This window comes from Sus scrofa, chromosome 5 (genome assembly GCF_054392235.1).
Source record: "Sus scrofa isolate SSC_HxYL_T2T_F1_AM1 chromosome 5, Sscrofa_HxYL_maternal_Yorkshire_Landrace_v2.0, whole genome shotgun sequence".
NCBI lineage: Eukaryota > Metazoa > Chordata > Mammalia > Artiodactyla > Suidae > Sus > Sus scrofa.
The window spans coordinates 69,980,764-70,052,852 of NC_139387.1; the positions used below are offsets into that span (position 1 = coordinate 69,980,764).

Sequence of the window (72,089 nt, forward strand, 5' to 3'; positions counted from 1 at the left end):
ATCTGCTGATACTTGATAACCCTTTATGGCCTGTTTAATGTTAATTTTATTTTGATGCTCTTAATACTGCAGCATGGATTAATAGGTCTGTCCTTGCCAATATGGAAATCATCAATGGTGTGTACTTTGTCAAGGGTGAGTTTAATGGCCGTAGGACAGAAAACATAACAGGACAATTCAATTATATTAAGCCAGATGTCCAGTATAAGGGTTTGATTACATTCATTATATCTTGTCCACACACTGAAATGCCCTGCAGCACTTAAAACTGTTGCAAATGAAATCTAAACCAGTGTTTAAGACTGTGCTGCATATTGTTGGTCTGTTTATCCCTTCTTGCCTACGAAAAACTTTCAGCGTTGCTTAGTCACTTTCCTTATAGCCAAGGTGCCTTGAGATTGCTGACCTCATAGTCATCTCCGTGCATGGATGCTGGTTAGTACAAGGTAATGGAAATAATCACCCTAGGGGTTAGTTTTTAGGAAAAGGCACTGATTGCAAGTCACACCAATCAATTGCCTCTCCTAGCTCTCAGAGGACTCAGGGAGCTGACAAATATGAACAAAGACATATGTGGTCCTGCTTGTTACTGATCATCATTCTTTTTTTTTTTTTTCTTTTTGCTATTTCTTTGGGCCGCTCCCGCGGCATACGGAGGTTCCCAGCCTAGGGGTCCAATCGGAGCTGTAGCCGCCAGCTTACGCCAGAGCCAGAGCAACGCGGGATCTGAGCCGCGTCTGCAACCTACACCACAGCTCACGGCAACGCCGGATCGTTAACCCACTGAGCAAGGGCAGGGACCGAACCCGCAACCTCATGGTTCTTAGTCGGGTTCGTTAACCGCTGCGCCACGATGGGAACTCCTGATCATCATTCTATGACCAGGAGGGGAACTAGCCTTGGGATGACGGGAGCATCACGAATAGCAGAGCAGAACAGTGGAAAGAATCTGGTTTCTTTAGGGTATTGTTGAGCCACAGAATCCGCTATTTCCGAACTTTTAATAATAAAAGCTAATACATTTTCTAATTATTTAAGTCTGATTGAATCTTGATTGGTATAAAAAACATATTGTATATTTTTAGTGACCAAACTTCATTGGGGTTTAATTTATATACAGTAAAAAGGTGATATTTTCGGAGTACAGTCGAATGATCTCGACAAATAAATACAAATCTGCACCCTCCATGTCCATCAATATAAAGAACGTTTCCATCACTGTAGAACCTTCCCTCATGCCCCTACCCCAGGAGAGCAGTGATCTGATTTCTACCAACATATATTTGTTTTGCCAGCTCTAAAATTTCATGTAAGCGGAATAATAAAATATGCTCTTTTGTTTCTACCTTCCTTTGCTCAGTGTTTGTGACATTCGCCCACATTTTTGTATTTTTTTTCAACCATACATTCAGCTTTACTGTTGAGTTGTATTCCATTATATGTAATATGTCATAATGTTAGCCATTCTTTTTTGGTAACCTTCGAGTTCTTTCTAGGTTTTAAATATTATGAATAAACCTGCTATAAACTTTCTTCTATGTGTCTTTTTATGGGCCTGTGTTTTCATTTCTTTTAGATATATAACTACGAATGGGCTGTATCAACCCTTACAGCATCGTAAAGAATAGTTGAAATGCCCTAACAATCCTCTGTGTCCCACTTTTTCTTTTTCTTTTTTTTTTTTGCCTTTTTCTAGGGCTGCTCCCACAGCGTATGGAGATTCTCAGGCTAGGGGTCTAATCGGAGCTGTAGCCACTGGCCTATGCCACAGCCACAGCAACTCCGGATCCTTAACCTACTGAGCTAGGCCAGGGATTGAACCTGCAACCTCATGGTTCCTTGTCAGATTCATTAACCAATTAGCCATGACGGGACTCCTGTGCCCCACTTTTTCATTCCTTTTCCACTCTCCCATGACCCCTAGCCACCACTCGTCTTGTTACCGTTTCTATGGTTTCACCTTTTTCAGATTGACACATAGTAGGAGTATGGCTTTTTTAGACTGGCTTATTTCATTTAAGGTTTCTCCGTGTCTTCTTGTGGCTTGATAGCTCATTTCTTTGTATCGTAGAACATATTTCCTCATATGGCTGTACCACAATTTATATGTCCATCTATCAAAGGACATCTTGGCAGTTTCCAATTTTTGACAGTTGTGAATAAAGCTGCTGTAAACTTTCATGTGTAGGTTTTTGTGTCACCATGGTTTCAGCTCATTTAGGGAAATACCTAGGAGCCCAGTTGCTGGATTCTGTGGAAAGATTATGCATGACTTTGTTAGAAACTGCCAAACTGTCCTCCCCATTGGCTCTCTACATTTGCATTCCCATCAACAATGAATGAGACTCCCTGTTGCTTTACATCCTCACCAGCATTTGGTCGCGTCAGTGTTGGGGGATTTTAGCCTTTCTTTTTTTTTTCTTTTTTTTTTTTTTTGTTGTTGTTGTTGTTGTTGGCATTTCTTGGGCCGCTCCCACGGCATATGGAAGTTCCCAGGCTAGGGGTCGAATCGGAGCTGTAGCCACTGGCCTAGGCCAGAGCCACAGCAACGCGGGATCCGAGCCGCGTCTGCAACCTACACCACAGCTCACGGCAACGCCGGATCGTTAACCCACTGAGCAAGGGCAGGGACCGAACCCGAAACCTCATGGTTCCTAGTCGGATTTGTTAACCACTGCGCCACGACGGGAACTCCGATTTTAGCCTTTCTAATAGGCATGTAGTGGGGAGATTGCATTTTAATTTGCAATTCCTTAGTGATATGAAACATCTTCTCATATACTTATTTGCCATCGGTATGTCTTTTTTTGGTGAAAAGTCTATTTAGATCTTTTGCTCACTTTTTATTTTTTTATTTTTAAGTTTAACTTTAACTTTTATTTTTTTTTTTGAACAAAATAATGACATTTGCAGCAACATGGATGCACTAGAGACCCTCATACCAAGTGAAGTCAGAAAGAGAAAGACAAATACCATATGATATCACTTATATCTGGAATCTAACATACAGCACAAATGAACCTTTCTACAAAAAAGAAAACCATGGACATGGAGAACAGACTTGTGGTTGCCAAGGCGGAAGGAGAGAGTGGGATGGACTGGGAGTTTGGGGTTAATAGATGTAAACTATTGCCCTTGGAATGGATGAACAATGAGATCCTGCTGTACAGCACTGGGAACTATATCTAGTCACTTATGACGGTTTTGTTCACTTTTTACTTGTCTTCTTTTGTATGACGTCTTTGGTTTGAGTAATAGGGTAATGCTGGCCTCGTTGAATGAGTTAGGAAGAGTTCCTTTTAACTGTATTTTTTGGAAGAGATTGTAGATAATTTCTATAATTTTTTTTCCTTAAATGTTTCATTGAATTCACCAGTGAAACCATCTGGGGCTTGTGCGTTCTGTTTTGATGTTTATTAATTACTGACTCAATTCTTTAATAGCTATAAGCCTATTCAGCTATAAACCTAATAGCTATGATCTGTTTCTCCTTGGATATGTTTTGGTAGATGTGCCTTTTAAGGAATTAGGTAACTTTAGATAAGTAATCAAATTTGTGGGCATAGAGGTGTTTATAATATCCCTTTTTATTTATTTATTTATTTTTAATTTTCTTTCTTTTTCTTTTTTTTTTTGTCTTTCTGTCTTTTCTAGGGCTAAATCCATGGCATGTGGAGGTTCCCAGACTAGTGGTCTAATTGGAGCTGTAGCTGCTGGCCTATGCCAGAGCCACAGCAATGCCAGATCCGAGCCATGTCTATGACCTACACTGCAGCTCATGGCAAACCAGATCCTTAACCCACTGAGCAAGGCCAGGGATCAAACCCACAACCTCATGGTTCCTAGTCAGATTCGTTAACCACTGAACCATGACGGGAACTCCAAATATCCCTTTTAAAAAATGTGATTTGTCTCTACTTTGTAAGGCATTTAGTGAAGTATTTAAGAATAATGGTAATGAAGATAATACCTAAAAAGCACAACTGGTAAGTTGCATTCAGAACACTGTTAAATCAGTGAATGGAAGTGATCATTCTGAAGCACATGCAGTGGCATGTTAAAGTATGCTTTTAACAAAGATGTTTATAAGAATGCTAATTGTAAGCTGCTTTGAGAACACTTTCATAACAGTGAGTGGAAGTGATCCCCATTCTGTAATGCATGTAGTGAAGTGGCTTTTTTCCTTTTTTTGCTTTTTAGGGCCACACTCGTGGCATACGGAGGTTTCTAGGTTAGTGGTCCAATCGGAGCTACAGCTGCTGGCCTGCACACAGCCACAGCAACAAGGGATCCAAGCTGCGTCTTTGACCTACACCACAGCCACAGCAATGCCAGATCTCTAACCCACTGAGTGAGGCCAGGGATCGAACCTGCAACCTCATGGCCACTAGGTCAGATTCGTTTCCGCTGTGCCACAATGGGAACACCTTCATATTTCTTAATTACTCTTTTAATGTCCATGTGGGTCATTCGTGATAACTCCTTTTTTTAACTTCTTTTTCACTTCTAACATTAGTAATTTGTGTCCTCTCATTTTTTTCTTTGTTAACCCGCTAGGGGATTATCAATTTTGTTCCTATTTTTCGAGAATAAACTTTTGGTTTCATTGTCTTTAGTTTTTCTGTTTTCAATTTCATTGATTTCTGCTCTCATTTTTATTATTTATTTTCTTTTGCCTATTTTGGATTTAATTTGCTCTTCTGTCTTTATGGTTTCCTAGGGTGGAAGCTTAAATTACTGATTTTAGGTCTTTCGTCTTCCCTGACATAGGTATTCAATCGTATAAATTTTTGTCTAAGTGCTTATTTTGCTATATCCCATAAATTTTGATAGATTTCATTTGCACTTAGCTAAAATTTTAAAAAGTGGGGGCAATTCTTCTTTAAGCCATGTGTTCCTTAGGGTTGTGCCATTTAATCTCCAAGTATTTTGGGATTTTCAAGCTATCTTTCTGTTATTGATGTTTAGTTTAATACCACTGTGTGTTGAGAGAAGACATTGTGTAATTTCTATTATTTTAAATTTGTTAGGGTGCATTTTATGGCCCAGAACATGGCCTTTCTTGGTGATGTTCCATGTGAGTTGGGAGAAGAATGTGTACTTTGTTGTTTTGGGTACAATATCCTATAAATGTCAATTAGATCCTATTGGTTGATAGTGCATTCTTTTGAATTAGAGTTTTCATTTTTTCCAGATATACACCCAGAGGTGGGATTGCTGGATCATATGGTAGCTCTATTTTTAGTTTTTTAAGGAATCTCCTTTTTTTTTTCTATTTCAACTCCACAATTTTATTTTATTTTATTTTTTAAAGAATTTTTATTATAGGAGTTCCGTCATGGCACAGTGGTTAATGAATCCGACTAGGAACCGTGAGGTTGCGTGTTCGATCCCTGGTCTCGCCCAGGGGGTTAAGGATCCGGCATTGCCATGAGCTGTGGTGTAGGTCACAGACGTGGCTCAGATCTGGCATTGCTGTGGCTCTGATGTAGGCTGGCAGCAACTGCTCCCATCAGACCCCTATCCTGGGAACTTCCATATGTCGTGGGTGCAGCCCTAAAAAGGACAAAATACAAAAAAAAAAAAAAAAAAAGAATTTTTATTACAGTTTATTTACAATGTTCTGTCAATTTCTGCTGTAAAGTGACATATATATATACATTCTTTTTCTCATATTATCCTCCATCATGTTCCATCCCAAGTGATTAGATATACTTCCTTGTGCTTTACAGCAGGATCTCAACGCTTATCCACTCCAAATGCTATAGTTTGCATCTACTAACCCCAAACTCCCAGTCCATCCCACTCCCTCTCCCTCCCCCTTGGCAAACACAAGTGTGTTCTCCATGTCCATGAGTTTGTTTCTTTTCTGTAGATAAGTTCATTTGTGCCATATATTCGATTCTAGATATACATGAAATAATATGGTATTTGTTTCTCTTTCTGACTTAATTCACATAGTATGAGAGTCTCTAGTTCCATCCAGGCTGCTGCAAATGGCATTCTTTTGTTCTTTTTTATGGCTGAGTAGTTCCATTTTGTATTATGTACCACATCTTCTTAATCCATTCATTTGTGTTGATAGACATTTAGGTTGTTTACATTTCTTGGCTATTGTGAATAGTGCTGCAATATACATAGGGGTGCATGTATATTTTTCAATGCACCCTGATTTTTGTGGCTGCTGTCCTGTACTCCCCTTGATCACCTGGCTCATAAGTTCATATGACTCTTTTCTTCATTCAGTTAATGTGGTGTATCATACTTAACAGTTTTTTGTTTTTTGTGTTTTTTGTGTTTTTTTTTTTTTTTGGCTCTTTTTACAGCCACACCTGAGGCACATGGAAGTTCCTGGGCTAGGGGTTCAATTGCAGCTTGCAGCAACGCCAGATCCTTAACCCACTGAGCAAGGCCAGGAATCGAACCTGCAAATTCTGGAACACATGTCGGGTTCTTAACCTGCTGAGCCACAAAGAAAACTCCGAATATGGTGTATCACACTTATTGATTTGCATGTGTTGAACTATCCTTGCATCCCAGGGATAAATCCAACTTGATTGTAGTGTATGATATATTTAATGTGCTTTTGAATTGGGTTTGCTAGTATTGAGTTGAGAATTTTTGCAGCTATGTTTATCAGGGATACTGGCCTGTAATTGTAATTTTCTTTTCTTTTAGTATTCTTTTCTGACTGTAGTATCAGAGTAAAGCTGGCCTTATAAAATGAGTTTCTTTGATTTGAGGGGAAGAGTTTGAGAAGGATTAGTATTCATTCTTCTTCAATGTGTAGTGGAATTCATCTGTGATGCCATCTGATCCTGGGCTTTTATTTCTTGGGAGATTTTTGATTACTGATTTCATCTCCTTGCTTACTATTGTCTGTTTGGATTTTTTGTTTTTTGGAGCCGCACCCACAGAATAAGGAGGTTCCCAGGCTAGGGGTCCAGTCGGAGCTATAGCTGCCACCCTATGCCACAGACACAGCAACACAGGATCTGAGCCGTGTCTGTGACCTACACCACAGCTCACTGCAATGCCTGATCCTTAACCCACTGAGAAAGGCCAAGGATCGAACCTGCAACCTCATGGTTCCTAGTTGGATTTGTTTCCATTGCACCATGGTGGTGGGAACTTCTGTTCAGATTTTCTATTACTTTATGACTCGTCCTGGTCAGTTGTGTGTTTTAGGAATTCATCCATTTCTTCTAATGTATCTAATTTTAGGAGTATAATTATTAAAATGTTCAGGTTCAAAAGTAGTATATAGGGTAATTTAGCATTTCTCATATTTATCATCTTTGGATTCGTATCTTAAATCTTAATGTGAGAGCTTTCCAAACTATGAAAAGATGACAACTCTAAAGGATAATTTATCTGTGAATATAACATTAAAATATATTATTCCTTCTTCCTGCACCATGAAGCAAATATCTGAGATTAACTATTTTGAGAGATAATAAGGATTTTTCATTGCTTTGCTTTGTTATTTCCTGATATTTAAAAATGCCTATTTTACGGTGTGATGATAAAAAAGCAGATCATAAGAGTGTGAGGGAACAACTCAATCTGTTTTTTTATGTGAATTGGGAACATGTGGATCTAGACAACCTGAGACTTTCTTGAATGTTTAAAAAAAAACTTCAGACTTTAGTATAACCCATCATCACTAAAGTTAGCTCCATTTTGGCATTGCACAGTCAAGAGAGAAATGGGTTTAAAAATAGGTATTTCAGGAGTTCCCATCGTGGCTCAGTGGTTAATGAATCTGACTAGGAACCATGAGGTTGTGGGTTTGATCCCTGGCCTTGCTGAGTGGGTTAAGGATCTGGCGTTGCTGTGGCTCTGGCATAGGCCTGAGGCTACAGGTCTGATTAGACCCCTAGCCTGGGAACTTCCATATGCCACAGGTGTGGCCCTGGAAAAGGCAGAAAGATAAATAAATAAATAAATAAATAAATAAATAAATAAATAAATAAAATAGATATTTCATTAATCCAGGGGAAGTGGATTAGAAAACCCATATTTAACTAAGAGAAATATAGAGAAACCAAATTGAGTTGAGTATCCACAAGTCAGAAGAAAATGAAGGAAGGGAGAGAAGAAATGAAGTGAGAAACTGAGTGATCTCTGCATGTTTTTTCCAAAGAACAGAGAGCTTTAATCATAAGATATTGAAGATATCTCAAAGCATTAAGAATTTCCCTTGTTTGTTATTTATCCTTTATGTTTTTTTCATAGTTACTAGTAGTCAGAAACTCTCAAAAGGTCCATGAATTTTCCTTGGGATTAATAAAATACAGAGAGGTAGGCAGCCATGAGTCAACACATTTGTATTAAATAATGACTATTTTCCTGGTGTTATAAAAAGAATGGGGCCCCTAACCATCCCTGCTCTAAACTCTAGCTCTTACAGTTTAATGGGATGGACATTGAAAACTTATGTAAACTTATAACTGAATAAACAAATATAAGCAAGTTCTGAGATAGCAAAGTTTTTTCCTTGAGGTTGGGCTCCAAGAAGAGTGAGTATATTTAGGAGGGTTGGAGGGACTTAGCGTTAAATTGTCAGAGTCACAATGGCAAATTTTAATATTAAGACACAAGACAGAATAAATGTGGGAGAACAGGAGTAAACTGATCTGTGAGGGGGCTGTGCTCTGGTGGCTTGTAAGAACAAGAATCTCTCTAGCCTGACAAAGACAAAATGCATTATGAAAGAATGAATTCCTTTCCTCTTTTCCAGTGACCCATCAAAACTCTGTATAATGGAAAAGAGACAAGGGTATGTTTGTTTGTTTGTTTTTTCTTTTAAATATGACTTGCTGTTGAAATGCAGTCCTACTGAAATATATCACTTTGCCATGAGCAATCAAACTTCTCTGTTCTAATGTTGAAATTTCTATTCAATTTAATCTCCATTCTGGAGTCCAAATGAATGCATTCTGTTGTTTCACTTGGAGATTGTAAAAAAAGTATTTCAAACTTAACATTTGAAATAAGGCCCTACCTAGATTTTACTTAAAAACAGCTTTTCCTCTTTTTCGTTTCATTTTATGGCTGCACCCGAGGCACGTAGAAGTTCTGGGCCAGGGACTGAATCTGAGCTGCACCTGTGACTTATGTTGTAGTTGCAGCAATTCTGGATCCTTTAACCTATTGCCCCAGGCTGGGAATTGAACCCATAGCTCCAAAGCAACCTCAGCTGTTGCAGTTGTATTCTTAACCCATGGTGCCATAGCAAGAACTACAAAAACTGTCTTTCCTGTGCTCCCTATTTCAGTTTATTACTAAAAAGTACAAAAGAGTGTATGGCACGCCTGGGGCCACTCAGCAAGATCTCAGGATGGGGCGGGGGCAGAGAGAAAGCGAGAGGAAGGAGAGAGAGAGAGCAGACCTTGGGTTCTTCTTTTATTGGGGTCCAGGGTCTGGGCCTAGGGTTTGTAGGTTAACTTGCTACTAGTGAATTTAAGATATAAGAGTGGAAATTGAAGCACAGGAAGGGAAAAACAAGTGTCCAATGTTTGGTTATTTAAGTCAACGAGAGATTTTTAAAACAAAAGAAATTTTAAGGGTAGGGAGCAGTGTTGGAGGATGTCATTGAAGGGATGTGAATGCTGGTTGACCCACCAAATGGACCTGGGCAATTGCAGGCTCTTCAACCTGCTTTGTCCTTGGAACATACACTCTGCCCACTGTTCCTACACTAGGAGCCATTTCAAGGATGAAGCCTTGAAAGAGTAATGTGTTGTTGAGACCATCTGGACTGAATATGTTACTGTGCCCTGTTAAGGCCTCTACATAAACTTTAAGATTTTGGCAGTTGGGTGCAAAGTTCTACTCATTTTGTGCTGCCCAAGGCAAGCCTCATGTGTGAATTCTCATGCTTATTAAAACCACCTACTACCAGTCTGGAATGGTCTGCCTTTTTCTTTGGTCTCTCCTTACCCTCCATGTACCAGCACCAGTTTCAGATTTAACCTGGGAAACTTCCAGGTTTTAAACCAAAAGGTAGCCTGGCTCTTTATCTAGAAAATCCTGAATTTGTCACCAAAAACTCTTAGAACTAATAAATACATTCAATAAAGTTGCAAAATGCAAAATTAATATGAAGAAACATATTGTATTTGTAGACACTATTGGTGAACTACCAGAGAGAAAGAGAGATTAAGGAAACAGGCCCATTTACAACTGAATCAGAAAGAATAGAACATTTAGGAACAAATCTAACCAAAGAGGTAAAAGACTTATACTTGGAAAAAGTTCAAGGCACTGATAAAAGAAATTGAAGATGACACAAGGAGATGGAAAGGTATACTGTGCTCATGGATTGGAACAATTACTGTTGTTAAAATGATGATACTACCCAGGGCAATCCATGGATTCAATGCAATCCCTATCAAAATACCAGTGGCATTTTTTCACAAAACTAGAACAAGTAGTTCAAAAATTGATGTGGAAGCACAAAAAGACGCTGAAGAGCCAAACCAATCTTGAGAAAGAAGGACAAAGCCAGAGGTATCAATCTCCCTGATTTCAAACTATAGTACAAAACTACAGTCATCAAAACAGTATAATATTGGCACAAAAACAGACGCATAGATCAATGGAAGAGAGAGCCCAGAAATTAATCCAATGAGAACTATGTCTAGATACTCATGTCGCAACAGAAGAAAGGGTGGGGGAAAAAACTGTAACTGCAATGTATACATCTAAGGATAACCTGACCCCCTTGCTGTACAGTGGGAAAATGAAAATAAAAAAAAAAAAGAAATTAATCCATACATATATGATCAACTGATCTACTACAAAGGAGGCAATAATATACAATTGGAAAAGACAGTCTCTTCAAAAAATGGTGTTGGTATAACCAGATTTCTACATGTGAAAGACTCAAACTGGACTACTTTCCCACACTATGTACAAAAATAAACTCAAAATGGACTGAAGACTTAAATATAAACCCTAAAATCATAAGAATTCCTAGAAGAAAACATAGGCAGTATGCTCATTGATATTGGCTAACACTATATTTTTGACATTCTTTTTAAGCAAGGGAAACAAAAGGAAAAATAAACGAGACAACATCAAACAAAAAAGCTTTTGCATGAAGGAAACAATCAAAACAAAAAGGCAGATATTTACAAATGATATATCTGATAAGGGTTAATATGCAAATTATACAATAACTCATAAAATACGGCATCAAAAAAACCAACTCAAAAAATGGGCAGAGAACCTAAACAGGCATTTTTCTAAAGACAAACAGATGGCCAATAGACACATGAAGATGCTCAACATCGCTAGTCATCATGGAAATGCAAATCAGAACCACAGCAAGAGAGTACCTCACACCTGTAAGAGTGGCTATTATCAAAAAATGCTATTAACAAATGGGAAGTGTTAGCAGAGATGTGGAGGAAAGGGGACACTCATGCTCTCTGGATGGGAATCTATATTGGTGCAACTACTATGAAAAACAATATGGAGAGTCCTCAAAAATTAAAAATATGACCACCACACAATCCAGCAATTCCATACCTGAGTATTTATCTGAAGAAAACAAAAACACTAATTAGAAAAGTGGCTCTAATGCCCTTTGTGGTTCAGCAGAAATGAGTCTGACCAGTATCTGTGAGGTTCTGTCCCTGGCCTTGCTCAGTGGGTTAAGGATCCCGTGTTGCCATGAGCTGTGCTGTAGGTCACAGATGCAGCTTGGATCTGGTGTTGCTGTGCTGTGGTGTAGGCCGGTGGCTTCAACTCTGATTCCACCCCTAGCCTGGGAACCTGCATATGCAGCAGGCACAGTCCTAAAAAGACCAAAAAAAAAAAAAAAAAAAAAAGATATACAAATCTTTATGTTCACTGAAATTTTATTTACCATAATCAAGGTATGGACGCAACCATATTGTCTATCAATAGATGAGTGGATAAAGATGTGATAATACATATATATATATACACACAGACACACACACACTCGAATATTGCTCTGTCATACAAAGCATGAAATCTTGCCATTTGCAATAGCATGGATGGAGCTTGAGGGTATTATGCCAAGTGAAATAAGTCTGACAGAAGAGGACAAATACCATATGATTTCACTTATATGTGGAATCTAAAATGAAAAACAAATGAGCAAACATAACAAAACAGAAACGGAGTCATAGATGCAGAGAACAAACATGATTTCCAGAGAGGAAAGGGGAGGAGGGATGAGTGAAATAAGTGAGGGAGATGAAACTTTCTTGTAAATTCCCTTTTTCTTTAGCAATTTTCAGTAGGCTTATTTCTGTTATTTGCAAGTGAGAAGACTTACCATATGACACAGGTTACACAGAAAAAAACAGGAAGTATGGAAGTGACAACCCGAAGGATTAAAATGGAATCTAAAAATATTGTGGCTTGGGGGACAGCCGTAACCTTAAAATGAAAATTGTGTGCCCTTGATTAAAAAAGAAATAGAGATATGTGTCTAACCTCAGTTTCCTACGTAGATCACCTGCTGTGTATAAAGCCAGCCAGTAGCCTGGAAGTATGGATGCTATCTACCCTACCTGAAGAAAGTTCTTTGGTTAATGTCTTTGACTACAGTCTAGCCTCTAGAGTGCAAAAGCAGCACTTAGGGGAATAAGCACGTACTCTCAGTCTGGATATGTTCACTCACGGACATTTCTGGTTTACACTGGACTGCCTACCTACAAGAAGCATACTGCCACAGATCAGTGTTCTTTACTTGTTTCATCAAAAGAGGAAACTGTGGATCCCCGTTGAGCCATTGCTTTGGTTTCATCTTGTTTGCCTATGCTGGTTTCATCACCACTGTAGTTGGTTTACAACGTTCCTTTTTTCTGCCCGTTGCAGACTCCTTTTCCAGTGTGACCCAGTCATAATTTCCATACTAGATATGTTCTTACTTCCTGTTTGTCATCTATGTTTTTAATTTTTCTGTCAGTTGGTATTTATCTGTGGTTTTTTACCTGGTGAAATGTCCCTTTCTCAGAGGACTATAATCCTCTGATGGGCTTGAGTGTCGTGTTACCCAGATCTGGATTTCAGTTCTAGCATACTGTCTATGGGAGGTCAGGCAAGTTTCTAGCTTTTCAAAGACTTGGATATGTTATTTGTGCAGGCGGGAAAATAATAGTACATGCTTCATTTTGTGAAGGTTATGCAAGTCAATTTCTGTTCAGTGCTTAGAACAGTGCCTAGCATATCCACAAATGTGAGCAATTATTGCTTTAGAGGTATGTTTTTTATAATGCTCCAGGTTATAGCTAGCATCAGCTGGTGCTCACATTCTCCTAGGTATATTGCTTGGGTGGCTTATATTAACTTTTTTTGACTAAAGGAATTATTTATTTATATTTTATTTATTTATTTTTGTCTTTTTGCCATTTCTAGGGCCGCTCCTGTGGCATATGGAGGTTCCCAGGCTAGGGGTTGAATCGGAGCTATAGCCACCAGCCTACACCACAGCCACAGCAACACCATCTGAGCCACGTCTGAGACCTACACCACATCTCAGGGCAATGCAGGATCCTTAACCCACTGAGCAAGGCCAGGGATTGAACCGGCAACCTCATGGTTCCTAGTTGGATTCGTTAACCACTGCGCCACGACGGGAACTCCCTAAAGTGAATTTATTTAGAGAGATACATATTTCACAGGCAGAATTTGGTCTGTCTCAGAAGGCGAGAGCAACCCCAATGATAGTTTTCAAAGTTTCTTAAAATAATTTGCCTAGTTTTATTTTTATGACCCCCTCATTGAAAATGGGGCAAATAAAGGCCAGAATTGTTCTAGGGATAAACTCTGAGGTTTTTTTGGTTTCGTTTTTTCTTTTTAGGGCTACATCCATGGCATATGGAAGTTGCCAGGCTAGGGGTTGAATTGGAGCCACATCTGTGACCTATGCCCATGTTCACAGCAACACTGGATACTTAACCCACTGAGTGACGTTGGGGATTGAACCCACATCCTCATGGATACTAGTTGGGTTTGTTACCACTGAACCACAACAGGAACTCTTTTCATTCTATTTTTATTTTTTATTAAAGAATAGTTGATTTACAATGTTGTGCCAATTTCTGCTATATAGCAGAGTGACCCAGTCATACCTATATATACGTTCTTTTGTCATATTATCTTCCATCTTGTTCTATCCCAAGAGTTTGGGTATAGTTCCCTGTACTATACAGTAGGATCTCATTGCTTATCCATTCTAAATATAATAGTTTGCATCTACTAATCTTAAACTCCCAGTCCATCCCTCTCTCTCCCCTGTCCCGCTGGGTAATGACAAGTCTGTTCTCTATGTCTGTGAAACTGTTTCTGTTTTGTAGTTAGGTTCATTTGTGCCATATTTTAGATTCCACATATAAGTGATATCATATGGTATTTATTTGTCTTTCTCTTTCTGACTTACTTCACTTGGTATGAGAATCTCTGGTTCCATCCATGTTGCTGCAAATGGCATTATTTTGTTCTTTTTTGTGACTGAGTAGCATTCCCCAAAATATTGTACTTCTGCTATCTTGGTGGCTGGTGTACTTTATTGACTTCATCTGCTAGCATTATTCAAAAGCCATGCATTTATTGTATTTTTAAACTCAGTAATTCTTGTTGGGATTTCATCTTCTAAGAGTTAAGTGAATCCCTCTTGTTAGCTCCCTTGCTTAGTATGTCTGACTAATTAATAACTTTGTAGCACGTTAGGCACCCTCTTCCTACTCAGTTACTTTGTATGAATTCTTGACTTCCCTTTCTACCTGGTTGTTAGAAGTAATAACTGAAGCACATTAGTCTTTCTGGTTGTTGGTGAAGAAAAGGACTTTTTCCCCATGTTACTATCTTAACATTTCCATGTCTATTATTTAGTTTTACGAAACAGAACAAGGAAATACCTATGCTTAGAAATGCATATATTCTTTCTGGAAGAAACAAACAAAATTATTAATTACATATAATAGTACCTTTGTTTTTTTACATAATTTTCCAGGCAGAGTTTACCTCAAGCATATCACTGTCTTTGAAAAATATAATATCCAGGAGAAGAAAAGCTTGAGGAAATGTTTATTTTATTTTTTTTAGGTATACTTACTCTTCTTTTAGGACATTGCTAAATTTTTTGGAACGAATATAAACAAATGAAAAAATTCTACATGACACCCTGGTCTAGTGACCTCAACATACTTATGAAAATTTGTACTGTATTTGAGTGTTGCTTTCTCAATTTCCTTCTTTCTTTGCTCCATTCCAGAGTGAATCAGAAGAAACCCCAATCTTTGAAAAGACTTCTTCTTTTGAGGTGTCTTTTATGTTGCGCAATTTCTAGTTTTACCAGAATAGGTAAGATTAACGCTTAGTGTCAAGAATTTCTGAATCTCTTTCTTTCTCCACAGAACTCTACCCTGGGGGAAAAAAAAATGCAAGAGGCTGCTGAGACTGCTGGTCTACCCAATCACTGAACCATAAGGGATTTAACATACCATGGGGCAAGAAGAACCGAAAGACAAACGTGAGTGCATTTTCTCCTTTCAATTTTAAAGAGACATTTAATTATGACTAAGGTTTGAAAATATGAATTGATGATCGTTGTAGTTGGGAGGATTGAAGATGGTGATAGGGATGAGGAGGCTGAAGGAAGTGTAAACGATTTTGGAGAAGGAAGGACACAGATTCAAACATTTGGGGTGTAGAAACTTCTTTATGAAATGTAAATTGGGGCAAAAGAGGAGATAAAGTATATAAAAAGTAAAATGAGGAGTTCCTGTCGTGGCTCAGTGGAAAAGAATCTGACTGGTATCCATGAGGACACAGGTTTGATCCCTGGCCTTGCTCAGTGGGTTAAAGATTTGATGTTGCCTTGAGCTGCGGTGTAGGTCCCAAACATGGCTTGGATCTGGTGTCTCTGTGGCTCTGACATAGGTTGGCAGCTGCAGCTCCAATTCGACCCCTAGCCTGGGAACATCCATACACCACAGGTGCGGCCCTAAAAAGCCAAAAAAAAAAAAAAAAAGGGTACAGTGAAAAGAGAGTAATTTGGGAAGATTCCTTACAGGGAAGAGAGAAGATACAGAAAACACACTGAAAGGGGCAGTAGTGTAACCTGAGTCTCTGAATTTATCTCATTTTATGTTTCACTTATGAGACACAAATGGATTCGTATTATAAGACCATTAAAAATACTTTTGAGAAATATATAGAACAAATGCAGAAATATGTAACTTTAAAATTAATGTTTCTCTGTCTCATCACCCCACACAAACTTCAATGGAATCACGATACAATGGTCCTGAAAAGTCACATTTTTATGTAACAATATGTTTGGGAGTTTTTTTCTGTCAATGCATGCATATGTGCATGATTATTTTAATTGCTATATAGAATTTCATCATATGACTTCACCATAATTTAGAGTCTCTGCTATTGATGATACATATGTAAGTATTAGGTTCCAGGGTTTTTCTGTTTCCAGAATTAATGCAGTGAGTATCCTTTTACAAAAATTATTTGGGTTATTTCTATAAGCTATATCTCTAGAAATGAAACTGTGGCAAATATAATGCATTTAAAATTTAATAAATATTCCTAACTCGATCTGTCTAAAAGACTTTCTAATTTACACCTCATCAGTAGCATTTATTCCTTTACTTAGTGTTTATTTCCCTCAGCCCTGCAACACCACATGTTTCAATTTACTTTTTAAAATCTGATATATGAAAAATTTTGCTATAATATTTTGGCTTATATTTCTCTGATTGAGCATACTCTTTGTTTGTTTAATGGCTTTTTATAATTTCAGCAAATTAAATTTTTAGCCAATTTCCTGCTCAAACTTTTGCTCAGTTTTTATTTATTTATTTGCTTTTTAGGGCCACACCCGTGGCTTATGGAAGTTCCCAGGCTAGGGGTCGAATAAAGCTACAGCTGACAGCCTACACCACAGCCACAGCAACAAGGGATCCAAGCTGTGTCTGCGACCTACACCGCAGCTTATGGCAACACCAGATCCTTAACCCACTGAGCAAGGCCAGGGATCGAACCTGCATCCTCGTGGATCCTATTTGGGTTCCTTAACAGCTGAGCCATGAAGGGAACTCCACTTTTGCTCATTTTTTTTTTTTTTTTTTGGCTTTTTAGGGCCACACCTGCTGCATATGGAGGTTCCCAGGCTAGGTAGGGGTCGAATCAGAGCTTCAGCTGCTGGCCTAAGACACAGCCACAGCAATGACAGATCCGGGCCTCATCTGTGACCTATACCGCAGGTCAGGGCAGTGCTGGATCCTTAACCCACTGAGTAAGGCCAGGGATCGAACCAGCAACCTCATGGTTACCAGTTGGGTTTGTTAACCACTGAGCCACGGCGGGAACTCCTTGCTCCATTTTTAAATTGATTTTTGCAATTCCTTATACAGTCTAGACATTAACATTGTGACAAGATTTTTCTTCCACGTGTTCCTTGTGTTTTAACATTGTTTGTATTATGTTGGATTTTTATGTACCCAAATTACTGATTTTTTATGATTTTGGTTTTTTTTTTTTTTTTTTTTTTTTTGGTCTTTTTGCTATTTCTTGGGCTGCTCCTGTGGCATATGGAGGTTCCCAGGCTAGGGGTCGAATCGGAGCTGTAGCCGCTGGCCTACGCCAGAGCCACAGCAACGCAGGATCCTTAACCCACTGAGCAAGGCCAGGGACCGAACCCGCAACCTCATGGTTCCTAGTCGGATTCTTTAACCACTACGCCACGACGGGAACTTCTAGGTTTTTTGACTTCTGTTTTTCTTTATGGCTGCACCCATGGCATATGGAAGGTCCCAGGCCAGGGACTGAATCCCAGCTACAGCTGAGACCTAGGCCACAGCTGTAGCAATTCTGGATGCTTTAACCCACTGCACTGAGCCGAAGATTGAACCCTTGCTTCTGCGGCAACCCAGGCTGCTGCAGTTGGATTCTCAACCTACTGCACCACAGCGGGAACTCCTGATTCTTGGGGTTTGAATCTTGCTTATAAAAGTCTTTTCCCAATCCACCCTCCCAGTCATTTACATTTTTCATATAAATGTGTATGTATGTGTATGCATATATTTATCAGTGAGCTCTAAAACTGATTTATTCGGGAGAAATCTTTAAGCTCTCTTCCAGACCTAAAGTGTTTTGGAGGACCTCATCCTTAGTTTTCTCCTGCGTAGAATGAGCTTCCCTAGTTCTTGTGGCTGAGAAGAAGATAACCTATTAGTCTTTCTTTTTTTCCTCATAGAAGGAGGCCAGCGTTCCCAGCTGATCCCTTGGGCCATTGCTATTTTTTTCATGTCACTTCTAAGTGCCTGTTTTATTGCAAGTTGTGCGGGTAAGTTATTAGCAAAAGTGGAATTATTCTTGAATTATTTATTCAAACAACTTTTCTAAAGTTGCTCTAAACTTTTTGTTGTCTTGATTTTCCCCAGCATATCAATCCATAATGCCTTCAGGGTCTTGGATTTGATATTCAGCGCTGCCTATTTGACCTTCTATTCTTTTATGATGCTGCCCTGTGTCAGGGAAGGAAAGACGGAATCTAGACCTTTTTCTATACACCTGAAGGTTGGTGACTGTAGTAAGTCATGCCCCATTTTGGACCATGATCACAAAGGGATGCATTTTACTAGTAACCAGCAAAAAACCAACTTTCAGATGGACTGAAATCTGGCTTTGAAAAGAAGAATAGTTGGAAGACTTGTTCTTTCTGATATCAAGACATTGTATAAATTATTATAATTAAAGTAATAAAGTCGAGGTACAGTTGTAAACACATAGTCCAGAGGAAAAGAATAGAGTAAATTACAGATTTTTCATATACAAACTCTATGTAAAATAGAAGGGGATAAAGCAGAGCTGTGGGGAAAGGCCTGTTTTGTTCATATTATGTGGTAGAAACCATCGATTATCCATATTTTAAAAATGACCTTGGCCTCCTCCATCATATCATGTACAAAAACCAACATTAAGTTGGATTATTGTCCAAAATGTAAAGAGCAAATGAAAAACACTTTTTATTTATTTTATTTTATTTTTTGTCTTTTTGCTATTTCTTGGGCCGCTCCCGCGGCATATGGAGGTTCCCAGGCTAGGGGTCTAATCGGAGCTGTAGCCGCCAGCCTACGCCAGAGCCACAGCAACGTGGGATCGGAGCCGTGTCTGCAACCTACACCACAGCTCACGGCAACGCCGGATCCTTAACCCACTGAGAAAGCATACAGGGACCGAACCCGCAACCTCATGGGTCCTAGTCGGATTCGTTAACCACTGCACCACGATGGGAACTCCCGAAAAACACTTTTTAGAAAATACATGGAGAACATACTTATGACCTTGAAATGGGGAATGATTTCTTAAACAAGTCACAGCATGTGCTGGTCATTAAAGAGAATATCAGAAGTTTCCCAGTGGTCAGCACTCAGTGCTTTTACTGCTGTGGTCTGGGTTCAATCCCTGGTTCGGAAACTGAGATTCCACATCAAGCCACTGCACACCATGGCAAAAAAAAAAAAAAAAAAAAGGATCAATGAAGTATCCTACATTAAAATAGAAATTCCTGCATGACAAATAATACCTCTAAGAATGAAAACGTAAAGTCATAGGAAGACATTTGTAATTCATACAATCAATAAAGGATTAGTGTATAGAAGATATACAGTATTCTTTCAAATCAATAGGAAAAATATTGACACTACAATAGAAGAATGGGCAAAGTCTTGAATAGGCACGGTAGAAAAGAAAATGTGAAATGTCTAATAAACATATAAAATATGTTTAACTTCCTTAGCTTTCTGGGGAACTTCCTTAGCTTTCAACTCACAGTGAGATACCATGGCAAACACACAAGGCTGGCAGTGATTAGTCTGGAACTAGCAATTGCTGATCATGCTGTGGGGAAACTGGACCTCCAGGGACTCAGCCATAGAAAGCATACAGCAGTATAACAGCGCTGGAAAAAGTTGCTGCTGTCATTGCCAATACGTCTATCCTATTACCAGCAATTCTACTCTTAGGCATGTACCCTGCAGAAATGCACGCTTATGTGCTAGGATGCATGGTTGAAAAAGGCTCAGAGCAGCATAGTTCACAGCAGCCAAACACTGGAAACAATGCAGATATCTACCAGAAGAGGACTAGATAAATAGATTTTAGTTCATTATGACAATAGATCGCTTTACAGAAATGGAAACCAATGCATTACGGTTGCATGGAACCACATTGATAAATTTCAGAAACAATGCTGAGCAGAAAACAGAACTAAAGAATTCATTGTAAGATTTCATTTATATAAAGTTCAAGAGCAGCAAATCTGGAGAGTTCCCATCGTGGCTCAGCAGAGACAAACCGGACTAGTATCCATGAGGACACGAGTTTGATCCCTGGCCCTGCTCAGTGGGTTAAGGATCCAGTGTTGCTGTGAGCTGTGGTGTAGGTCCAGACGCACCTTGGATCTGGTATTGCTGTGGTTGTGGTGTAGGCCTGCAGCTGCACCTCTGATTTGACCCCTACCCTGGGAACTTCCATATGCTGTGGGTGTGGTCTTAAAAAAAAAAAAAAAAGGCAGCAAATCTGATTTATTTCATTTAGGGATGTATTATTAAGTGGTAAAATTTTGAAGCAAAGCACGAAGTGATTACTTTAAAAGTCATGACATGATAACCTTTAAGAAAAAGGGAGGGGAGTCGCTTTGCATTTTGGCTGTGAAGGCCACGGGACTGTTGTTGGTACTGTTGTGTTTCCTGAGTTGGGTTGTTTTTACCTGGAATGTTCACTTTACAATAATTTGAGAAAAGTGCACTTTTTATATTTTTCACGTCTTTAGTTTGGTTATATTCCAAAGTGAAAATATTTAAAAGGTAAATATGTAAGGCTCGTAGAACTTTGCAGAACTATCACTGAAAATCTCCACCCGAACATAAAGTCTGATAGAAAATTATGCTTAAAGCCCATGCACAGAAAGGTTTGCAAAACTACCCATAGAAAGCACAGAATGGACAACATGATAATAAAAATATTAATTTTTAAATTCCTTTCACCTGGAGCTGGAATAGAGGAACCACATAGGAAGAGCAGAGAATGTGGGGGCCTTAGCTGTTGGAGTTAAGAGAAGAGTTAGCGCCGTCAGTTCCCACTTCCCTAAGAAAATGGTTATACAGGAAAAAGAAACTAAGTTTTTTTTCCTCCTTGATAGTGACTTATCACAACTTTCTACGCTGTAAGAGAGGAATCAGAGGTTTGTGGTCACGGGAGCACCACCCAAGGCTGACATGCGTCAGAGAGAAATCAGAACTGAAAGGTACGGATAGCAGAGAATGTCTTTCCTATTTCCATTTCCTTTCAAATTTGTAATCTGATTCAAATTGTATCATCTATGCACTATACATATTTATATATTTCTAAGGCAAAGTAGGAGAGATGGAAAGAACATAAGAATTTGGGACAAAAATGCCCATCAGGGAGTTCCCGTTGTGGCTCAGTGGTAATGAACCCAACTAGTATCCATGAGGACATGGGTCGGATCCCTGGCCCTGCTCAGTGGGTTAAGGATCCGGTGTTACTGTGAACTGTGGTGTAGACTGCAGATGTGGCTCGGAACTGGTGTTGCTGTGGCTGTGGTGTAGGCCGGCAGCTGCAGCTCCAATTTGACCCCTAGCCTGGAAACTTCCATACGCCGTGGGTATGGCTTTAAAAAAAAGCACATCAGCAAATTGAGAGAGAATTATTTCTCATGACTGTAACCAGTTGAATAACTGATGGCAGAATATTAACAGCATATTTGTGAGCCATTTTTGGCATCCAAAACATAACATTAATTCCATTTTCTTTTGATTCAGACATATCAACTGTTTCCTCCTAGAATATACAGCTTTGCCAAAGTATCTTTATCTCTTTTATTATTCTGGAATTTGTAAAGGCTTATTTGGGAGAATGGGAGGAAATGCATGAGCATTTTAGCAGGTTCTTTGCCTCCTTCAGATAAAAGGTCTCGCAAAAGGCTTTGATATGGTACTGCTTTAAATATGGTTATAAAGACATGTAGGGACATTGAAAAATGATCATGTCTTCTAAGAGAATACTTTGTATGTGATTTAGCTACTTTGGCTCAGAAGATATTTAGAAATGTAATTGTCAGGATTTTTTTTTTTCTTTCAAAGGAGGGACAGAATGATATTGATAATCTTGGTATTATTCTTGTAAATGTTAATCGGGTATTAGGTAGCGGAATAGCTGTGCAATCTGTTTCAGAGACTCCTTGGTAACAAATTTTCCTTTGCAATTTTCACCTGAGGGGGCACATGGAATTGCTGTCCTGAGGGCTGGAGAGCCTTCCAGTCCAATTGCTATTTCGCTTTTCATGACAGCAAGACATGGGCTCAGAGTGAAAGGAATTGCACAGAGCTGGGGGCACATCTGGCCACCATCAGCACAGAAGCTGAGCAGGTATGTTGGGAGGCTCACAGCAGTTTCTCTGCTGGGTTCCCTCTCTTGGCAGAGGCAGAGAAAGAGAAAGTTCTCGGTTCTGCTCAGGCCCCTCTGTGCCTTTGCTTCATCTGGTCCACCTGCCTGGACAGACTTTTCTTCCTCTCTCATTTTTCTTCATATGATCAACTTCTTTGGGTCTTTCCATGTGTTATTGCTTCAGAAAACTACCCACCTTCCCCACTCTACCCTCCCTATTCTAATTTGGAGGCAAGTCCGTTGTCCTTTGTGCCTTGTGTGACCATGGAACTTCGTTCAGTGTGCTGCAATCCTCTGTTCACTACTCCAAGTCTTCCTACCCCTCCTACTTTGTAGACGGCTGGAGCCATGCCTTACTCATCTCTGCATCTCCAATGGCCTGTGCAGTGCTAGGCACACTAGATAGGGCTTGATCAACGTTTGATGAGTGAGTATATCAGGAATGAAATCGCTTCTCAGGATAAAGCATAGGAAAAATGATTCATATATATGGTTGTTATTCTTAAAAAAAAAAAAAATCTCAGAGTTCCCTGGTGGCTCAGCAGGTTAAGGATCCAGTCTTGTCCCTGCTAGGGTGCGGGTACAATCCCCAGCCCAGGAACTTCCATATGCTGTGAACGTGGCCAAACCATTAAGAATTAAACAAACAAACAAACAAACAAACAAACAAAAACTCAAGGTAATTTCAATTTTTTAAGAACTGAATTTAATTTTTTCATGTAATGTATTTCCTTATGCGCACCATAACCCAGATTTTACCCTTTTCTTGGTTAGCAGGGTTTCCTGGAATATTCTTTTTCCATGGCTTTGCAATGGATAGGTTCACCGATTATTTGAATAAAATGGAATTTAATGAAGTGCTCAAACAATTAGTGAAGGCAATTTTTATTTATTTATTTTTATAATGATTTTTATTTTTTCCATTATGGCTGATTTACAGTGTTCTGTCAATTTTCTACTACACAGCAAGGTGACCCAGTCGCACATACATGTATACATTTTTTTTTCTCCCATTATCATGCTCTATCACAAGTGGGCAGACTTAGTTGCCCGTGGTATACAGCAGGATCCCATTGCTTATCCATTCCAAAGGCAATAGTGTGCATCTATTAACCCCAAATTCTCAGTCTCTCCCACTCCCTCTCCTTTTAGCAACCACAAGTCTGTTCTCCGTGTCCATGAGTTTAATGAAGGCAATTTTAATAATAAAAGTTCCTAAAAGTCCAATCCTGTTAAGCACCTTGCTAAGTGATTTGCAAGCTCATCTCAATTTTCACAGAGACTCCATGAAGTAGTGGTGTTGTCCCTTCTGGAGTTGGGAAAACTGGGGTTTGGGAAAATCAAAGCAGTTACTAACATTACACACTTAATGTCAGAGGCAGGACTTGAAAAAAGATCTGATGCCAATGCTTTGGGGCTTAACTAATAATTTATTTGACCCCTTTCCTCTTTTCCTAACGTAGCAGCTATTGCTTGAGAAATGCAAATGTACTTATCAAAATTCACATTTTTTTGCAGAACTTCACTACTCAATTTTTGGAAAAACAATTTTCATATTTCCTGGGACTTACTAGTGAGAACCATGAAGGCCAGTGGCATTGGGTGGACAAGACACCATTTAATCCACAGATGGTGTGAGTATACTTACTGGGGCCAAAGAGCTTTATTGGCAAAGGCGGGAGGAAAAGAGCAAGCAGAGTTCATTTTGGAGTGGAGTATGGCAATGTGAGGATGCTTACTCAGAATAGAGCACTGAGTGTTCAGTAACCTCAGTACTAGTATACTACTAAACTAGTGTCAGACAGTGCAATTCTTCTTTTTTTTTTTTTTTGCTTTTTAGGGCTGCACCTGCAGCAAATGGAGGTTCCCAGGCTAGAGAGTCTAATAGGAGCTATAGCTGCCAGCCTACGCCACAGCCACAGCAACGCAGGATCTTAGCCACATCTGCGACCTACAGCACAGCTCATGGCAATGCCAGATCCTTAACCCACTAAGCGAGCCCAGGGATCGAACCCACAACTTCATGGTTACTAGTTGGATTCGTTTCCACTGTGCCACGACAGGAACTCCATGGACAGTGCAATTCTGTTTTCCTAGGAGCATTTTCTCTGCCTTGTCCTCCGACCTACACCATATTCATGCAAACACACACACCTTTTTTTCATTTCAGATTCTGGCATGAAGGTGAACCCAACACCCATCAGCGAGAAAACTGTGTCGTTCTTGTTAATGAGCAAGACAAATGGGGCTGGAAGGATTTTTCTTGTAAACTTGAGACAAGCAGGATCTGTAAGATACCTGGAATAGCCTTCAGCTAGGAACCTGTGAAGGGGTCCTTGTGAAGAGAACAGACAAGAACCAACGGGCACAATGTACATGCATCACTGGGACACAGAACATTCTGGGTCATAGAACATTGTCAGGCATGATGGCCTTATTTATTTTTGTTTGGTTCATTCAAAGTAATGTGTTTTTGTGTGGCGTTTTGGTGGCAAGAATCATTCTTTTCTATGAGACTCAATTTTCATTAACTTTGCTTTTTTGATGGCAGTTCAAGGTATTTGCTTTTCATTTGGTGTTCATTGATGATGGATCTAAGAGTGGCGTGAAGGGTACAACCTCTAAGTCATTGCTTCTTCTGCTTTGAATCTTAAAAGTTCCAAGGTGGGATATTCTGACTTGTAGTGGTGTACCCGTTTTTTTAATCCAAATATCACAAACCCTTTAAAGTTTTAAAACATTTTTATTATATGATGCTTCATTTTTCAGACCTTTCAGTAGTATCAGTCATTAATTGATATTTCATGCGCAAAATATTTTCTGAAAAACACTATAAAATAATTAGATTATTGTATTGCCCAAGGAGAAAAAAAAAAAGCTATTTACTTTAAAAAAAATTTACTTCTCACTCCACTTTAAATGCCTTCCCATGGTGAGGAGTCTCCAGCTGACTTAATTTCTTTTTGAGTGGAAAAGGGCCTGAGAGGCTGCCTTAACCAAACTCCTTTAATTCTGTAGACCAGAAAACAAAACCCTTGGGAAGCCAAAGAGCTAACTAACCCTCTCACAGCTAGTTTATAACAGAAACAGGACAGTGGCCCCAATCTGCTTTTCATAGCAGGTGAAATGTAGTCCCTTTGGCATCACAGGAACATTTCTGGAAGTGCCATGGCCTCTTGGCTAAGAGATAGATAATAGTTCTTAATTATTTGTGTAATATTGTATTGGTGTTTCTCTCTCTCTATATATATGTATTTTTGTCTTTTCTAGGGTGGCACTTGCAGCATATGGTGGTTGCCAGGCTAGGGGTCTAATCGGAGCTATAGCCACTGGCCTAGGCCACAGCCACAGCAACTCGGGATCCGAGCCACGTCTGCGACCTACACCACAGCTCACTGCAATGCCAGATCCTTAACCCACTGAGCGAGGCCAGGGATTGAACCCGAAACCTCATGGTTCCTAGTTGGATTCGTTAACCACTGAGCCACGACGGGAACTCCATGTTTCTATATTTTTAATATGAATCAGAAAAATATCGTATTTCCAATCCATTTATGTAAATTGTTAACATGTTTCTCTAGAGCTATAAAGCTACCATTCGAACTGGCAAGGAAGTCATTGCTTTACCAACCTAAGTTGTGCTTTTGTGATGTATGTACATTTTTAAAAGTATGTACATTTTGTGATTTTATGTACATTACAAATTATTTTATTGAAGTATAGTGGATTTACAGTGTTGTGTGTGATGTATGTAGCTTTAATTGTGAAGCAGTCACATCTAGCATCAACAAAATATGGCAGTCTTTCTTAAAATTTTCATTTTATATTAAAAGGTATATGTGATATACCATAATATGAAATAATCTTTTTTTTGGGGGGGGGGTCTTTTTAGGCCCCCGTAGGAAGGTTCCCAGGCTAGGGGTCAAATCGGAGCTGCAGCTGCTGGCCTACACCACAGCTCACAGCAATGCCAGATCCTTAACCCCCTGAGCAAGGCTAGGGATCGAACCTGCATCCTCATGGATGCTAGTCAGATTCGTTTCCACTGCACCATGACAGGAACTCCAATATGAAATAATCTTAAAATGACAAAATATTTCCTTTATGTAATAAAGTCAACAAAATAATGGCTGTGAAACCAACCATGAGAGCAATCCTGGTTCAGATCAGAAAAAGAAGACAGAGTTCCAAGAGGATTTCTTTTCTCCATGAAAATATGGGACTAATAAAGTGCATTTGTATGCACTGAGACATGAGGTATACTTCTGGAAAGTTAAGGGGTGAATTATTAATCAGCACATACAAAATTGATTGATATGAAAAATGATGCCAATATTAGCTACATGAAAAGCAAAACGTGTTTAGGAGGGGAGGTGGAATCGTGGTATAGTACATGATTCAACTGAAATAATATTTACATAGTTATAATAATGTAAATGTTAAACCTGATTTAAAAAAATTAGGAGATAGTGATAAGAGAGGGATGAAAATTTTGTGTAACGTGTGTGTGTGAAACGGAGATTCTTATTTTAATTTGATAATTACCAAATTACCTAAAAATTGAAAAAAAAACATTCTATTATAACATATTCAGAAACTATTAGAAATAGAAACTATACGATTGGGAACATGGGGCTCAATAGAAGAAACATCTGAAGAGTTGAGTGTGGTTGCCTCTTGGACATGGGAATCAGCTGTTGGCTGAAAATAGCTATGTTTACTTATAACCCTTGTAGAATACTTTGGTTTTTTAAACAATGTAGGTAGTATGGAAATTTATTGATGTAGTTAATCATATAACATTTAGAAAGAGATACATAAGCATCATTTAATAAAACCAAGAAATTAATGTAAAACATTTAACAAGTAAAAATACAAGGAATTTTCTTTCTTTCTTTTTGTCTTTTTAGGGCAGCACCTGTGGCATATGAAGGTTCCCAGGCTAGGGGTTGAATCAGAGCCGCAGCTGCCGGCCTATGCCACAGCCACAGCAATGCCAGATCCTTAACCCACAGAGCGAGGCCAGGGATCGACACATATAAAGCGTTTTCCTTATTATTAAGGACGAAACAGGGATGCTCACTATAGCAGCTTCTGTGTAACCATACGTTAGTAGGCCTAGCCAGCTTAGTACAATCAGGAGAACTGGAAAGGAAAAAACCCAAACTGTCGTTATTTGTAGACCAGAACTATTGAAAGGAAGTATAATGCAAGTCAAAAATATGAGCCATATACACTTAAAATTTTCCGGTAACCATATAAAAAAGTAAAAGTAAATTACTGTTCTAATAATTTATTTTATTCAAGGCAATACATAAAATATTATTACCATGCAATTTGTATAAAATTGTTAGCGACACATATTACTTTTTTCCCTTCAGATGAATTCCTGGAATATCTGATCTGTATTTTACACTTCCCAGCATATCTCAGTTGAAACTAGTGTTCAATGAGCAGTGGCTACAGTAGTGGGCAACTCAGTATACAAACAATAGAACATCTACATATAATCTACATAGAAAATATAAGAGAATCTATTGCCAAAGTGTTAAAATAATAGAAGAGTTCAGCAATGTTTCTGAATAAATTATCAATATACAAAGACCAATAATATTCCTATGTAATACCTAAAACATATAGAAAACATATTTTATATTAAACACTGTACTTACAAAAGCAGTACAACTGTAAGATACACAAGAATAAATGTGACCAAATATACAAGTTTTATGAGGAAAACCATAAAACTGGTTGCAAGACCTGTAAGCCAACCTGCTAGGGCTTGGCTGTGTGGCTCTCTTCACCCACCTGTGACTTGGTGGTTCCCCTACTTGGGCTCGGTCACCCTGTGCTCCTCATATTTGCTCAGGTTTTGACACTTCCAGCCAGTCTGCCCTCTACCAGGTTGCTCTCCTGAATCCACTGGGGCTATGACACCCTGACTGCCATTCCTGCTGCCACCCTCTGCCTTACACAGGTTCACCTTGCTCGGCCCCTCAGTCCCTGTGGCATAATCATGCACCCCTTTGTGAAACCCCTCTCCCCCATGCACACACACCAGCACTTGCAAAGGCTACCTTGCTACTCCAGCTCATGAATGATTTTAGGACTTTACTGTTGAGCCAGGAGAAGGAGAAAAGGGGTTTGGGAAGATGAAGAAATAGAAGAGCAAGAAGAATATTTTACATGATTCCTTATAATTTTTCTTTTAGGCACCTTTAAGGAAATATTTTTTTGTGGTAATCTATAAAGCCTATAAAATCCTTGAAGTTTAATTATTTAATTTTGCCTCAATTTTTTACTTATTAAATTCAAGTAAAATTAAATTTACTACTTTAAAGGAATCATCCATTGTATGAGTCTTATCTATCTATCTATCTATCTATCATCTATCTAATTTATCATCTATCATCTATCTATATCAACTTGGGATATGGATTATTTCACTTTCATTTTTGTACAGTTGAGCTCTGTAGGAACTTTTAATAATATATATGTGTCACTTTTACAAGATGTAGTAGAGTGATTTGTCTTTAAAAAATGTTAGGAGCCCGAATAGTAGTATAATTTAAATCAAAATAGTGGTTTATTTGGGGAATATATTCTTGGGAATATGAAAGATTAATTATGCTTTATTTTTTGTAACTTTTTGGGTTTTCCAGTGCCTTTGCATCTATCTGTGTAGACTTATTTATAAAATACTATATTTTAAAATGGTTTCATTTGGATTATCTATTTCTCAAAGAAGAATTTTCTAGGTAAATAATTTATGTTCCAATGATTTTTTTTCTCTAATCACTAAACCTTTAACAATTGTTTCTTTTCTTGCCAAACTTTGAAGTCAAAGTTAGTTGTATAAATTAAATTATAAATAAACCATGAATACTATGCATTAATATTTTAATGTCTTTCAATATTTAGATAAAATTTAAATGATACAGTCATCTAAAGTGTAATAACAACAAACAGAAAAATTTCCATGTTTTTCAATTTTTCCTCATTGATATTTATGATATAAAGAAAGAAATTAGAAAGATGAATATGTGTTCATTGGATTCTTTTCAGGTTGAATGACTTTTGTTTTAAAGGCATTTCAAAACCACAGATTGTCACTTATGTCTAAGAGACATAAATATTTATAAAGAAAGCTAATATAGTCACTTGCTCAGTTGAATTTTTCCATTCAATGGTTACACATTAATTCCAATGTGTGATTTTGAAAGTCTCTTTCTGGTGGCTGAGTACAAGAACCATGGTTATAAAAGCTGCCATATTATTTACATATTCTTGAGTAACCTGATAAGTATTGATAGTATATTTTGCAATAAATGGAGAGTGTTAAGCTGACTGTTCTCTTACCGTAATTTGACTATTGGAATCTGGCTCTGGCTGAGGAACAGATACAAATTGGGGTGCAATCCAATTAGTCAAGGGAAGCAAATAGAGAGGAAAGGGAATTCCTGGGATGAGCAGACTGGATGGCAGTGTCTTTGGAGATGAAGGTTAGCATGGCCTTTTTAAGAAGCTGCAGTAGGGGAGTTCCCGTCGTGGCGTAGTGGTTAACGAATCCGACTAGGAACCATGAGGTTGCGGGTTCGGTCCCTGCTCTTGCTCAGTGGGTTGATGATCCGGCGTTGCCTTGAGCTGTGGTGTAGGTTGCAGATGCGGCTCGGATCCCGCGTTGCTGTGGCTGTGGTGTAGGCCAGTGGCTACAGCTCCGATTGGACCCCTAGCCTGGGAACCTCCATATGCCGTGGGAGCGGCCCAAGAAATAGCAAAAAGCCAAAAAAAAAAAAAAAAAAGAAGCTGCAGTAAATGCCTTTGCCAAGAAAGTCCACTCTAGTCTTGTGGGCAGGTATAAGTTTCATGACTTGAGTAAATTTCCTACTCATTATACAGGAGAACGTAGTGAGGATATGTGCTTGGGTGGAGGGTAAAAGACAGACTTTTGAGGAACTAACTAGAAAGAAGAATAATTAACACAGAGCCTGAATTCAGATTGTTCAAGGCACTTTCCAAAATCCTCTTTGCTGGATTTGGTACTTCTTCTATGTCCCTGTATTTTCATATCAAGGCTCATCAATGAAACAAATGTACCATTCTTTTCTTCTCACAGCATTTCTACAAAAATTCTGAGAAATCCTGAGACTGACATAGAGAAAAATGCACTTCAGTCAGTATCATGAGTTATAATAGTCAAAACGACTTATTTTTATTTGTATCAAAGCAACAAACACTTAAGACGTCCTTATAAAGTGCAATGCACACTTTTCAGAGTTGTGTGGCTGCGCTTACGATGCTCTTGTTCCTTTTTCATTTATACATTTAAGTTGTGCCTTCTATCCTGGGGTTTTTTCTTTGTTCAAATATTTCTTTCTGGCATTTCACAAATCCGAAACATATTGAAGAAACAGGGCACATCATTCCAACTTTGCCTTGGGTTTGAAGAGTCTCTTATAGTGGCACAGTCCTCTACACTAACTATGTTGTTGGGCTCCCCTATATCCCAGAAGCTGAAAGAGAGTGACGTGGGACATTTACAAGCAGTAAAGTGACCTATAACCCAGGCAAATTTCTTTTATGTTATTTAACTTCACAACAATTTTGTGAGGCAGGTATTATTATCTCCACTTAATTGATGAAGAAAAGGAATTTCAGAAAAACTAAACCATTTCTGTAAGCTATAGAGTCTGTGAGTTAGGAAGTTGAGCTGGATCTTTGACTTTCAGTTCTGCTATGTTCTCTTAGGGCTTTAGACCCAGAATGAGGCATTATGGAAAGGATTGCTATCCTGACGGATTTGTTTCCTTCACATTCATATCTCATATCCTGCTTGGTTCCATTTATCCTATGGACTTTGTATTTAGCTGTACACTTCAATGGACTTTGTATTTAGCTGCATTGTGCTATAATGAAACAACTGTTTAAAGGATCAGCACATCCTACTTTTACTCCATACGAATCTATTGTCTTTCTCAAATCACTGTTTTTTTGTCTCATCTACTACAGTTTGGGGGCATAAGACTCTGATTTCCACATTTTGTCTCTCCTGCATTTTCAATGAATGAGTGTTTAATTCTAAGCCTCTTCTTGTTGTCATCTGCTATTTCCATCTTTATCTGAGGTAGTTCTAGGAAATAAGACCAGTAGATCCTCGTGCTTCTTTTTTCTCTCTTCTACATCAACGCTTTCCCTTCTTGCCTCTAATATCATCAAGAATGGACATGAATATACCTTCTGGAACAGAGGAGCTTCTGAGAACTCCCCTCAACAGTGGTCTAACTTTGAGATTTAGGCTAGGGTTAAAATTCTCCTAGAAGAAGAAAATTACCTCAGAGATGTTGTGAAAGGGGTACCATCTACCCATTTCCACTGACCCTCAATCACCTGGTCCGTCAGTCCGATATAAAACTCTTTCCTCTTAGGTTTTGCATGGAAAAGGAATTCCTATGGAAGATACACATAAAAACCTAGGAGATCAGATTAAAATTGTGCACAATGCTGAGTTATCCATATTTAAATTGTGTGCCAGTGACATATTGCATAAGGTCAAATATTTGATTAGTGCATTTGTTATATATAGGACTGTGGCAAAGAAGAGTGCTCCTGGTAATTCTTTTGTTTCATTCCTTTTCAGGAATAAATCAAACATATCAAAAGTACTCAGTGCTTAGCCCATCAACTAGCTTATATAATTAATCATAGTAGAAATTAGATATTATATTTTTGAAAAGAGAATAGAAAATTTAAAAAAATTAGGCAATCACTTACACCAATTCTAAACAACTGCTGAAGGTAATTATTATTAAAAGAGATAAAGTCAGATCTGGACTGGAGATGATAGAAAAATGGGTATGAAATTTTTAAGATCATGGGGGATAATCTCCTGGTTTGTTTATTGTGGTAAAACACACATAACGTAAAATTAAACCAATGAAAAAGAACCTTCAACACAGAAGGAGGTTCTCAAGAACTCATTCAAAGTTTATCTAGTGTTATTGGTAGCACAAAACATTATAAATCATAGCTGAAAAGTGATAGACCAATATTTCTACTTGTCCTCTTTCATATGACATGTTTGCAAATATACTGGTCATTCTAAAATGAAATACCAACACTCTTTTTTTCCTGCTTTATTAATAAAGGAACTGACTATGGGAAATTTTTTTTTTTATGTTTCTTCTAGCGACAGAAATAAATTAAGTTTGGTGTTGACTTACAGAAATAGAAAGAATGACATGTATTTCAGTAAATTCATTGAACAAATAGTAATTGTGGGCCAAGTACTATATCCCTGTTTGCAAAAAGGGATGGATCCTGTGAGGGGTGTTTCATTGACACTGGAGGAAGCTGTATCCCAAATACCTGCTCCTCCTGCGTGTTGATAACCACCAGATGAGCTCCGATGCTTGAGCAGTTTTTTAAACTTGCAGTCCAGGACATGACGTTAGTAGAAAAGAAGTAGCAGCTAGATTGAAAATGTATCCAGTTCAATGGACAGCAATTCTTGACTGAATCTAGAAAGAGAGAAGTTTCTGTGAGCATCCCATATGAACTGAGGAAGATATCAGAAAACTTCCTCTGGTCCCCAAATTTCATTATTTACAGTCAGAAGCCTTGGAAGCCCTTGTTCATACTCCACATCTTACTATCTAAGACTTTAGGTAGTTCTTATGTCAGCAAACACAAATAGCAATTTTCTTGTCATTCGAGACACAATCCTTGTTTTCTAGATTTTAGTGCCAATAAATACACTCATATATAATCTTCCTCAGTTATGCTATTAACATGGAACCCTATAATCTGTTCCTAGACTTCCAAGTTCAGAGAAAATTTATACATTTTTTTCTGAGTGACCGCACCGCTGAGCAACCATATCTCATGTTGCCCAAATAATGTACTCTCAACAAAATCTCCAAACTGGTTGTCCAGATGGGTTAATGTTCTTAGAATTATAGAATTTAAGCCTTTGAAGTTTTTTGAAAATAAATAGTCTAATTTTTGTCAATTTAATGGTGAGGAAATAATAGCCCAGAGAATGACATAGTTTTCTAGTGTCATGTAGCATTTTGCGAAGACTTGGATCAAGACTCTATGTAAGAATATAGGGATTACACTTTGGGGATATTTTCAAATTGCCTACTGTAAACATTTTTTTCTCCTTCATCTCATTTTGGAAGCAGGTGACAAATGAAAACAAAAGTGTACTTCTGGGAATGACACCTTTCATTTCTAGATTTACTCTTTAGACACATACCTCAAATTTATTCTAGAAATTTGCTGTTATGTCCCCAAGATTTCCTGTCCCAACATTAATTGCATCTCCAAAGTTTATTTCTGTCCTCTTACCAATTCTTCATTATTTTCTTACAATACAGGAAAGATTTTGCATTTTGCTTTTGAAAAACAGGACCAAATTACTTTATCCCCAAGTCAACCTAGAAGCCAGAAAATATTGATTTGTAAATTTAGGTGTTTAAATTTGAGGACTGTAGTACTTGATCCATCATTATCGCAGGAGAACTCCATAAGATCATCAGGTGCCTGGAACTTTTTCTCATCACAGCGTTGAAAGATGTGATATGTCACTGTAAGGAAAGAGACAGTAGTTAATGTTAATTACTATCTATAAAAATACTTTTTATCATTTTGTAAATATTACAACTAATAATTATGATGTTTCCTTCTTATCTACTTTTCCTACAGAATGGAGAGGAGCTTCTTTACTTACTCAGAAAAAGAAGAAGGAATTCACATTTCATGGTTTTCCTGATTTATAAAAATAAATGTACTTTATTTCAGGCCTGAAGACCCAAAGAAAACAAATGTGTTTGCATTCTCTCTGTTGCCAAGTCTGACCTCTCAACAGTTCCTTCCAAGAAGTGATTGGTTTTGCCTCTGGTTAGGATCTCATGGAGAGGATTACACAAATTATAAGGGTACAGGAGGAAGGACTCAGGGCCACTGAGGAGATAAAGATGAGTATCATGAAAAATGTGTCACAGGTCACTGAAATTTGGTAAGAATTTTGTACTAGTTGGCGTTTCTGGCTTGAGGAATAACCTGAAGATAAATAAGGGCAAAAATGAAATAAAAATACCCTTTGTGGGAGAAGAGAACCCAGAGGTGGTAAGGAAGGATTTACTCTTCATATTCATCAGGGAGATTGAATTTGATCTTCAGAACTCACCAACACATCTGGTGATAAAACAGGTACTGAGTAGTAAGATGGACACCCCAGTAATGGTCCTTAAGAACACTTGGGAAGAGAAGCATTCTCTCTCTGCAGAAAGAAAGACACAGACATGGTCAAGCTTCCCTAAGAAGATACAAAAGAAATATAAGAAATTCCTATTCAACTTTGCTATTTGCTTCCACTTGCGTTGTCTATATTGAGTAAATATCTGACTTTAGCATGCATCAGAGTCATTTGAAAGGTTTGCTAAAACACAGATTATGGGGTTTTGCCTCAAGAGTTAAAATCTCAGGAGGTCAGATCAAGATGGGGGACTAGAAGGACATAAGGCTCACCTCCTCCCACAAATACATCCAAAAATACATTACATGTGGAACAATTCTCATAAAATGTCTACTGAACGCAGGAGATCTCATATGACAAAAATTGCAAGAAAGATCACCTCCTAACCACGTAGGATGAAAGGAAAAAATAAGAATCTGGGGGGGAGCTGTGAAAGAAGAAAGGTCCCTCACCCCATGGAGCCCCCTTCACCAGATCAGCAGGGACATAAAGGGAGTTCCAGAGACTCAGAGGAGAGTGCAGCAACAAGACTGTGGCAGGAAGAACAGAGAGTCCAGCACAGATGGTCCTTGCCTCCTCCCTGCACTTCTCAGCCTGAGATCACATCTACAGGTGCATGCAGGGGCTGGGTGCTGAAACTTGGGCTTCAGTGGACAGAGCTGGGGAGAAGACTGGGGTTGCTTCTGCAAAGACAGTCTGAGGGGCTGGAGTGTAGTGTGAGCCACATTTGAAGTTGTAAATGCAGGATGGAAGAACCTGGGTCTGCCATAAAATCTCCACTGTTAATGGCCCTAGCATAGCAGCCTTGTGTCTGTATGCTCACATAAGTCACTGTGATGGGATATTAGGAGATTTTAACACCCCACTGACATCAGTGACATATTTTCCAGATAGAAAATCAGTAAGGCATCAGAGATCCTAAATAATACAACAGATCAGTCAGACTTAATTGATATTTGAGGACATTACATCCCAAAAGATCAGAATACACATTCTTTTCAAGTGCACATGGAACATTCTCTAGGATTGACCATGTAATAGGGCACAAAACTAACCTCAACAAATTTAAAAGTATAGAAATTATATCAAACATCTGACCACAAAGGCATGATACTGGAAATCTACCACAGAAAGAGAAGTGAGGGGGGATAAAAAGATTACATGGAGACTAAACAACATGCTACAAAAAACCCAGTGGGTTAATGATGAAATCAAAGAGAACATTAAAAAAATACCTTGAGTCCCCATCATGGCTCAGTGCTTAACAAATCTGACTAGGAACCATGGGGTCACGGGTTCAATCCCTGACCTCGCTGAGTGGGTTAATGATCCGGCATTGCCGTGAGCTATGGTGTAAGTCACAGATGTGGCTCCAATCTGGCGTTGCTATGGCTGTGGTGTAGGCCAGTGGCTGTAGCTCCAATTCAACCCCTAACCTGGGAACCTCCATATGCCGTGGGTGCAGCCCTAAAAAGACAAAAGACAAAAAAAAAAAAATCCATTCATGATGAAAAAACTCTTACCAAAGTGGGTACAAGGAGAGCATATGTTGACATAATAAAAGCCATTTATGACAAACCCACAGCCAACATAATACTTGAAAGTGAAAAGCTGAAACCCTTCTTGTTAAAATCTGTAACAAGATGAGGATGCTTACTCTCACCACTTCTCTTCAACATAGTACTGGAAGTCCTAGCCACAGCAAGAAAAAGAAATAAAAGGTATTCAAGTTGGTAGGGAAGAGGTAAAATTATCATTATATGCAGATGATATGATAACTCTATATAGAGAACCAAAAGGACTCTGCACAAAAACTACTTGAACTGATAAACAAATTCATCAAGATAGCAGCATGCAGTTGCATAGAAAATAGAAATAGAGAAATCAGTTTCATTTCTTTATACCAATAATGAAATATCAGAAAGGGATGGTAAACAAACAATTCCTTTTAAAATCACATCAAAAAATAAAATATTTAGGAATAAACCTCACTAAGGAAGTGAAAGATTTGTATGCTGAGAACTACCAAACATTAATAAAGGAAATTGAAGATGATTCAAAGAAATGGAAAAATATTCCATGCCCTTGGATTGGAAGACTTAATATTGCTAAAATGACTATACTACCCAAATCAATCTTTAATGTGATTCCTACCAAATTACAAATTTTTCACAGAACTACAACAAATAATCCTAAGATTTATATGAAGCCATAAAAGACCCAGAATTGCCAAAGCAGTCTTGAGGAAAATGAATAAAGCAGGAGACATAACTCTTCCAGACTTCAGACAATACTACAAAGCTACAGTAATCAAAGCAGTGTAGTATTGGCACAAGAACAGACCTATGGATCAATGGAACAGAAAAGAGAGCCAAGAAATAAACCCATACACCTATTGTCAATTAATCTTCTACAAAGGAAGAATACACAATGGAAAAAAGACAATCTCTTCAGCAAGGGGTGTTGGGAAAGCTGGACAGCCACATGTAAGTCAATAAAGTTAGAACACTTCCTGACACCATATTAAAAATAAACTCAAAATGGCTTAAAAACCTAAGTATAAGACATTACACCAGAGAACTCCTAAAAGAGAACATAGGTAAAACATTCTCTGACATAATTATAGCAATGTTTTCTTAGGTCAGTCTCCTAAGGCAATAGTAATAAAAGCAAAAATAAGCAAATGGGACCTAATCAAACTTATAAGTTTTTGCACAAAAAAGGAAACCACAAACAAAATGAAAAAACAAAAAACAAAAACCCTATGGAATGGGAGAAAATATTTATGAATGATGTGACTGACAGGGCTTAATTTCCAAAATATACAAATAGTTTATACAACTCAATAACAAAAACCAAATAATCCAATTAAAAATGGGCAGGAGGCCAAAATGTCTTCTTCAAAGAAGACATGCAGATGGCCAAAAGGCACATGAAAAGATCCTCAACAATGCTAGTTATTAGAGAAATGCAAATCAAAACTACAATGAGGTACCACCTCACACCTATCAGGATGGCCATCGTTAAAAGTGTACAAATAACAAATGCTATAGAGGGTGTGGAAAAAAGGGGACCCTTCCATACTGTTGGCGGAAATGTAAGTTAGTGCAGCTACTGTGGAAAACAGTATGGAGTTTCCTTAAAAAAACTAAAAATAGGGTTGCCATATAATCTAGAAATCCCACTAGTTGGCATACATCCAGAGAAACTATAATTCAAATAGATACATGCACCCCAATGTTCACAGCAGAACTATCTACAATAGCCAAGACCAGGAAGCAAACTAAATGTCCATTGATAGATGAACAGATAAAGATATGGGGTGTATACACACACACACGCACACACACACACAGACATATATATATGTGTACACACACACACACAGTGGAATACTACTAAGTTGTAAAAAGGATGAAATAATGCCATTTGCAGCAAAGTCAATGGACCTAGAGATTATCATACTAAGTGAAGTAAGCCAGACAAAGACAAATATTATATGATATTGCTTATATGTGGAATCTAAAATATGATGCAAATAAACTTATTTTCAAAACAGTAATAGACCCACAGACATAGACAACAAATTTAGAGTTACCAAAGAAGAAAGGAGGTAGGGGAGGGATATTTTAGGATTTGGGGATTAGCAGATGCAAACTACTATATATAAAATAGATAAAAAAACAAGGTCCTGCTATATAAGCACTGGGAACTATATTCAATATCCTGTAATAAACCATAACAGAAAAGAAGATGTAAAAGATGTGTATACAATTGAATCACTTTTCTGTATACCAGCAACTAAACCAACACTTTATTTTTTTTTTATTTTTTTATTTTTTTGTCTTTTTTTTTTTTTTTTTTTTTTTTTGTTGTTGTTGCTATTTCTTGGGCCGCTCCCGCGGCATATGGAGGTTCCCAGGCTAGGGGTTGAATCGGAGCTGTAGCCACCGGCCTACGCCAGAGGCACAGCAACGCAGGATCCGAGCCGCGTCTGCAACCTACACCACAGCTCAGGGCAACGCCGGATCGTTAACCCACTGAGCAAGGGCAGGGACTGAACCCGCAACCTCATGGTTCCTAGTCGGATTCGTTAACCACTGCGCCACAACGGGAACTCCTAAACCAACACTTTAAATCAAATAAATTAAAAAGAAAACATAAAAAAATTCAGTTGAGCTAGTATGGAACCAAAAGTTCCCATGAGATGCTGATGATGTTGGTCTGGGGACCACAGTTTTAGTCATTGAAGTAATCCAATACTAGTTTTAAGACTCTGACTCTTGAACTCAGACAGATGTGCAGTACTTCCTTTCTAACTCTCATAAATTCTCCCCCCATCTTTACCCATCTTTCTCTCTTCCTTCCTCCCTCTCACTATTCTCTGTTTCTCTCTCCTGCTCTCCTCTTTTCAGTCCTTTGTAAATCAATCAGATAAAGCATTGAAGATCTAGTAGTTCCCCTCCCCCTCCTTCCCAATACACATTTTATTTGTTGCTCAGTGGGAGACAATGAACATTAGTCTGGTAGCTCTCCCTGAACTCAATCTCTGACAATCTTTCCAATATAACATCTAGTCTTCTAAACATCCTCTTTTATTTTCCTCTCTTTAATTCTCTGGCTCTGGCTCTGGCTCTGTCTCTCCTCTTTTTCTTTACTGGATGATTTTCTATTGTCCTGTCCCCTGTGTATTTACCATCTCTTTCCAAAAAAGAATCTAGGACGGAAAAGGGATAGTTGCCATTTTTACCTGTGCATTCTGATGCAGCTGATTTGGATGAGTCCATTCTTTCTCACTCCCTCCTCCTCTCTGTCTCTCTCCTTAGTTTCAGAGTCCAAGAGTATTTTGTTGCTAAGAGTCAAAGAAAATGAATCCTGAAGGATGAATACTTTGTGCTTTAGGAAGCTCAACCCTAAGGGATAAGAAAATTAACTTGTTCTGTGGTTGTGTGTTTAAGTCAGGATTTCCTTTCTTGCATAAGGGGGGCAAGGGAGTTTACTGGGCATGTCACTCCTCACTTCAGGAAACAACAAAATGGGGAAATGATGAAATTTTAAGTATCAACAAAATAGACTGACTTTGGGGAGGTGTTAGGGCTTTCAAAATATTGTTTCATTTTGGTGGATAAAATTTCTCTGCCTTCTTCCAGACCTAACTCATTCCTAAATATTCACTTGATACCTGTGAAGCTCACCTCTGCACTCCCATGTTCACTTTGATCTTTACAATTACATATTTGTTAACTCAAGAGGAGACACACTCCACATCTTCGCAACATTTAGCACAGATCTCAGCATATAACCCATGTATTTATTCCTTAGCAATGTGAATTTCTTTTCATGTTAAAAATTATTATTATTTATTTTTTATTAAAGTATAGTTGATTTACAATGTTGGGCCAATTTCTGCTGTACATCAATCTTTTCATGTTTTATGTCTTTTTCTCTCCTTCGTTTTCAGCTCTTGAACAGCCTCTTATTGTGGACTTATATGCCTTTTGTCAAGTGCTGATCACGGCGCTATTTTACGGGTCCTTCTCAGTTCAACAGCATCATGCAGTATGACTACACACTTTGAAATAGCTCGATATCTTCACTATAACACAGCTTCTGAGCCTTTAGAGACTCAGTAGGTAGTTTAATTTTATTGTTTGAATCATTGGGGGGTTTTGTTTTGTGCTGTAGCCTATTACTCCTAATGAGAAAAATGAATTTGAATGTCAGAAGCAAGTTCAGTTAGACATTAGAATACAGTGATTTTCCGGAAGATTAGTTGGATATAGTAAGGTCCCATTACTATAAAATACTTAAGAATGAGAGAGTTCCCATCATGGCTCAGTGGTTAACGAATCTGACTAGGAACGATGAGGTTGCAGGTTCGATCCCTGGCCTTGCTCAGTGAGTTAAGGATCCCGTGTTGCTGTGAGCTCTGGTGTAGGTTGCAGATGCAGCTCGGATGGTGTTGCTGTGGCTGTGGTGTAGGCTGGTGGCTACAGCTCTGATTCGACCCCTAGCCTGGGAACCTCTGTATGCCTTCAGGTGCGGCCTTAGAAAAGACAGAAAGACCAAAAAAAAAGAATGTCAACTGGTCTCAGTTGATTTAAATTCACATTAGTTTCATGTATAGCCACATATCAAACCTGGTAATCCCCACACCCGATGACTCACGGGCTTCCCATGTGTTAGAAAACATCCCTGTTCTCAAAGGGACTTTTTATTGTTTCAATGTATTGGTGAATTCCCTTTGCATTCACCATTTGACAATTATATAGATTAAAGAATGTTTTAAAATTATACATGTTTAGGAGTTCCCGTTGTGGCACAGCAGAAATGAATCTGACTAGTATCCACGGGATGTGGTTTCGATCACTGGCCTGGATCAGTGGGTTGGGGATTTGGTGGGATTTTGCATTGTCATGAGCTGTAGTGTAGGTTGTAGATGAAACTTGGATTTGGTGTTGCTGTGCTGTGGCATAGGCTGGCAGCTGCAGCTCTGATTTGACCCCTAGCCTGGGAACTTCTGTACGTCGTGGGTGTGGCCCTAAAAAAGCAATAAATAAATACATAAATAAAATTATAAAGTTTATATTATATATATACATATTTAATGTGTACTATAAGGCAAATGGCTTTTGACCAGTAAAAAGAGAGATATTTCATGGGTGAGTTATATGAACTATTAAATGATGAATCATAATGACTATAGTTCATTATTATTATTAATCAGTAAGACTCAATATTAATAAATGATTTTGCATTAATAATTTAATAGATATACAATTAATTAGATATTAATAATAAATAATCATATTTTAACAAGCTAAATATGTATGCAATTTATCCATTGTTTGATCACTTTTCCCAAATTATAAAAATATTTTATGATTAACAATATGAGAAAAATATGACAAGTAAAAACTTTCCATTTATCCTTCATTCACTCTTCTAAAGTCAATCACATTTGATGATGTCTTGTATCCTACTTTGAGAGTTTTTTTTTTTTAACTCAGTAAATTTTATCATATTTATAGTTGTACAATGATCATCATGATCCAATTTGACAGCATTTCTATCCCAAACCCCCAGCCCACCCCTCCCCCACAAACCTGTCTGCTTTGGTAACCATAAGTTTTTCAAAGTCTCTGAGTCAGTATTTGTTCTGCAAAGAAGTTCATTGTGTCCTTTTTTTAGATTTCACATATAGGAGAGAGTATATGACTTTTGTGTCTCACCGTCTAACTTCACTTAGTATGATAATTTCTAAGTCCTCCCATGTTGCTGCAAATGCCATTGTTTCATTCCTTTTTTTGGCTGAGTAGTATTCCATTGTACATACATACCACATCTTCTTTGTCCACGCCTCTGTTGATAGAAATTTAGGTTACTGCTATGTCTTGGTTACTGTAAATAGTGCTGCAATAAACACTGGAGTACATGTATCTTTTTGAGTCATGGTTTTCTCTGGATAGATGCTCAGGAGTGGGATTGCTGGATCAAATGGTAATTCTATTTTTAGTTTTGAGGAATCTCCACACTGTTTTCCATAGTGATTGTACAAATTTACATTGCCACTAACAGTGTAAGAGGGTTCCCTTTTCTCCCCATCATTTCTAGGCTTTATTGTTTGTAGACTTTTTGATGATGGCCATTTTGGTTGGTGCAAGGTGGTACCTCATAGCAGTTTTGATTTGAATTTCTCCAATAATTAGTGATATTGAACATTTTTTCACATGTTTTTTGGCAACTTGTATGTCTTCCTTGGAGAATTGTCTGTTTAGATCTTCTGCCCATTTTTGATGGGGTTATTTGTTTTTTGGTATTGAACTGCAGGAGGTGTTTATAAATTTTAGAGATTAATCCTTTGCCAGTTGCTTCATTTGCAAATATTTTCTCTCATTCTGTGGGTTGTCTTTTTGTTCTGTTTAAGGTTCCTTTGCTGTGTAAAAACGTTAAAGTTTCATTAGGTCCTATTTGTTTATTTTTGTTTTTATTGTCATTACTCTAGGAGGTGGATCTGAGGAGATATGGTTTATGTCAGAAGAAGCTGTGGTTTATGTCAGAGAGTGTTCGGCCTATGTTTTCCTTTAAGAGTTTTAAAGTATCCAGTCTTACATTTATTTATTAATTTATTTTGTCTTTTTGCTATTTCTTTGGGCCACTCCCTTGGCATATGGAGGTTCCCAGGCTAGGGGTCCAATCGGAGCTCTAGCCCCCAGCCTAAGCCAGAGCCACAGCAACGCAGGATCCGAGCCATATTTGCGACCTACACCACGGCTCATGACAACGCCAGATCGTTAACCCACTGACCAAGGGCAGGGACCGAACCCGCAACCTCATGGTTCCTAGTCGGATTCATTAACCACTGCGCCATCATGGGAACTCCCCAGTCTTACATTTAGATCTTTAATCCATTTTGAGTTTATTTATTTTATTTTATTTTTTTTTTTGTCTTTTTGCTATTTCTTCGGCCTCTCTCGCGGCATATGGAGGGTCCCAGGCTAGGGGTCTAATTGGAGCTGTAGCCACCGGCCTACACCAGAGCCACAGCAACACGGGATCTGAGCCGCGTCTGCAACCTACACCACAGCTCACAGCAACGCCAGATCGTTAACCCACTGAGCAAGGGCAGGGACCGAACCTGCAACCTCATGGTTCCTAGTCGGATTCGTTAACCGCTGCGCCACGACGGGAACTCCTTGAGTTTATTTTTATGTATGGTGTTAGGAAGTGTTCTAATTTCCTTCTTTTACATGTAGCTGTTCAGTTTTCCCAGCACCACTTATTGAAAGGACTTGCCTCCTTTGTCATATATTAATTGACCTTAGGTTCGTGGGTTTAATTCTGGGCTTTCTATCCTGTTCCACTGATCTATATTTCTGTTTTTGTGCCAGTGCCATACTGTTTTGATGACTGTAGCTTTGTAGTATAGTCTGAAGCCAGGGATCCTGATTCCTCCAGCTCCATTTTCCTTTCCTAGGATGTTTTTTGTCTATTTTGGTCTTTTGTGCTTCCAAAAAAACTTTAAAATATTTTGTTCTAGTTCAGTGAAAAATGTCTTTGGTAATTTGACAGAGATTGCATTGAATCTGTAGACTGCCTTTAGTAGGATAGTCATTTTGATAATATTACTGCTTTCAATCCAAGAGCATGGTATATCTTTCCATCTGTTTGTAGCATCTTTTGATTTCTTTCATCAGCATCTTGTAGTTTTCAGAATACAGGTCTTTTGTCCCTTTAGGTAGATTTATGCCTAGGTATTTTATTTTATTTTTTTGATGCAATGTTAAACAGGATTGTTTCCTTAATTTCTCTTTCTGATCTTTCATTGTTAGTATATAGAAATGCAGTTGATTTGTGTGTATTAATTTTGTATCCTGCATCTTTACCAAATTCATTGCTGAGCTCTAACAGTTTTCTGATGCTTCTTTAGGATTTTCTAGGTATAGCATCATGTCATCTGTGAACAGTGATAGTTTTACTTCTTTCTTTCCAATTTGGATTCCTTTTATTTCTTTTTGTTGTCTGATTGCTGTGGCTAGGACTTCCAAAACTATGTTGAATAGTAGTAGTGAAAGCAGACATCCTTGTCTTGTTCCTGATCTTAGCAGAGATTCTTTCAGCTTTTCATTATTGAGAATGACAAACCCACAGTTAAAGTCATTCTTGATAATGAAAAGCTGAAAGAATCCCTGCTAAGATCAGGAACAAGACAAGGATGTCCACTCTCACCACTACTATTCAACATAGTTTTGGAAGTCCTAGCCTTGGCAATTATTATTTTGAGGTAGGTTCCCTCTATGCCCACTTTCTGGAGGGTTTTTTTAAAACCATAAATCAGTGTTGGATTTTGTCAAAAGCCATTTTTGCATCTATTGAGAGGATCATATGGTTTTTATTCTTCACTTTGTTAATGTGGTATATCACACTGATTGATTTGAGGATACAGAAAAATCCTTGCATCGCTGGGATGAACCCCACTTGATTGCAGTGTATAATCCTTTCAATGTATTGCTGGATTCAGTTTGCTAGTATTTTGTTGAGGATTTTTGCATCTATATTCATCAGTGAAATTGGCCTATAAGTTTCTTTTTTTTTTTCTGGTATCTTTGTTTAGTTTTGGCATCAGGGTGATGGTGGCCTCATAGAATGAGTTTGGGAGTGTTCCTTCCTCTGTATTTTTTGGAATAGTTTCAGAAGGATAGATGTTAGCTCTTCTCTAAATGTTTGATAGAATATGGTTGTGAAGCCATCTGATCTTGGACTTTTGTTTGTTGGAGATTTTTAAATTACAGTTTCAATTTCAGTTCTTGTGATTGGCCCATTCATCTTTTCTATTTCATCATGGTTTAGCCTTGAAAGATTATACTTTTCTAAGAATTTGTTCATTTCTTCTAGGTTGTCCATTTTTTGGCATATAGTGGCTTATAGTAGTTTTTATGAACCATTGTATTTCCATGGTGTCTGTTGTAACTTCTCCTTTTCCATTTCTAATTTTATTGATTTGAGTACTCTCTCTTCTTTTCCAAATGATTTTTATTTTTTCTATTATAGTTTGATTACAGTGTTCTGTCAATTTTCTACCATATGGCGAAGTGACCCAATCACACATAAATATATGCATTCTTTTTCTCACATTTCCCTCCATCATGTTCCATCACAAGTGACTAGATGTAGTTCTCTGTGCTATACAGCAGGATCTTGTTTATCCACTGCAAAATGCAATACTTTGCATCTATTAACCCCAGATTCCCAGTTCATCCCTCTTCCTCCCCCTCCCCCTTGGCAACCACAAGTCTCTTCTCCAAGTCCATGACTTTCTTTTCTGTAGAAAGTTTCATTTGTGCCATAAATAAGATTCCAGATATAAGTGATTTCATATGGTATTTGTCTTTCTCTTTTTGACTTATTTCATTTAGTATGAGAGTCTCTAGTTCCATCCATGCTGCTGCAAATGGTATTATTTTTTTATGGCTGAGTAGTATTCCATTGTGTGTGTGTGTGTGTGTGTGTGTGTGTGTATCACATCTTCTTATCCTCTTAATCCATTCATCTGCCAACGGTCATTTAGGTTGTTTCCATGTTTTGGCTATTGTGAATAGTGCTGCAATGAACATGTGGGTGCATGTGTCTTTTTCAAAGAAAGTTTTGTCTGGATATTTGCCCAAGAGTGGGATTGCTGGGTTATATGGTAGTTCTATATTTAGTTTTCTGAGGTACCTCCATACTGTTTTCCCTAGTGATCGTACCAATTTACATTCCCACCAACAGTGTAGATGGGTACTCTTTTCTCCACACCCTCTCCACCATTTGCTATTTGTAGACTTATTAATGATGGCCATTCTGACTGGTGTGAGGTGGCACCTCAAAGTAGTTTTCATTTGCATTTCTCTAATAATCAATGATGTTGAGCATTTTTTCACGTGCTTGTTGGCTATCTGTATATCTTCTTTGGTGAAGTGTCTATTCAGGTCTTTTGCCCACTTTTCAATTGGGTTGTTTGTTATTTTGCTGTTGAGTTGTATAAGTCGTTTGTATATTTTAGAGATTAAATCCTTGTCAGTTGTATCTTAGGAAACTATTTTCTACCATTCCATAGGTTTCCTTTTTTTTTTTTTTTATGGTTTCCTTTGCTATGCAAAAGCTTGTTGGTTTTCTCTTTTCTTCTTGATGGTTCTGGCTAAGGGTTTATCAATTTTGTTGATCTTTTCAAAGAACCAGCTTTTAGTTTCATTGATCTTTTCTATGTTTTTCTTTGTTTCTATTTCATTTGTTTCTGCTCTGATCTTTATGATTTCTTTCCTTCTGCTAACTTTGGGTTTTGTCTGTTCTTCTCTCTATAGTTGTTTTAGGTGTAAAGTTAAATTGTTTACTAGAGCTTTTTCTTGTTTCCTGAGGTAGGCTTGTATTGCTATAAACTTCCCTCTTAGAACTGCTTTTGCTGCATCCCATAGGTTTTGGAGAGTTGTCTCTTTGTTGTCACTTGCTTATAGGTATTTTTTAATTTCCTCTTTGATTTCTTCAGTGAAATTGTGCATACGTATCTGTACATTTCAAGAAATAGTTACCTCTTCCAGATTTTTGGGAATGATTGGTAAGGAAAGATCATCAACAGTAGGTGGCGGCATGCTGGAGTGTGTCCTGACCCTGGGTCTAGAGGTGCAGATTATCAAGCATGCGGGCTTTTTTTGGTTTTGTTCCAGGGAATGGGGCATGGTGACTCATCATCTCAGATCACTAAGATCTACATCATCAGCTGTGATCTTTGGTGAACATTGTGGGGGTAAAAGTCTGCAGAGACTGAATGTGTTGTTGGGATCCTCAGTATCATCTCCAGGACCCACAGTATGGACTGGTCTGGAGCTTGTGGTGTGCATACACTCAGCTGTGACAGTCACCTTTAAGTGTTGATGTAGTGGCAGGAATCAGTTTTAAATACACATGTAGTGATGGACACTGAGTGTACTGGCAACTGCAGGGGCACAGCTGCAGGGGCCCTGGCTTTGGGTGTACATTCCCATTTCTGTTTTATCTCCAAACTATTTCCTCCAGTTGTAGCTGAAGAGGACAAGACTTCATATCTCTCTTGCCATATTCTTTCTTTGACCATGAACTTCTTATGGATCAATGTTTGAATGGAAACACTAACATTTTTATTAAAACAAAGCAACAAATTCTAGTCAAAAGTGGTCCAAAAATCACATATTTTAGAATGCTAGAAGGGGCTTTTAAACTACTGATGAGAATGGGAGATGGCAATTATCCCCATATTTTATAGAGGGAGAGATAGCAGACCACTCATGAGTCCACTGGATATATGTGAAAGAATTGTGACACTAGTTTTTACCCACTTCAGTACACACACACACACACAGATTGAGTTATAATTTATTAATTCAACAAACATTTATTGATCCAGTTGTTATTCTAGGTTGCAGGAATACTGAAGTGACAAAGCAAAGATCCTGACCTTCATGGTAGATATTTTCTAATGGGTGGAGAAACAATGAATAGCACCACAAAAACTTTAGTAAACTATATAGTATGTTAGAAGATGATAGCATAGAGAAAAAAATAAAATAGGAACAGTGGGAAGAAATTCCACTTGGGAGATAGGAACTCTCTTCTTGGAAGAGAGGTGAAAGTTTAAATAAAGAGGTTAAGGAAAGCCTTACTGAGAAGGAGATAATCAATAAGGACTTGACAGAAATGAGGGAGAAAACCATGGAAGTGCTTGGGGGAAGAGGCAGAGGGAGTAATAAACACAAAGGTCCAAATCAGAAGCAGACCTGGCAGGTTTGAGCATCAGCAAGAGGAAGAGGCAGGATGGTAATGAGTGAGGGCAGAGCAGTAGCAAATGAGGTCAAAGAAGTAATGGAGAGCAAGACCTCAGAGAGCTTTGTTAACTCTCTTTAGGACTCCGGCTTTTACTCTGACTTAGGTGGGAGACCACTGGAGCGTTTGCAAAGTACAATGTCATAATGCAAGTTACCTTTTTACAAGACCACTTGGGTGGTTACATTAAGGAATAAAAGACAAATCGGGGAAGTTATTTACAGTGTCTTTGTAATAATCCATATTATAGATGATGCTGTCTTCGGCCAAGGTGGTAGAGTGAAATGTGGTAAGATGTTTTAAAACTCCAGATGTACTTTCAAGGGTAATCCGGTAGAATTTCTGATGAATTGGTATAAATTATCAGGGAAAGAAAGGAGTTAAGGATAACTCCAACAGTCCAGGTTTTTTCCTGGAGCATTTATAAGGCTGGAGTTGTCCCACTGGCTATTTGGTACCCATCCTTCATATATAAGAATGTGTAAACGGAGGGGGGTATGTAAATATTTTGTCCACCTTTTAAAAAAGTCATTTCATCTTTTAGGAGACAGCAATTTATACAATTAACTGAGAGCTTATTGCTCAACTGTGTTTTGTGTTAGTTTGAGATTATTCCCTAATTCTCAAAGTCTGTTTTTTTAATCTTAATTTTTAGAGTTATTATAGCATGATTGGATTTTATTTACTTTTTTTTTTTTTTTTTTTGTCTTTTGTCTTTTGTCTTTTTTGTTGTTGTTGTTGCTGCTATTTCTTGGGCCGCTCCCGCGGCATATGGAGGTTCCCAGGCTAGGGGTCCAATCGGAGCTGTGGCCACCAGCCTACGCCAGAGCCACAGCAACGCGGGATCCGAGCCGCGTCTGCAACCTACACCACAGCTCACGGCAACGCCGGATCGTTAACCCACTGAGCAAGGGCAGGGACCGAACCTGCAACCTCATGGTTCCTAGTCGGATTTGTTAACCACTGCGCCACGACGGGAACTCCTACTTATTTTTTTAATTAAAAATTATTATTTTTTTTTGCTTTTTAGGGCCACACCTGCAGCATATGGAAGTTCCCAGGCTAGGAGTCTGATCAGAGCTGCAGCTGCTTGCCTATGCCACAGCCACACCATCTCTGAGCCACATCTGCTACCTACACCACAGCTCATGGCAACGTCAGATCCTTAACCCACTGAGCAGGGCCAGAATTCAAACCCACGTCCTCAGGTACACTAGCTGGGTTAGTCACCACTAAGCTACAATGGGAACTCCTACTTATTTTAATTTTTTGCTTTCCTTTTTAACATGTACCTCTCTCTCGTCTGTTACATGGGTTTAATAGCCTTTGAATAGAAGGGTATGTTCTTAGAACATACTCTTCAGTCTCTATTCCTGTGTGTGGGTGTGTATTGTGTGTGATTAATCACAATTGTAATTAAATATTTAATTAAAATTTGCTTATTTCCCTTTCTAGAATGTATAGTTCATGAGCATAAGACAATGCCTATTTGTTCATTGCTGTTTGCCCACATTGATTGCATGGTCTTGTTTGTGATTTTTTCTTAATAAATACTGAAATTCTGAATGCATGTATAAATCATATAGGCATTTTAGTGGAGTTGTATTGTATAATGCTTGGGAAGAGTAGCCAGGCAACCTCACTTAGGTTATAGTCTTAGAGAATTTAACCCCATTGTTAACGGGTACTGATCATTTGTGTTAATTTGAGATTTGATTCTTCTGTGCCCTACTTTTCTATCCCCAAGTTCTTAACTAGAGTTTGGCAGGATGTGGCTTCACTTTTCTTCTTTTCTCAGGTCCTTACTCTAATCCAAACAGCACCTTAGAGGGTAATGTGATGGTAGGGTCACCAAACAGAAAACGGGATACCCAATTAACTTTGAATTTCAGGTAAACAATGGAACCAGGCATCATGTATCTTTATTTGCTAAATCTGGCAACTCTCTATGGTTGGGACATGTGTGCTTCTGTTCACAATGGTTTTTGTCTCACAACTAAGAGTTAACAGAAATACAATTTCCCAACAAAATCCTTCTTGTTTTGAGGACTCTACAAAACTTAGCGTGGCAGGAGTTCCCATCGTGGCGCAGCAGAATTGAATCCGACTAGGAACCATGAGGTTGCGGGTTCAATCCCTGGCCTCACTCAGTGGGTTAAAGATCTGGTGTTGCCATGAGCTGTGGTGTAAGTCACAGACGTGGCTTGGATCTGGCATTGTTGTGACTATGGCATAGGTTGGCAGCTACAGCTCCGATTCGACCTCTAGCCTGGGAACCTCCATATGCCATGGGTGCAGCCCTAAAAAGCAAACAAACAAACAAAACAACAAAAAAAACCTTAGCATGGCAACATTTAGAAAATTGATCTCTGACTGTAAAGTGTGCCTCCACCCTCCTCTTGTTAAGTGGACATGAAAATCTGAGTTGGATAACAATGCAGTAGGGTCTTATCTCTACTTTCTAGATTTTCTTGGCTTCACGAGCCTTCCTAAGAGTATGAATTTTGCAGTGACTTTCCTGGATAGGAACCCGTCTGATAGGATCCATGACGCCAAGTGTTGCAGGGTTGTAGTGCCCTCCAGTGGAGGTCTGTTTTTTCACGAGGTCACTGAGGCCTAGGATTGTCATGAAATAGCTCTATTTCCTCCTCCATGGTCCCCTAGGTCCTACAAGCTTAAGATGACAGGAACTTAGAAATCTAAATTTCATAGACAAAAGTAATTCTTAACTTTGGTTCAATATTTTCAACTTCATGTAACTTTTTTCTTTTTTTTTTACAAAACGAAAATAACAATAGCTTCTTTATCAGCTTGTACAGTAGTTTAAATGGTTACAGAGCATTTAGCACTTTTTTAGCTAAATTTCATATAATTTTGAATCCAGTGAATTTATTGAATGGCTACTTTGTGCTGATTGATTTTTTTAAAAAAAATATCATTGGAGTATCATTGACTTACAATGTTGTGTTAGTTTCCAGAGTATAGCAAAGTGACTGATTGATGTTTTAAGAACCATAAATGCTAAGTAATTAAACAAAATAAAATAAATGATGAGGGCAGGTTAAATAGCAAATAAGGTAAAATATTTTCTTATAAATTAGTTGATGTATCATTTCATTGCTGGAGTAATGGTGCCCTCCTGTGGCTCTAGATTGCTACTGCCAAATCATTTTTCGGTTTCTTCTGGAATTCAAGGTGCTTGCTATAGGATGCCATGCCATGATGTATTTGTATATTAATGTTAAATTTTAACCTAGAAATTCACATTAAATAAACTTTCATCTCATTCAGCATTTGGTGATAGAACGTCTGTGCGTGTTCTCTTTATTCATGGTCCTTATATTGTATAAGGCCGCTGGGACCCCTGAACTGGTGGTACAAAACTGCAGCTTCTAGGAATGATTTAGGGCCAGGTCTTCATGAGCCTTATATTTGTCAACTGATCATTATAAAATCTGTTTTATGTGTTTTCTGTTTAAAGAAACTTTATTTAATATATACTGTTGATTCATTGTCATCGAATTTGCACCCAGCAGCGCAATAGCTCAGGACAATATTTATCTAACGTGCATGTTTTCTCCGTAAGGCACATCACTGCCTTCTTGCACATAGGGGCCAAGCCAGTACTACACGTAGGGAGCACTTTAAACAGTGATCTCGGAGTTCCCGTCGTGGCGCAGTGGTTATCGAATCCGACTAGGAACCATGAGGTTGCAGGTTCGGTCCCTGCCCTTGCTCAGTGGGTTAAGGATCCGGCGTTACCCTGACCTGTGGTGTAGGTCGCAGACGCAGCTCGGATCCCGCGTTGCTGTGGCCCTGGCGTAGGCCGGCAGCTACAGCTCCGATTCGACCCCTTGCCTGGGAACCTCCATATGCCGCGAGAGTGGCCCAAGAAACGGCAAAAAGACAAAAAAACAAAACAAAACAAACCCAGTGATCTCACCAATAAAATAACACAAAAACATAAAAAACGTTGCATGACAAAAAGGACCAGGCAAAGGGCACATGTTTAGTGTGTGAGCTGAAACAAGAAGGCAGAGCACTGTCTTCTTTGCCTTTAGCTGGGAACCACCAAGTCTGGTGACTTAAATTTTTCAACGCTCTATATATGTCCATGAATGATTATAAAAGCACCATGAGTATTGATTTTGGTATTACAAATAATTTTAGCAATTAATTCATTGTGCAAACACATAATTTGTGAATAATGAGGATCATCTGTGTAAGTAATATTTTCTAAAAGATTTGGGGATTTGAGTTTACAGAAAAGCTCAAGACTAGGTTTTTTGGTTTTTTGTTTTGTTTTGTTTTGTTTTGTTTTTTTAACCAAATAAACCTATGGAAACCAAAAGCTGTAATCTTACATCTTGTTTCTAGAAATAAAGACGGAAGAGAACAATAAAAGTAATGATTATTAAAACTTTAAGCATCAGTTCCCTCACTTAAGACTGAGCTAATGACAATACATTTCTTATTGGGCTTTTATAGGATTAAGTGAAGTAATTTGTGTAAGGATACAATGTATTTCATTACTATCATTATTACTGAGACCAATATCATAGTCTTCTGTTTCTATGGACTTTTTAACTTTCCAAGTACTTTCACAAATCTTTTCATGTTCAATGCTTATGCCATTCCTATGATCATATATACTTTACAATATGGAAATTGAATTACATTTATTAAGAATGCTTAACTGGATAATGGCAGAATTTTAACAAAAAGCTAAGTGTGTGGATTCCATGGTGAGCATACTTCCATTACTTGACATGCTGAGAAGTCACGATTGCATCTAAAGAATTGTCTTCACAACAATTCTGTTTTTCTGTTTTCCTCTTGTCATCATAACTCATGCTGCTAACTTCTGATGCAAAGACTCCTTTGTAGAAGATTTTTTTTCCCCCAAAACAGTTTTCACATTCAAAAAGCAAGCCTCTGGTATGATGTCACTGGTGTGGAAGTGATATTCCTAAATCCCCATATAAGAAGGACCCATTTTTCCTTTGTCTACAAATTGTTTCATAAATTCAGGCAAGTTGTAAAGTGGGCGAACTTTTTCCTTTTTTGTCACCTTTCAGTCTTTTTCATCTACCTTTCAAAATGCCAGTTATTTTGTGATGCCTTGACTTCTCCTTTCATGATGGAAATGGATACCTTTCCAAAGACATTTACTTCTTTCATAAAAATTAGTTTTCTATCAGTTACGTTCCTGTCATTGGGTCACTGAGAATGTAGAATGTCTACCAAGAGTTTCTCAGTTACACCACTGAGATAAGTAGTTCCCTAGTGCAATAATAATAACAACACAACAACAATCGTACATGGTTGTGTTGTGAAATTTTACTTAGTTCATGCCCAGTAATAATGCCTAAACTGGTTTCTCTTTGGGCCTGGTCTTACCTAGAGAGTTTTTCTAGTTTGGGGTTTAACAAATTAACAATCTCAACCAAATTGAGGCTTTTCCTTAAATTTATATTTTGAGGAGTTGGGAGAAGATGGGTTATCTCATGGAATATTTTGTTCTTGTTCATAGAGAAGGAGAATTGTTTTATAATCAACTTGTGCTTCCAGACCCAACAGAAATAGTGTCTGGAATATTTTTTTTTCTATTTGATGTAAATTTATCAATCAATAAAACTGAATCATTTAGTCAGAGTTTGTGTACTTTTTTTTTTTTTGGTCCTGTTGGATCAATTTTTGACTGAATTTACTATGAGAGTTCATGGGTTTGCTTGGTGATTCAAAGTTCTTAGCCTTTTAACTTTTTGTCCTCTATGACCTAACTTCATTGACCTCCAGGCAGCAATCTGAAACTCCAAGGCATGTTTCAGCTTGAAGGAAAAGATTAGAATTCCCACTCCCATCTCTCCCTGGCCTCCTACGTACCAAAGGCAGTTGCTTCCCTCTAGAGGTTAGGAATCTTCCAAACATATTTTCATCCACTGTCTCTATTCTAATTGAAGGCAAGTGCAGACCCATAGGGCAGATACTTATTAATGACTGCAATTTTTGTCTCAAAGGGAAAGAAGAAAAAAAAAAAAAAAGAGGAAAGTTAACTGAGTGATTAAAAGTTTTCATTAATAACAATGGAAGTCACAGACCCTGTGGGAAGTATCAACTCCGACCTCTGTTCTCAGCTCAAGAATACTCTCAGAGGAGGCCTATCCCTTGGTGTAATTACAAAGTTGCTAAAGTTTGCTTTGGAGATAATCATCCTTTTGTCACAGTTTCCTTTTTGATTGTTAGCTGGCATTTTCCTAGCCCTGGTCATAGACTGTATTTCTGTTCTATGCTTTTGGAATGCCTCCAGGATGCACAGGCCCTGCCTTTTGCAGCAAACTCCTTGCCCTCCTCCTTTATATCACTTTAAATCGGAACCTACTAAATCAAGCCTTTCGATTAAATTAAACTAAGTTAATTAAGCCTTTACAGAAGAACAATTGATTGTTTCTGTTCCTTCCAGGCTTGTGTCCACTGACTAAGCTGAGATATTCTTCACTGTTGCAGATACAGAATCACATATGTCCAATTTAGTATAGGACCTCAAAAGCCTAATCCAAGAAATAGTAGGTATGTCAGTCATGCCGGTAGATTGGTAGGAAATAAAAAATTCTCCAGTGAGACTTGCTTTGGCACGTACCAACTCATGCTCTTTTTGTTAAAGTCTGTTTTCTTACACGTGGTTTCCCCCCCTTTCCTTATGTGCTTTGCTCTGGGTCTGATCGGGCTCTTAGTAACTGGTTGTCTGTAAACCTGTGGACATTTCTGCTTCTAAAGAGATTTTTCCTGGAGTTCCCATTGTGGCTCAGTGGTTAACGAATCCAATTAGGAACCATGAGGTTGCGGGTTTGATCCCTGGCCTTGCTCAGTGGGTTAAGGATCCGGCGTTGCTGTGAGCTGTGGTGTAGGCCACAGACGAGGCTCAGATCTTGCGTTGCTGTGGCTGTGACAAAGGCCGGTGGCAATAGCTCTGATTAGACCCCTAGCCTGGGGACCTCCGTATGCTGCAGGTGCGGCCCTAGAAAAGACAAAAAGAAAAAAGAGAGAGAGATTTTTCTTGTCAATAAAGGACACAAAATGCATAAGTATGACATGCATAACACACAACATTTTGTGTGTATGTGTGTTTGTTTGCTTTGGCTGTGCCCGTGGCATTTGTAAGTTCCCAGGCCAGGCAACAAATCTACATCACAGCAGGGACCCAAGAAACAGCCGTGACAATGCCAGATCCTAAACTCACTGAGCTACCAGAGAACTCCTGCATCATTGTTTATTTTATTTAAAAATTTAAAACATTTCTATGCAATTTTTAAAAGTTGCTTTCCATCTTCAGTTATTACGAAATATTGGTAATATTCCCCAAGGAATACGTCATGTACAGTTTCTCTTCTGTGAAACTCCATTGTTATTGAGACTTCTAATTATATTTTCTTCCACAAACCACTGTAAGTCTAGGTGCTGGGATATGATATGCTAAGGAGAATGGAACGAAGATTGATGTACAGGAGTATATAGCTCTTCCTGTGGGAAAAACAACAGAAGGATCCAATCTACAAAACAGAAACAGATCGTGGACATGGAGAGCAGACTTGTATTTGTCAGGGGGGAAGGAGGAGAGAAGGGGACAGACCGGGATTTGGGGGTTGGTAGATGCAAACCATTACATTCAGAATGGATAAGTAACGGGGTCCAACTATACAGCAGAGGTAACTGTGTCCAGTCTCTTGAGCTAGAAAATGATGGCAGACAGTATGAAAAAAAAAAATTACATATATGTATGGCTGGGTCACTTTGCTCTATAGCAGAAGTTAAAGGAACACTGTAAATCAACTACATTTAAAAATTTTTTTTTTAAATCCCAGAATGTTTATTTAAAAGACACATACATAGATTTTTCTTGTACTTTTGAACTGACTCACTCATAAGTGACCATAATCTAAATTAAAAAAAGAAGTCTATCTTTAGGACCTTGAAACTGTGTGGTGAACAGTGAATTTAGTGGAGAAAGATGACCAGAGAAAGGGAAGAAAGTAAATTTAAAAATATGTGGTAGGACACAAATAAAGTAAAAAATGAAACAACCCCCCCCACCACATATCTTTTTCATAAACTAAATAGAAAGAAACAGTAAATAAAGCAATGAGAACTAACTTCTTTTCTAAAACTTGTCACTAGCCAGAAATGCAAGTGAATGCGACCTAATATTTCAGTAGCTATTTTGCTTTTGGAAAGTGTTACTAGTCTTATTTTGTAGATTAAAATAGTGAAGCCTCGAGAACTAAAATTATTTGGCTTATATCATAGGGTTAGTCAGAATTGCTCAGATTCAACCAAGGTAACCTTACTTTTAACTCTTTCTAGACTGCTTTTAGTGAAATGTCATGTAAGTGACCTGATTCTTGATGGGATGAGAGTTTTCACACAGAAAATAAGACATGCAGTATGTTATTCCAGATTTCTCCCAGGTCAAATGCACTATTGTTTTTTTTTTTTTATTATTGTTATTATTATTATCAATTATCCTTTTCTAGATAAATGACTCTGCTTGCTGTTAATAGAAATAATAATCCTCTTTCCAAATTGGATGGCCATCTACCCAAATGGCAGCTGCGGGGCTGATGCAGAAACCCAGAAGCCAGAGAAATTTTAATAAAGGAGAATTCAGTAAGCATTGACTTACAGAACTTCCTGCCTTCAAAATCTTAGATACTAGAGGGTCTGGTATCAAAATGACACCAAATCTGGGCTCTTTACTTATAAATGACACATGTAGAAAGAGTTGAGTAGTAGGCATAACCAGTGTTAATTTCCATTCTTCCCTGATTCTCATGAGATCAAACAGGATGCTTATGGTTATGTGAGAATTACAAAGAGAATACTGAAGGTGTTTCAACAGTTTACATATGATGAAGTTTAGGACCAGAGAAGATAAGAGATCTGCTCTGGGTCACTCAGGTAGTACATGATAGAAGAGGAATTTTATTTTATGTGAAATAGAAATTTAGACTTTCAGAAATATACCTATGTGGAGTTCCCATCATGGCTCAGTGGTTAACGAATCAGACTAGGAACCATGAGGTTGCGGGTTCGATCCCTGGCCTTGCTCAATGGGTTAAGGATCTGGAGTTGCCATGAGCTGTGGTGTAGGTCGCAGACACGGCTTGGATCCTGTGTTGCTGTGGCTCTGGCATAGGCTGGTGGCTACAGCTCCCATTTGACCCTTAGCCTTGGAACCTCCATATGCCACAGGAGTGGCCCAAGAAATGGCAAAAAGACCAAAAAAAAAAAAAAAAAAAAAAAGAAAGAAAGAAAAAAATGGAAATATACCTATGGAGTAAGAGTGATGGAATAAGAATGTGTATATGATGATATGCAATAACATTTTCATTTAGACTTGTTTGTTAATAATGATAAACAATTAAAATAACAGGTGTATTTGATTACACAAAATATTTTCTGATGCTGAAAATTTGGAAAATACAGCAGTCTGCCCCCATGGAGTTGTATTCTGTTATACTTAGCCTTCTTTAAAAAAATAAAATTATTTTACATTTCAAGGGTTAGTTGAGATTTATACATGTATGTGTATTTAGGTAAATAAACTATTATAGTTTGATATTCTGTTTTTTTCCCATTTAACATTATCATGAGGATTTCCTTGTGAATTTTTATTGTAATCATTAAAAATAATTGTAAACACAGTATTCCATATGTATTACCATAGTCTAACCATTTCTTTATTGCTGAACATTTGGATTTTTCTTTTTCTTTTTGGTCTTTTTAGGACCACACCTGTAACATATGGATGTTCCCAGGCTAGGGATTGAATCCCAGCTTCAGTTTCCTGCCTATGCCTATGCCACAGCTATGCCAAATCTGAGAGGCATCTGTGACCTATGCTGCATCTTGTGGCAATGCCAGATCCTTAACCCACCAAGTGAGGCCAAGGATGGAACCTATCCTCATGGATACTAGTCAGATTTGTCACCCCTGAGCCACAATGGGAACTCCCTGGGGTTTTCTGTAAATTTTTACTCATCAATTTACTGCAATTTGTGGGCACAGTTGCTTGATTATTTTATAGGGATATTTTTGTTATATCTGTCTATGATGATAAAGTTTATATATGAAATATATATATGACTTTTCCCACACTTAAAATTTTAATAGTATATTACACAGTTAATGTATTTTCAATTACTGTATTTTTATGTTTTGAAATTGTGAAGAAGAGGAATTTAAATCTAGATGTTTTGTTTTTTCCCCAAATATATTTTCCTTATTATACAACACTGCCAAGCACTTTATAGGTTCCAAAGAAGTAGAACAGAAACTTTTACTATGAGTGCAAAGACAATTACTATGGGAGGTTAAGTTTTAGTGGAAGAGGCAAGATTTGAAATAGGTCCAGAATAAATGATGGGCTTTTTTTTTTCATTAATTTTTTTGTTAGAGCATAGTTGATTTACAATGTTCTGTCAATTTCTGCTGTACAGCAAAGTGACCCAGTCATATACATATATACATTCTTTTTCTCACACTATCTTTTACTCCAAGAGATTGGATGTATTTCCCTGTGCTGTACGGTAGGACCTCATTGCTTATGCATCCTAAATGTAATAGTTCACATTGACTAACCCCAAACTCCCCATCTGTCCCTTTGCTTCCCCCCGCACCCCCTACCCTCCGGGCAACCACAAGTCTGCTCTCCGTGTCCCATGATCTGTTATTATCTTAACTACAAAATGACTGGCTTTTGATAGAGAGAGGGGCTATTCCAGGTGGGATCCATAAGGTAAGACTCCCAGTGACCTTGAGGAAAATAGACTCAGGGAAGAGATAAGCATATGAAAACAGGCTCTGGGTTGAAACAACATCTTGATCTTAAAATGTCTCTGTTGCTACACACATGCCAAACTCAAAAAATGTAATGTTTTGATTTCTTTTCTAAATAGTCGTATAAAATAAGTCTTTAGTAAATGGACCACAGACTATCCCTCTTCTTTAGCTTTGCTAAGCTTGAATTGCTGATATCATAGCAGGCACTGCTGACACTATTGGAGGCATCACTTTACTTAGTCTTCTGCCATAAACATTTAACCCCTGAGATCTAACAGCTTTTCTTACGGGTCATACTGATGATTAAAGAAAGAATCTGCATAATTCCTAATACATTTGCATCTAACTGATCCTTAATTTAAGCTGAAATTCCTCCTCTTCCCCATCCGATATTGTTAAAATTAACCATTTGAATGGATTTGGGAAATTCTACATGTTCTCATCTAGCAGGGCCAGTTAAACTAAGATGAAGAGCAAATTTGTACATCTCTTTGCCAATGGTTCGAAGACGGGAAGAGTTCCCATTTCAGATATCACTGCCATTTTTATAACACATGCTGATAGGGATAAAGTGAAATATATATTACTTTCACTCATAAATTCCTACTTTGGGTCACACTTTCACCTATGAACTTTCCACAATTGCACCACTATATCTTAATTTAATTACATTGACCTTTCACTTTTACTGGCATGTTTAGGTATGACAATGCATTGAGCACCCAGGTCCAGCAATCCCGATAAAACCTCTTTACCATTTGCAGACCATTTTACCCATATTAATGCATATGTTCCTGGGTGTTCTGCTGGGGATTGTGCCAAGAGATGCTGGTTCAGCTGTTACTCAAAGTCAGACTCCTCCTCTTTATCCTGTATTGTTTTAATCCACATTGGCTCTGAAGGGACTATACACTTTTTAATGTAATCATCAGATTTAAAAATCAAATCAATTCAGATATACTGAACAAGTGTTTTTGTTCTTTTTATCAACTTGAAGTGTTGGAGGGGCAACCACACCACCTAATATTGTAGTGATCCATGACAATTTTAACAGCTACTCCATTTCTCATGCCATTTAAAAACATTCAAAATAACTTTCAAAATGCCATTTTTTTGGAGTAGTTTCAGATATACAGAAAAATTATGAAGATTGTACAGAGAGCTCCCATATGCCCTACATCCAGTCCCCTGATTATTAACACCCTACACTGATACAGTATAGTTGTCAAAATTAATAGATCAATGTTGATACATATCTATTAATAAATGTACATCTTTATTCAAATTTCCTTTGTTTTGCTTACTGTCCTTTTTCTGTTCCTAGATCCCATCCAAGATTTTTGGCTATATAGAATTTCCTTGGGTTTTTTCGTCTTTGTTTTTTGACTGTGCTAGCAGCATGAGGAAGTTCCTGGACCAGAGATTGAACCCATGCCACAGCAGCAACCTGAGCCACGGCAGCGACCTGCTGAGCCACCAGGGGAATCCTTAACCCACTGAGACACCAGGGAACTGCAGATTTTCCTCGTTTTGATGGCCTTGACAATTTTGAGGAGTACTGGTCAGGTCAGGTATTTTGTAGAAGGTCCCTCGGTTGAGGTTAGTTTGATATATTTCTCATGATTAGACTAAGTTATGAGTTTGGGGGAAGAAGCCCACAAAAGCAAAGTGCCATTCTCTTCACTAATATCCAGGCTCCCTACCATCCACGTGACATTGCTATTGATTGATGCCAGCCTCGCACACCTGGCTGAGGAGCGTGTGTCAGGTTTCTTCACTGTAAAGTGGCTCCTTCCTCCCTTGTACACTGCGCTCTTTGGGAGGAAGCCACTATACATGGCCCACACGTAGGGAGTATGCTCCATCTCCTTGAAGATGAAGTGTTTACAGACTTTTTTCTAGAATGCTTCTGCATAAGAGATTTGTCTATTTTCTCACATTTAATCATTTATTCAACCTTTATTTGTATCACTACAGAGTCACTGATGAAATGTTTACCTTAGGGTATAGGCCGATGCCACATTATTATTATTATTATTTTTACATGTACACATTCTATTTTCACACATTATCATGCTCCATCATAAGTGACTAGACATAGTTCCCAGGGCTACACAGCAGGATCTCATTGCTAATCCATTCCAAAGGCAATATTCTGTATCTATTAACCCCAAGCTCCCATTCCACCCCACTCCCTCCCCCTCCCATCAGGCAGCCACAAATCTGTTCTCCAAGTCCATGATTTTCTTTTCTGTGGAAAGGTTCATTTGTGCCATATATTAGATTCCAGATATAAGTGATTTCATATGGTATTTGTCTTTGTCTTTCTGACTTACTTCTCTTAGTATGAGAGTCTCTAGTTCCATCCATGTTGCTGCAAATGGCATTATTTTTTCTTTTTTATGGCTGAGTAGTATTCCATTGTGTATATATACTACATCTTCTGTCAATGGACATTTGGGTTGTTTCCATGTCTTGGCTATTGTGAGTAGTGCTGCAATGAACATGCAGGTGCATGTGTCTTCTTTAAGGAAAGTTTTGTCTGCATATATGCCCAACAGTGGGATTACTGGGTCATATGGTAGTTCAATGTATAGATTTCTAAGGTACCTCCATACTGTTCTCCATAATGGTTGTACCAGCTTACATTCCCACGAACAGTGCAGGAGGGTTCCCTTTTCTCCACACCCTCTCTAGCATTTTTTATTTGTGAACTTATTATTGATGGCCTTTCTGACTGGTGTGAGGTGGTATCTTGTGATAGTTTTGATTTGCATTTCTTTAATAATCAGTGATGTTGAGCATTTTTTCATGTGCTTGTTGGCCATCTGTATATCTTCTTTGGAGAGATGTCTCTTCAGGTCTTTTGCCCATTTTTCCATTGGGTTGTTGGCTTTTTTGCTGTTGAGTTGTATAAGTTGTTTGTAAATTTCAGAGATTAAGCCCTTGTCAGTTGCATCATTTGAAACTATTTTCTCCCATTCTGAAAGTTGTCTTTTTGTTTTCTTTTGAGTTTCCTTTGCTGTGCAAAAGCTTGTCAGTCGGATTAGGTCCCATTGGTTTATTTTTGCTCTTATTTCTGTTGCTTTGGGAGACTGACCTGAGAAGATATTCATAAGGCTGACATCAGAGAATGTTTTGCCTATGTTCTCTTCCAGGTGTCTTGTCTTACGTTTAAGTCTTTAAGCCATTTTGAGTTTATTTTTGTGCATGGTGTGAGGGTGTGTTCCAGTTTCACTGATTTACATGTGTCTGTCCAGTTTTCCTAGCACCAATTACTGAAAAGACTGTCTTTTTCCCATTTTATGTTCCTGCCTCCCTTGTCAAAGATTAATTGACCATAGGCGTCAGGGTTTATTTCTGGGTTCTCTGTTCTGTTCCATTGGTCTGTATGTCTGTCTTGATAGCAGTACCAGACTGTCTTGATTACTGTGACTCTGTAATATTGCCTAAAGTCTGGAAGTAACAGTTATGCCTCCTGCTTGGTTTTTGTTCCTCAGGCTTGCTTTGTTAATTCTAGGTCTTTTGTGGTTCCATATACATTTTTGGATTGTTTGTTGTAGTTCTGTGAAAAATGTCATGGATAGTTTGATAGGGATTGCACTGAATGTGTAGAATGGTTTGGGTAGTTTGGCCATTTTTACAATATGAATTCTTCCAACCCAGGAGCATGGACTATCTTTCCATTTCTTTACATCCTCTTTAATTTCCTTGATTAATGTTTTATAGTTCTCAGCATATAAGTCCTTTACCTCCTTGGTCAGGTGTATTCCCAGGTATTTGATTTTTGGGGGTGCAATTTTAAAAGGTATCGTGTTTTTGTATTCCTTTTCTATTATTTCATTGTTAGTATACAGAAATGTGACTGATTTCTAAATGTTAATCTTATATCCTGCTACTTTGCTGAATTTGCTGATCAGTTTGAGTAGTTTTTGGGTTGAGTCCTTACGGTTTTCTATATATAGTATCATGTCATCTGCATACTTTGAAAGTTTTACCTCTTTTCTTCCTATTTGGATGCCTTTTATTTCTTTTGTGTGTCTGATTGCTGTGGCTAGGACTTCCAGTACTATGTTGAATAACAGTGGTGAGAGTGGACATACTTGTCTTGTTCCAGATTTTAGTGGTAAGGCTTTCAGCTTTTCTCCATTGAGTATTCTATTTGCTGTGGGTTTGTCATAAATGGCTTTGATTATGTGAAGGTATGTTCCCTCTATATCCACTTTGGTAAGAGTTTTGATCATGAATGGTTGTTGGACTTTGTCAAATGCTTTCTCTGCATCTATTGAGATGATCATGGGGTTTTTTACTTTTCTTTTGTTAGTGTGGTGTATGATGTTGATTGATTTGCATATGTTAAACCATCCTTGTGCACCTGGGATGAATCCCACCTGGTGGTGGTGTACAATCTTTTTTACATGTTGTTGGATTCAGTTGGCTAAAATTTTGTTGAGAATTTTTTGCATCTATATTCATCAGAATATTGTCCTATAATTTTCTTTTTTGGTAGTATCTTTGTCTGGTTTTGGGATTAGGGTGATGGTGGCATCATAGAATGTCTTTGGGAGTGTTCCTTCTTCTTCAATATTTGGGAAAGGTTTAAGTAGGATGGGTATAAATTCCCCTTTGTATGTTTGTTAGAATTCAACTGTGATGCCATCTAGTGCTGGACTTTTATTTGTAGGAAATATTTGTATGACATATTCAATTTCATTTCTAGTGATCAATCTGTTCAGTTCATCTGTTTCTTCTTGATGCAGTTTTGGCAGGCTGTAAGTCTCTAGAAAGTTGTCCATTTCTTCTAGGTTGTCAAATTTGTTGGCATACAGTTGTTCACAGTATTCTCTCATGTTTTTTTTTTGTATTTCTGTAGTATCCATTGTGACTTCTCCTTTTTCATTTCTTATTTTGTTTATTTGGGTTTTTTCCCTCCTCTTCTTGGTGAGCCTAGCCAGAGGTTTGTCAATTTTGTTTACCTTTTCAAAGAACCAGCTCTTAGTTTTATTGATTTTGTCTATTGTTTTTTGAATCTATTTTATTTTATTTTATTTTAGTCTTTTTGCCATTTCTTGAGCTGCTCCTGTGCCATACAGAGGTTCGCAGGCTAGGGGTCGAATCAGAGCTGTAGCTGCTGGCCTATGCCAGAGTCACAGCAATGCGGGATCCAAGCCGCATCTGAGACCTACACTACAGCTCACAGCAACGCCAGATCCTTAACCCACTGAGGAAGGACAGGGATTGAACCCACAACCTCATAGTTCCTACTCAGATTCGTTAACCACTGAGCCATGATGGGAACTCTCTGAATCTCTATTTTATTGATTTCCTCTTTGATCTTTATGATTTCCTTCCTTCTGCTGACTTGAGGTTTTTTTTCTTCTTCTTAATGATGTGTTTGAGCCTATATGATTATCAGGTAGAAGCAAGCAGATATAGCAAGAGCTTAACGTGCTTAAAAAACAGGGCAACCACAAATCAAAACCGAGCATTACATTCACAAAAACTGAAAAGAAAAATACTCAAGCATAAAATAAATGGAAACCATCCAACCCAAAAAAGAAAAGACAAAAAGAGAAACATAGATTCAACTAATAATATTTGTTTTTCTTTCATTTACTCACCCCTTCTGCTAATTTTTCCTTATCAGCCTGTCTTCCTCATCCCATGGTATCCCCAACTTCTTCCCAAAGTTTATTTATTAATCCCTCTACATAGCTATTTATCCTGTTCCCTCTCATTATAAATTCTCACTGTCATTTACTACTTTTTTATAATCTATATAACAACCTGTGTCAATAAACCCCCTCCAGCCAGCAGTACAGTTACAATTGTTATAAAACTCTATTTTTAAAAAAAAACTCTCTTTTGCCACAGAGAAGTGTCAGACCTGCATCAATTTTTCTCTATAAAGGTTCCTACACAGCCTGAAGCCTTCCTTATTTGTTCTACTAAGGACAAGCTGGATGAGTGATTCTAGCTGCTGCTCAATTTAGGAGAGGAGAACACATTGAAATTAAAATTGAAGGGGAGGAAGGATGCGCTCAGACTGAAATATTCCTAGCATCCCCTCCTAAAATTGTCATCCAGATCAAGAAAAGAACATTAAAAACATCCTCAAATCTAAATTTATTCAGTTTAACTGTACATTTATTCAGTTACCATTCTCTATCGTGTGACCAATAGCTGGACACCTAACAATACAGTTTGTTTGCTTCGGAAATGCATATAAACAACTCATAAGGTATATAATCTTTTGTGTCTAGATTTTTTTTTTTTTTTTGCTTTACATAGTGTTTGTGAGATTCAGCTATAATATTGTTGAGTGTAGTTGTGGTTCTTTCATTCTTTTTGCTGTATAATATTCCATTGTGCGAATATACCACATTTTATTTATCCATTTAATGCAGATGACTTTCAGTTTGGGGCTGTTATGGATAGTGCCATTATGACTACTTTGTATGTGGCTTTTTTTTTTTTTTTCTTTTTGTCTTTTTAGGGCTGTACCCGTGGCATATGAAAATTTCCAGGCTAGGGGTTGAAGCAGAGCTGTAGCTGTAGACCTATGCCACAGCCATAGCCATGTCAGATCCGAGCCACATCTGCAACCTACACCATGGCTCATGGCAATGCCAGATCCTTAACCCACTAACTAAGGCCAGGGATTGAAACCACGGCCTCATGGATTCTAGTTGGGTTTGTTACCACTGAGCCACAGTGGAAACTCCTGTACATGTGTTTTGATGTATTAATAACACTCACACAAACATGAAAAATTTGTTGGTTTCACATCCTTAGCAACACTGGACATTATCAGGTATTTTTTGTTTTAGCTATTCTGGTAGGCATGTAGTTGTATACAAATAAAATACAATAGCATTATGAAGTTAATTTGCATTTCCCTGATGATTAATGTCATTGATCAATATTCAAATGCTCATTGGTCATTTGAAAATTGTCTTTTGTGAAGGGCTTGTTCAAGTCCTTTGCCGTTTTTTTTTCCTCGTAAGTTATTTGTCTTTCTCATATTGAATTATAGGTGTCTTTTATATATTCTGGCTATGAATCCTCCATAGACAGGTGAATTGCAAATATATTTTCCCACTCTGAGGGATGACTTCCCACTCTCTTAATAGTATCTTTTAACAAACAGAAATTCTTGATATTGTTGAAATCTGTGTTTATTCTTTTTCAAGTTAGTGATTTTTATGTTCTATTTAAGAAAATACTTGCAGCAACATGGATGTAACTAGAGATTATCATATTAAGTGAAGTGAGTCAGAAAGAGAAAGACAAATACAATATGGTATCAGTTATATGTGAAATCTAAAATATGGCACAGACGACCCCATCTACAAAACAGAAACAGACTCATAGACATAGAGAACAGACTTGTGGTTGCTAGAGCGGAGAGGGGAAGGAGTAGGATGGACTGGGAGACTGGGGTTGGTAGACGCAAATTATTACAGTTAAAATGGATAAGCCATGAGGTCCTACTGTACAGCATGGGGAACTATATCAAGTCTCTTGGGATAGACCATGACAGACCCAATTTGACTATATCTGGGTCAAATTGCTGTACAGCAGAAATTAGTACAACATGGTAAATCAATTATACTTTAATTTAAAAAAAGAAAGAAAACAACTTACTCCAATATCATGATGATATTCTATTTTCTTCTGAAAGATTTTAAACTTTTAAAAATTTCATATTAATGTATAATATAGTAAAATTTCTTTTTAGTGTATGGTTTTATGCAAGCATTGACAATGACATGCAATTTTGTAACCATAACCAAAATCAATATATAGAGCTTTTTAATCACAACAAAAAGTTCCCTGTGCCCCTTTGTAATCAACTCCTTCTTTGCTGTTCTCTCTGATTTCTGTCTCTCTGGTTTTGTCATTTCAGAGAATATCATATACATAGATCCATAGAATATGTAACCTTTTGCGTCTCGCTGAAAGAAGGCAATAGGGCAAAAAGACTGCAACCTACAAAGGGACTCCCATTAAGCTACAGCCGGGAGAGTGGAATGGCATACTCAAAATATGGAAAGATAAAAAGTGTCAGCCAAGAGTACTCTATCCAGCAAAGTTTTCATTCAGATATGAAGGGGAAATAAAGACTCTCCTACACAGGCAAAGCTGAGGGAATTCATCACCCCTAGACCTGTCTTCCAAGAAAGTGTTGCAAGGACCTCTTCTACCTAAAATGAAAAAGCGAAAGTACACAAAACTTTGAGTAAGGTAATATAGAGAGTGAACGAGAAGATTGTCACTCTATATCAGAATAGGTTGTTAAACACTAAATCTGTCATAAATGTAAAAGAAAATGAAACATTAAAAATAAATATACCGGAGTTCCCATCGTGGCGCAGTGGTTAACGAATCCGACTAGGAACCATGAGGTTGCGCGTTCTATCCCTGCCCTTGCTCAGTGGGTTAAGGATCCGGTGTTGCCGTGAGCTGTGGTGTGGGTCGCAGACGCAGCTCAGGTCCCACGTTGCTGTGGCTCTGGCGTAGGCTGGTGGCTACGGCTCCAATTCGACCCCTAGCCTGAGAACCTCCATATGCCATGGGAGCGGCCCAAGAAATGGGAAAAAAGACAAAAAAAAAGAAAAAAATATATATATATACTTCAATTTGGCAACAAATTCACCACCTTAAAAAAGGATAATTTGTGACAACAAAAAACATAAAAGGGGAAGAATAAAAGGATGAAACCTGTATAGGCAAAAGAAGGTAAGATGCTATCAGCAGAAAAAGGACTATTTTATCTATGAGACATTTAAACAAACCGCATGATAACCACAAAAAGATAGTCTAGAGCAGAAACACAAAACGAAATAAAAAGGAAGTGGAGAAACACATCAGAGAAAACCACCAAACTGAAATGGCAGATGGGAACACAAAGAAGAAAAATAATGAAGATGTAGAGCAACCAGAAAAAAAGAAAAGAGATAACAACGGTAGCGCTCAGCCCTCATTTATCAATAATCAGTCTAAATATAAATGAATTGAGTTTATCAGTCAAAGAATACAGAGCGGTAAGGTAGATTGAAAAAGAAGGTGAAATTATGTGCTGCCCGCAGACTAATTTTAGCTCTAAATGTTGCTGAAACTGGGCCTCTGCCCACCAGTGCTGAATAGAAGCACAGAGACAGAGTTTTGGGTGAAAGAGAAATGAATAGATTTACTGCTTTGTCAGGCAAAACAGGCCACAGCAGGCTAATGACGGTGCCCTCCTATGGGAGAGAAAAGAAAGAAGTAGTCTTATAGCTTTGGAGTGGAAAATAGAGCCACACATAAGGATCAGCACTGATGTAAGCTTTTTTTTTTTTTTTTTTGTCTTTTGTTGTTGTTGCTATTTCTTGGGCCGCTCCCGCGGCATATGGAGGTTCCCAGGCTAGGGGTCCAATCAGAGCCACAGCCACCGGCCTACGCCAGAGCCACAGCAACGTGGGACCCGAGCTGCGTCTGCGACCCACACCACAGCTCACGGCAACGCCGGATCCTTAACCCACTGAGCAAGGGCAGGGACCGAACCCGCAATCTCATGGTTCCTAGTCGGATTCATTAACCACTGCGCCACGATGGAAACTCCCCAAAATATTTTTGTATATCTTCACAGGCAGGGGAAATAAATGCAAATGGCAAACAGGTCTACACCAAACTAAAAATCTTCACAGCTGAGAAAATCACCAACAAAACAAAAAGACAATGTACCAAATAGAAGATATTAGTAAATCATATCTCTGATGAGGGGCTAATATCCAAATATAAAAAGAACTGATACAACTCAACAAAAACAACAACAAAACCTGACTATAAAATAGAGGAGTTAACTAGATGTTTTTCCAAAAGAAGGCACACAGACCGCCAACAGGCACAGGAAAATATGTTCAGCATCACTAATTATTAGTTATTGGTGCAAGGGAGTGCTGAGGAGTTACTGCTTAAAAAGTACAGAGTTTCTGTTTGGAATGATGAATACTTTTTTGAAATAAGTAGTGGTGGCATTTCCGTTATGGCTCAGTGGAAACGAATCTGAGATCCATGAGGATACAGGTTTTTTTTTTTTTTTTTTTTAAATTAAAAAATTTTTTTTTGTCTTTTTGCCATTTCTTGGGCCGCTCCCGCGGCATATGGAGGTTCCCAGGCTAGGGGTCTAATCGGAGCTGTAGCTGCCATCCTACACCAGAGCCACAGCAACGCTGGATCTGAGCCGCATCTGCGACCTACACCACAGCTCATGGCAACGCTGGATTGTTAACCCACTAAGCAAGGGCAGGGATCGAACCCACAACCCCATGGTTCCTAGTTGGATTCATTAACCACTGCGCCACGACGGGAACTCCGAGGATGCAGGTTTGATCCCTGGCCCCACTCATGAGTTAAGGCTCTGGTGTTGCCATGAGCTGTGGTGTAGGTCACAGATGCGGCTTAGACTGGCATTGCTGTGGCTGTGGTGTAGGCAGGCGGCTACAGCTCTGATTAGACGCCTAGCCTGGGAACCTCCATATGCTGTGGGTGTGGCCCTTAAAATACAAAGAAAAAAAAAAAGAGAAAGAAAGAAAAAAAGAAATAGGTAGTGGTGATGGTTACATAACAGTGTGAATGTAATTAATGCTACTGGATTGTACACTTAAATATCATTAAAATGGTCAACTTTGTGTTATGTATATTTTGCCACAATAAAAGAAAAAGAAAAAATATAAGAATCTAGAAAAAATATTAAAAGGATGGTGAGCAATAAAACCAGTTACACATGGGAATTAAGTCTAAATGATTGCTTTGGGGTTATAAACTTATCTATTAAAAAAAATAATCATTGAAAGAAAAATGGAAAACCTAAAGAAATATTAGTGATTATAACAATAATAATAATAAGAGCATGATTCTAAAATCTTTATTTCAGAAAGCAAATGTGCTGCAAGGTGGGCAGGGAAGAGAAGAAACAAATATTCAAATTTCTTCAATTTTCGTAGTGTATATTTTTTCATTATTGATGTTGCCAAAGTTATATTTGAACACTTCTTTTACGGAACTAGACTATTTTTTTTCTTATAGTTTGACCATAGGCTCTAAACACAATGTATGAAGTGGGAATAAAATATAAATAGCGTGAATATTAATGGCATAGAACACTCATATTCCCCTCCTTCTCTGCCAGATCATTCCATGACCAAAAACTAGAAGGTATATTTTAATGTTTGCCTGCCTCAGACAGTGTAATAAGCACTTTCTAATCATTACTTCATTTAACTTTCAAAGTGTTTCTGGAAGACAGGATTAATTGGGAGGAGCATAAACATAGGACAAGCCAACTCATTTTTATGTCTCTCATTGAGACATAGATATGGAAGAGTTGAAGGCTAGAGTGAAAGGAAGCAGGAACAAGTTATCTTCATTGGTAAATCAAGGTCTTGCAGGTCTAGAAGAGTGAAAAAAGAGGTAAACAGGCTGTAAAGAATAAATTCAAGATGTGTTATCAACTAACAGGCATACGATATATTTGAGAGACCAGATGGGAGATGCATAAGAGGACAGGATCAATCAAATGGGAACATAAAATACTATCATAAGGGAGTATCTGGAAAGGGACAAGGAAATCCTGGAGAAAGTTATGCAGTTGCGATTGCTAAATAAGGATGTGTGAATTTCATGGATATGAATCGAGGAAGAGATATACAGATGTGCACACACACGCAACACACACACAAGTTTTTAGATACAATCCCAGTAATGGTTTACCTAACAGAAAGACTAAGCACAAGCTTAGAGTACCATGACATTATTGCAATTCAAGAAATAGACTAGCAGACATAGAAAATAAACTTAGGGTCACCAGAGCAGAAAGAGAGGTTGGGAGAGGGATAAAGTAGGAGGCTGGGATTAACATATGCATACAGGAGTTCCCATCGTGGCGCAGTGGTTAACGAATCTGACTAGGAACCATGAGGTTTCGGGTTCGGTCCTTGCCCTTGCTCAGTGGGTTAACGAACCGGTGTTGCCGTGAGCTGTGGTGTAGGTTGCAGACGTGTTGCTGTGGCTCTGATTCGACCCCTAGCCTGGGAACCTCCATGTGCCGCAGGAGCGGCCCAAGAAATGGCAAAAAGACAAAAAAAAAAAAAAAAAAATGCATACTGCTATATGTAAAATAGATAACCAATAAGGTTCTACTACACTCAATATTTTGTAATAACCTATAAGGGAAAAGAATCTAAAAAGTATATATATATGCTATTATATCTATATACATATATCTGAATTACTTTGGTGTATACTTAACACAGTATTGTAAATCATCTGTAGTTTAATAAAAAATTTAAAAATTTTTGAAAAAAGAATTAGAGAAGTAAAGCTTTTTGGTTCTGAGAATTTTTTTTTTTCTTTTCTTTTTAGGGCCACATCTGTGTCATATGGAAGTTCCCAGCCCGGGTTGAATTGGAGTTGCAGCTGCAGTCTATGCCACAGCCATGGCAACACTGGATTTGAGCTGCCTCTGAGAACTACACTGCAGCTTGCGGCAATGCTGGGGATCTTTAACCCATTGAGCAAGGCCAGGGATCGAACCCACATCCTCACGCACTTACATCATTCTTAACCCACTGAGCTACAAGGGGAACTCCAAAATTTTGTTTTAAATATTTCACTCAAATGCAATTGCAGGAAACTTTTTTGTATTTTAGATAAAAACAAACTATTGAAAGAATAACTGTTGGGAAACAACCCAGAATTTCATTGAACTTCTTTACTCATGTTTGAATATTTAATAAATTTTCATTTTGGGAGTTCCTGTCGTGGCTCAGTGGTAATGAACCCAACTAGTATCCATGAGGATGTAGGTTCGATCCCTGGCCTTGCTCAGTGGGTTAAGGATCTGGCATTGCCATGATCTGTGGTGTAGGTTGCATACTCAGCTAGGATCCCACAGTGTTGCTGTGGCCATGGCATAAACTGGTAGCTGCAGCTCCAACTGGCCCCCTGGTCTGGGAACTTCCATATGCCTCTGGTGTGGCCCTAAAAAGCAAATAATAATAATAATAATAATAATAAATTTTAAAATTACAATGTTTCTTCAATTTGTTGTATAGCAAAGTGACCCAATCATACATATATGTACATTCTTTTTTTCCCCATACTATCTTCCATTATGTTCCAACTCAAGAGATTGGACTGG

General features: G+C 38.2%; 2 protein-coding genes across 6 annotated transcripts; one reads left to right on the forward strand and one right to left on the reverse strand.

Moving 5' to 3' along the window:
• The first annotated feature begins 15,236 nt into the window (after positions 1 to 15,236).
• On the forward strand, positions 15,237 to 29,368 carry LOC110260749 (C-type lectin domain family 4 member D). 5 transcript variants are annotated; one of them, XM_084956829.1, is made up of 7 exons: positions 15,237 to 15,307; positions 15,402 to 15,517; positions 18,260 to 18,349; positions 21,209 to 21,313; positions 22,307 to 22,458; positions 23,995 to 24,110; positions 24,647 to 27,349. In XM_084956829.1, the coding sequence occupies exons 2-7, from the start codon at positions 15,490 to 15,492 to the stop codon at positions 24,792 to 24,794; spliced, it is 639 nt and encodes a 212-aa protein (XP_084812955.1). In that variant the 5' UTR covers positions 15,237 to 15,307; positions 15,402 to 15,489; the 3' UTR covers positions 24,795 to 27,349. The 5 variants fall into 5 exon arrangements, 4 of the variants coding, with proteins under 4 accessions (XP_084812955.1, XP_084812957.1, XP_020948061.2 ...); XM_084956831.1 differs by having other exon boundaries at positions 22,380 to 22,458; positions 24,647 to 26,326; XM_021092402.2 differs by lacking the exon at positions 15,237 to 15,307 and having other exon boundaries at positions 15,342 to 15,517; positions 24,647 to 29,368.
• Positions 27,754 to 39,714, reverse strand: CLEC4E (C-type lectin domain family 4 member E). The gene is made up of 6 exons (XM_021092401.2): positions 39,486 to 39,714; positions 34,667 to 34,759; positions 33,975 to 34,064; positions 32,842 to 32,993; positions 31,808 to 31,923; positions 27,754 to 30,989 (listed from the first exon to the last, which is right to left on the reverse strand). Exons 1-6 carry the CDS (start codon positions 39,520 to 39,522, stop codon positions 30,839 to 30,841), a joined length of 639 nt encoding a protein of 212 aa, XP_020948060.2. The 5' UTR covers positions 39,523 to 39,714; the 3' UTR covers positions 27,754 to 30,838.
• Positions 39,715 to 72,089: the final 32,375 nt, after the last annotated feature.

Coding starts and splice junctions, on each gene's coding strand:
- LOC110260749 (XM_084956829.1), top strand. CDS start 15,490: ATGGGGCAAGAAGAACCGAAAGACAAAC. Junction 21,314..22,306: donor AGAGAAATCAGAACTGAAAG/GTACGGATAGCA, acceptor TTTTCACCTGAG/GGGGCACATGGAATTGCTGT. Junction 22,459..23,994: donor TCAGCACAGAAGCTGAGCAG/GTATGTTGGGAG, acceptor ATTTTTTTGCAG/AACTTCACTACTCAATTTTT.
- CLEC4E (XM_021092401.2), bottom strand. CDS start 39,522: ATGGACTCATCCAAATCAGCTGCATCAGAATGCACAG. Junction 34,760..39,485: donor AGCTGCATCAGAATGCACAG/GTAAAAATGGCA, acceptor TTCTTTCTGCAG/AGAGAGAATGCTTCTCTTCC. Junction 34,065..34,666: donor TTTTATCACCAGATGTGTTG/GTGAGTTCTGAA, acceptor CTTTCCTTACAG/TGACATATCACATCTTTCAA.